This window comes from Aristolochia californica, unplaced genomic scaffold (assembly GCF_029961685.1).
Source record: "Aristolochia californica isolate CCGP_79_NKW_82.1479 unplaced genomic scaffold, dmAriCali1.0.hap1 SCAF_6, whole genome shotgun sequence".
NCBI classification, from domain to species: Eukaryota; Viridiplantae; Streptophyta; class Magnoliopsida; order Piperales; family Aristolochiaceae; genus Aristolochia; species Aristolochia californica.
The window spans coordinates 33,489,789-33,561,877 of record NW_027182257.1 but is presented as its reverse complement, the minus strand read 5'-3'; the positions used below and the strand labels follow the sequence as shown (position 1 = coordinate 33,561,877).

Sequence of the window (72,089 nt, the reverse complement as noted above, 5' to 3'; positions counted from 1 at the left end):
CATGAATAGGATTAAAATATTATAATAATACCGCTAAAATTTAAACTAATTACATCAATGCAGTCTTTATGAGATGACTTTTTATTTACTATCATGCCATCACTTGTGGGCTTGGGAGCCTTCTCCTTGGTCTGTGGGCTTGATCTTATCTTCTACCTCTCTTGGATGTGTGGGTCTTCCTTTGTCTTACGGGCTTGATTTCATCTTCTAACACATTTGGACGTGTGGGCCTTCTTTGGTCATGTGGGTTTAGGCCCATCTTCCAACAATACTATAAGGCATGATCGATCATCCCTCAGAGATTGATAGATCATAGCTATCCAGGGAAGAAGACTTAACATGGAATGATCAATCATCCCTCAAAATTAATTGATCAATTAGAACCTTGCCAGTAAGGGACTTCAAGCATGATTGATCAAGTGAAAATACATTTATCGATAATGCTTTTTATGGACAACCAGAGGGAATCTTGATTGATTGATCACCCACTGGCAATGATCGATCAACTTAACTTTTCTCAACCAACAGTAACATATTGATCTATCAGTCCATTGATCAATAAGTCATTGTCTAACAGAAAAGTCATTGTTATGATCGATTGAGCAATCAGTCAACAGTCTAATTTTTGCTAATGGGCAAATAATTGCTGGTTTGAGTTGGGGAAGCTATAAATAGCCCCACCAACCCATGAATAAAGAAGTAAATGAGCATTAATGTGCACATTCGCAAGCCACAAAGCATTACCGTGCAAATTCCTACCAAAAGTTCTTGAAAGAGAAAGAGAGAGATTCATTCCTTTGAAATCTTCCCTCTCTTTAAATCATCCTTGCATGCATCATAGTATAATCTCATTTATCATTCCACAACATGCTACAAAGGAGGAGGTATCTTGAATCTCTCAAGGAAAAACATATTTACAAGGGTGTAAATGTTTACCTTTCTTTTATGTATGTGTGAAAGGTTCATCTAGAACATGATAATCTAGATAGAAAGGCCTAGATAGGGCTAGAATCTATCAGGAATCTCTTTGGGAGATTGGTTAGTGTAAAAATCATGTATTGCACTACACGTGGCCAAAGAGAGCCAGGATCTCTTTGTATTTTTCCAGCTATTAGAGCATAATAGTGGAAATTTTCCCATGCAATGGTTCTTGGGTGGTGACTACCACTAGGGGAACATCGAGGATAAAAAAATTTTTGTCCCTATGGTGTGTGCATGTTTATGCTTATATTGAATTACACACACAAATCACTTTTAATTTGAATAACTCAATTCATCCTCTCTTGAGAAGCCACATGTGCCAACACTTATGTGGCATACACGTATTGAAAGTTGTGGTAATGTGCACTTATGGTTTTGCAGTAGATTCAAAGTTCAATTTTATCCTATTACTTGATTTTGTATATGTCGTTTATTAAACGTAAGGGATATAGAACAAAAAATTACACTTGTATATGTAATCAAGTAATTTTACATATTGATCATTTATTAAATGAAACAAAATAACTAATACTTATTCCATACCAGATTACTCGATTATTGATTATGTAGGGGTATTATTATAATTTCCTTATCTACCTACATCAGAAGGATCTTGTTAAGAACGTTGCTATATGAATTTTTATGTTTATTAGACATTATAAACGTGAAGTTATTTTTTATTTTTATAATTTAATAAAAAATTTAATCATTTTTACATTTTTTGTTTATTTATTTATTTATCCAATTACCCAGTTGATAACCTAGTAAATAAAAAAACTAAAACATCTTCAAAAAATGGATATAGAATACCGAAATGGCAATCAAACAATATATAAAAAGGTCTATTCCATTTTGTTTGTAGACCGTTTACACCCGTAGATTTGAGGCTATGAGGTATGCCATTAAATTATTATAGCAAACAAGTAGAGAGGCTCATCACCGATAAGTATCGGACATGATAGCAACTCTCAATATTTTATTACACTTTGACAACATATATTTTGATTCAGAAAATTAATGAGTCCTTGTATTTTTGTTCTTAGGATTATTTACTATTACAATGCTAAATTATTGAGTGTCTCTTCATTTATTCAATAATTTTACATTAAATAGGATCATGATGTTTACTAAAACTTAACATGTCAATAATTTAATTTTTTTAAAATTTTTGGTCTGCTACCTTGAATGACGACATGTTCTTACTAATGTTACATCTCGAAAGAGTATTAATCATTTTAAATAAAAATGTCATTAATCTATATAATTCAGGAATGTATAGACCAAAATAAGAATGATAAACAATTGTATAAAATTCTATATCGGTTTGGCTTTCTTGTGTACTATCAAGAAAAATAATTGTCAAGTACTGAAAAAAAAACGGTAGTTATCTCATCCAGACGTACCAATCAAACTATCAAGAAAGTATTTTATACGAGCAGTCCATGGAAGATGCTTCTATGACCTCCCAAGTAATGTTTGTGTAATCATTATTTTAAGCGCTCGCAAATCGTGTTTTGGTGGCCTTCGATCTCTTCACGAAACCGAGAAAGATAATGGCGTGATCTCGATGATTCCGTGGATCACCTCAGTTCTGAATCATTATTCCCAGAGCCATGAAGCATTCACACTTCACACTAGCAGCTGAAATCATCATTTATTGCTCGAGAGAAAGGGTGTCAATTGAGATATTTAATGCATAGGAAGGAAGGGGTTCTACTCTTCCCTCCTTTACACAATATGGATATTTAGCTAAGCAAAAACACAATAGGGGGGGTGGTTGCCCCCTCTACAAAAAAAAATGGAGGATAGGAACCCTTCACAACCTTCACCTTTTTATACAAAGTCATGGTGCTCCCTTCCCTTGCGTTTCGATGGGTTCCATACAAAGATGAGAGGGGGAACGAGCTAGTTGTAGAGAAGGGGAGGAATATAGAGGCTATTGGTGGTGGCAATGAACCTAGCCGATTCATGAACAGTTCAAGTTCGGCTCAGTCCCTGCTCAAATTAGCTTGATCAATGTTGAACTCGAACCGAATTTGAGTTATAGGTTGCGTTCGTTTACACAAGATGAGCTCGACCAAGCATCGATTCGATTCACAAGCTCGTGAGCTGGCTCATTAACTTAAACAATTTCAGGCCTTCGGGGTCTTCACTCTTCTTCTTCAAGAAAATTAGAGTTGTAGAGATGAGAGGAAAAAATCGCCACTCACACCTCTTAGTCTGTCCTCCTCTCCCGTCCACTCTCCACGACTCCACTTATCTCATCTTCTCTAACATATCGACAGAGTCAAAAAACTCTCAGACTCTGCATGGAGGGATGCCCTATTTTTTCAACAGCCTCTTCAATCAACCAGTAGCACTTCCTAGGGATGACGTCCTCCTGTCTCCATAAGGGATGCTCAACCTTCTAGCAAGAAATGATGGCTCTATTGTTCTATTTTTGTCATAGGTTCCTGCATACCCTTTATATGGAGTTTTCAATAAAATTATTTCTCTTTCAACTCTTGTCACAACTGCATGAGCAAGGTTCATTAGTCTTTAGACCCTAATGCAAAGGTATGATTCTCTATTTCTTCTATTTTTAAGTAGTTTTTTTTGCACTGTAAGCATTTGTTCATTCAGTGAGACTGTCACTACAAAAATATTATCTGATATGTTTAAGCATGTGCATGTTTCTTAGGTCATTTTGGACATGGAAAGCTTCAAACTATTCTAGTTTAATTTTTTCATGACAATTCTTTTTCCACCTCGATGGTCCTTTCAGTAGAGTTTTAGACATTGTCTTGCCACTATTTGTTATTTGGGTTGGGAGAGTTAAAAATAGTACCAATAATGAAAGAAAGTGAGTCTCTAGTAGGAAAGACAAATCAAAATGGGAGGTGGATATTTTTGGTATGTAATTTCAGTAAATTATGATATTATATGTTGCATATATAAAAACACATGGAAATTACTTGAACCGCACCACAAAAATTAGCTACTTGGTAAGTTATTCAATAGAGAAGTTATTGGTTCCTGGTTCCAAAAAGTCAAAGCAAATCTAATTAAAGATATGTTTCTCTTTGTGGGAGTGCTAAGGCATTGCTTGGTGGTGTTCAATACTAATCAACTTTACTAATGTTCAATAGACCCAAATGCATGATCATGAAAATAGCCTGAGCTAATAAAAACATCACACATCTTCATTAGGGATTAAGGAAAGGATAAGTTTATTCTCACTTGCATTAGAACAAGGTTGTCTTCCGAATGATTCAAGGTGAATTCCCTTACATGGATCTCATGATGATTTGGATGGAGGACAACCATATACTCATGTAGATGGGGACAACTTGTCCTCATCTTATCGGGTTCCATTTATTGAGTCTCCTTTGTCTAACAATTGCTTGAAGGACACATGGTACTCCTGAGTCAAAACACTTTGTTTGCTAGGGAAAGTTTTATTTCAGGGCTTAAAATTGTTGACAACACTTCTAAGCCATTAAGGATTTATTGCCACAATTCCGCAGTAGTGTTTTTGGCCAAGAACAATAAGAGTTGAAGTCGTAGTAAACATATTGACATAAAGTTTTTAGCTATTTGAGAACATGTCAAAGCAAACAAGGTGGTTGTGGAACACATCAGTACCAGATTAATGATCGTTGATCCATTCACAAAAAATCTACCACCTGCTATTTATAAGGGACATGTTGAACATATGGGACTCAGTTCTATCAAGTCCGGATTAATGATCGTTAATCCGTTCACAAAAGGTCTACCATCTGCTGTTTATAAGGGACATGTTGAACATATGGGACTCAGTTCTATTAAGTGATTTCTGTAATTGAGATTCCTTTTATGTTTGTATCAAAATTTTGTCAATAAAAAACTCCATTAGGTTCATTTGTGTCTTCTCTTATTTGGTTGTATACATAAAGTTTAGAGAATGATAATATAAGATGATCTTGAATGAGCATTATGCAAGTTCATTCATAAATAAATGTGCCACATAAGGTTCTCATTCAAATGAGACAGTTGCATTGTAATACGTGGAAGGTAATACTTGCTCTAAAGGACTTACCGCTAGGATTCATGTATAATCTTCTTTGTTTGAGTATAAAGACATTATATCTATGGAAAACATTCATGAAGATGTATTAATGATACATATTAAGTAGACGTATGGGTCAAGTGGGAGAATGTAAGACGGTTGACGATCCGTCACTTAAGTCATGTAATATAATCTTCTTTGTTTGAGTATAAGGATATTATATCTATGGGAAACATTCATGAAGATGTATCAATGATACATATTAATTAGACGTATGGGTCAAGTGGGAGAATGTAAGACGGTTCACGAACTGTCACCTAGATGGTTCATGATCCGTCACTTAAGTGACCCATCCGTCGGATGGTTTTCCACTAATGGTGGTCGCCGGTTATGACCTTTCGGTTTCTCATTGTTTAGTGGTCTCCTTTGATGGAGAGGAGCCTATAAAAGGGGGTCTGGTCTAGCAGAGGTATGCCTGAACGTTGCCATCGACGAACCTCTATGATAGACGAGATGTTCTGTTCACCGGAGACACTAGCCGAGAAGCTCTGTTTGTCGGAAGTTGACGCCATATCAGGAGGTACGATTTTGGTTTATGAATTTCATATATGGTTTCGAAATTCTATTTAAAGTATTCCTAAAAAATAAAGTTGAAAAAAGCTTGGGCCTAGGAGAATTCTTTTGAATAGAGATTTGTCAATAGGTAGGAGCTTTGTCATGGTTCTACTTCCATTTTCATGTTCAGTTATCCATCATATAAGTTCAAATCGCTATTGTTAAATGTCCTATGATGACTAGTAGAAAGTTAAAAATGCTAGCTAATTAAAGAATCTAGATCAGACATCAATATCTCCATCATATTGACAAGATTTTTGATAGACATTGTTTAAGAACAAATACAAAGATTTGCGCTAGTTCACCTGATTTTTATCAAACTTTGTTTAATTTGTATGTTTTTTCATGTTTCTATTTAATAAAAAATTTATTGTATCAACGCATTTACTTTTCCAAGTATTGATACAAAAGTCTACTTGCCATCCAAACCATGACCAAAAGTATGAACAAGATATAGTTTATCGGAATGCATGAGAAGTGGTGTATAATATCCAAATTTTGTTCACTGTTTTTAATTTTTTAAATGATGTTTCAAATTTGGTGAACTTATTGATGGCTTGATGTAAGTTAATCCACCTCCTCTCTCCCCTTTCTTTCTCTCAGCTTCTGTTTTGTGATTGCATTTTTTTAGTTTTAATGGTGGTTTTAGAGTTCTATTTGTACATTAACTTGGTGTGAATACTGCTAATAGCAGACTTTTAAATTGCATAATATGTCAAATGTAGTTATTTCATGATGTCAAGAAAAATAAAATGGTGAACTACTTTTGAATAATTATTTAATTTTGAATTTATGGGAAAAGAGAATTTTTTTATTGAATTAATGTAATCAGAGTACATAAACCCCTATTTATAATAGAGGAAAGAAGTAGAGTCCAATTACAATTAAACTACCCTTGTCCCAATTACACCCAAACTCTAACACTTAAAGATAAGTCCTAGCTTAATTAAACAACTCAACATAAATAGAATACTAACAAAACTAAAATGTCTTTAAACTGAAACTCTTCTATGAGACATCCTTCCATAATAATTGTGGCTCTATAAGACTTCTCATAGTGAGAGTCATTTAAGACTCTTCCATATTTGTTCTTCAACATTTATATATTTTTGCGTAATTTTTTTAGTTTCGTTTATTAAATTTTTGTTTGATGATTACTGCCTGAGACGAAGAGTGTGGAGATAATGCTACCAATTATTTGATTTTTCATCTTTTTCTCATCTTGGTAATTTTAATATGTTTCACTACACTAAGTAATTATTAGTGGAAGAATTTTTTTTATCAGACAATAATAAGTTTTATTCTTTTTTTTCATAGGTGGAGATTTTGCTCATACAAACGAAGACTTAGTATATTAATTTTTAGCACGAAGGGAAATAGCTAGAGTTTATAAATTTATATTGGATTTATAGTTTTTATTTGGGTGATTGTAAATTGATATTGATATTTCATTTAAATTTTTGTGTTTAATTATTAAATAAAGTTTATACATTTTATTATGCAATGTTTATGAACAATTTTATTCATGCCCAATTTTAAGTAAAATTTATGCATAATTTTATATACAATTTATTTAACATGTATTTTATGCAAAGTTTTAAATATAGGTTGGAGCTCGAACTCGAGCTCCAACTCGAACTCAAACTCGGTTAAAATTATTGGGCTTAAGTTCAATTAAAATTTTAGGCTCGACGTTGGGCTCGGCTCAAACTCGAGTTCGAAATATTTAAACCAAACCCATCTCAAGCATAGCTAGGTTCGAGCTTGGCTCGACTCAATGCCACCCCTAGAGGCTACCGCCAAATTTTCATACAAACCAACAAAGGGGAGGAACAATAGAGAGAGAGAGAGAGAGAGAGAGAGAGAGAGAGAGAGAGAGAGAGAGAGAGAGAGGAAAAGGAGTATAGCACCCCTCACTTTGATGCAAAGAGGGAGTATGTTGTAATTATTTTATTTTAAATATTAATTTTAGTTATTTTAATGACCTTTAATAAAATAATTTAATAATTTTAGCAAGGCAATTTAATAGTTTATATCATAATATTTATTTTTTTATTTATCTAAATACTATAACTATTATATCCCTAATTAATTGTAGCAGATGGCTGAGTTTGAAATATACTATTTAGGAAGTTGTATTTGAATTGTGACACCTAAAGAGGTTGTATTTAAACACTATCCTATAATATATAACATGATCTAAGTATGATGAATAAAGTATGCAATTTGTTTCTTCATAGCATGTTGAAGCTTGTTGTTCTCAAAAATATTAGTATAAATTGGACTAGTTTTAGACTAGCTTGAAATTGAAATGGCGGCCAAAGTCCAACTTGACCACAAATTTGGTAGCTTTACTACCCAATAATATTTTTAATATAAAATTAAAAAATTAAAGAAAATATTGTTTGAGAGGAAGCTTTGTTGCCATGAGTCAAGAGAGGGGGCTTCCTTTGAGTCTGAAAGAGCATTGGATCTATGATCAAAGCAAAGGATCAACTGGAATGCATTAAGTTAAATCATTTTGCAAGTGGCTCAATTATTTCTTGGTCAATTTAGTTCCTTCCAAAGCTAGAGTCAAGCTCTATCAAAGAAATTTAGCTTTTGGTGGTAGATTTTTTATCGAATAAATTTTGCCAATAAAAAACACATATCTCAAGGGGATTTTGTTTCAACGTGAAATGAAAAACGTTCATTTCATCGAATAAAATTTGCCTAAAAAATGTTGACATATTGCTTTTGATGATAATAAAACTAAGTTGATTTAACAACTTGAAAGTCTAAGTATTTTAGATACTTTATATTTAAGAGTAAATGCATCTCAAGGTTTAAAGTTTCAAGCTAAAACTCAAGACCTCAAGCATATTTGAACAACGTCTCTTGAAGAAGCACCCATAAGGAAGAAGACTACGAGAATACTAGAGTTCAAGTGTAATAGACGAATGTTTAAACTCAGTCACTTTTGTAAAAAGGCATTCTAAACTCCCTTTCCTTAAGAACATATGTGAAATCAGAGCTTTAGTTTATAATTTACACTTAGACATGTTTAGAGACATTATAAACATCATTTAGAACATGCTAGAGCACTTAGAGCATTCCTATGCTTTAATGTCTACACTTTTGAACTAGCATTGGAATGATGATCAGCCATTGGTAATGATCGATCATCTAGAACTATGCAAGCCAAAAATATAAAGCATGATCAATCAATAGTTGATTGATCAATCATCCAAGACATGGCCATTTCATGCTATAACGCATGATCGATCATCTCTGCCGAAGAAGCAAATTTATGCAAGTGCCTCATTTCTACTGGCCACATGCTATCATTATGGCATGCTATCTTATTAACAGGTTACCTTCTTCGGTGCTAGGAAATAACACACCATACTCTCTCTTTCCTGGTGATGAGCCATTTTCTCTTCCTTTGAGAATTTTTGGGTGTACCTATTTTGTTCATGTTCATCCCCCATACTACTAAGTTGAATCCTAGGGAAATTAAATGTATTTTTTGGGCTACTCTCATACTCAAAAATTATATGTGTATCACAATCATTCTCTCAAGAAATTGTTTCTTTCTAGTGAAATGGCATTCTTTGAGGAGCAACCCTTTTTTTAAATCTATAAATGAGAGATACTTCACTAACTTATTGTAATCTAAGTACATGAGCCCCTATTTATAATAGGGGAAAGTAGCAGAGTCCAATTATAATTAAATTACCCTTGTCCCAATTACACCCAAAGTCTAACACTTAAAGATAAGTCCTAGCTTAGTTAAACAACTGAACATAAATGGAATACTAACATAACTAAATCACCTTTTAACTGAAACTCTTATGTCAGACCTCCTTCCATAATAATTTTGGCTCTATAAGACTTCTTATTATGAGAGTCATGTAAAACCCTTCCATTTATGCTCTTTAACACTTTTATTCATCCATCGGTGCCCCACTTGGTTTTTCTACAACAAATGAGTTTTCTAAGCCTATTATGCCGATTGATAACTCAGCAGTTCATGGTCGTGATGACGTACCTGCTCCGCCCTCTGAAGCATTGGACGACACTACACATGTGGAGAGTCTAGACCCTTTGATGTAAGTTATCCTTCTCAACATCCTATTTTTGGTCCTTCATTTGATAACTGACCAATTGCTCTTTAGAAAGAGCCTACGACATGCACACGACTATCTACCTCTCACCCCATTGCTAATTTTTTATCCTCCCATCTGTTATCCCCATCTTGTTGTCATTTTCTTGCCTTTATTTCTTCTATTTCTATTCCTCAATCTTATCAGGAGGATCTATAGTATCCAGGATGGAAAACAGACATGGATGAAGAGATGGCAGCCCTTTATGAGAATCAAACATGTCGGCTTATTCCCCTACCATTTGGCAAAAATCCAGTGGGTTGTAAATGGGTGTTCAATATCAAACATAATTCAGATGGCTTTGTGGCCCACCTTAAAGCCCGAATCATGGCTAAAGGCTATACTCAGTATTAGGGGATTGATTATGAGGAAATGTTTTATCTAGTGGCCAAGCTCAACTCGGTACGTCTTTTCTTATCTCTTGCTACCAACTCTCGATGGCTTATTTTTCAACTAGATGTGAAGAATGCCTTCCTCAATGGCAATATTAAGGAGGAAATGTATATGCAGCAACCACCTAGATATGTGGTTGAGGGGGAGTTGGTATGCCACTTAAAAATCTTTATATGGTCTGAAGCAATCTTTGCGAACCTGGTTTGACAAGTTTAGTCAAGCAATGCTTCGATTTGGTGGACCATTTCGTATTTATCAAGTATACTGAGAAAGATGTGGAACTACTTGTTGTGTAAGTGGATGATATTTTTTTAAAGGAAGTGATACTGACAGCATCAATCAAGTCAAACACAAGATATGCAATGAATTCAAGACAAAAGACTTGGGACTTCTTAAGTACTTCCTTGTATTGAGGTTCTTCAGTCCAAGCATGATATTATCTTATCATTGAGACAATATGTTATTGACTTACTTAAAGAAATAGGAATGATGGGATGTCCCCCTACTGATGCCCCTATTGAGACAAATACAAAATTATGTGTTGGCTCGGGAGAAGAAGTTGATGTGGGAAAGTACCAGAGGTTAGTTGGAAAGCTTATTTATCTCATTGTGACAAGATCAAATATTGCTTTTGCAGTCAGTGTGGTTAGTCAGTATATGTATAAACCTTAGAAATCTCATTTTCAGGCTTTAGAGAGGATTCTCAAATACTTGAAAAAAAACACCATGACGAGGGCTTCTCTATAAGTGTCATGATCATTTCAATGTGGAAAGCTTTGCCGATGCAGATTGGACTGCATCACCAGATATTGAAAATCTACTTCAAGATATTGTACTCTAGTTGGAGGTAACCTTTTTACATGGAGGAGTAAAAAACAAGATGTAGTTGCAAGGTCCAGTGAAGAAGTAGATTATAGAGCCATGACACATGCGATAAGTGAGCTTCTATGGATTGAATCTCTTCTAGCAGAGTTGGGATTCCAGAAATAAAGCCAAATGGAACTTCATTGTCACAATCAAAGTTGCAATCCACATTGCCTCCAACCCAGTCTTCCACTTTGTGACAAAAAAGATGCAAACAGTGATTATAAGTCTTAAATATGTCTCAACTTATAAACAACTTGCTGATATATTCACAAAGTCAGTTAACTCCAAGGTTCTCTCCATCGCATGTACCAAATTGGGGATCCATTGTGTCTTTTCACCACCAGCTTGAGAGGGACTATTAGAAGATGTTAGAAGATGGGCTCAAGCCTACACATCCAAGGAGGAGGCCCACACATCCAAGAGAGGTGGTATCATGGTAAATAAGAAGATTGATCATAAAGATGACACAAGGGTGTAATTAATCCAGAAGGAACATGTTTACTTATGTCTTTTCTTATGTAAAACTTGAAGTCGTAAGGGCATTATAGACATTATAACACCCTCTCAAAAATAATAAATAAAGGCTCTTGGGTTGGATTAGAGCATTCAAGATCTCTCCTCTTCTCTTAATTCTTACAAGCTCCATCTAAGCCTAAAGGCTCTCTCTTCTTTTCTCTCTTTTCTTATTTTTTTCTTTTCTTCTCCTCTCCCTCACTTACTTTGCTCAAGGTTCTAATTATGGGATCCTAAATTCAACATGGTATCAGAGTAGGGAAATATCTGAGATGGAAAAGGAGAAGAAGATAGAGAAGAAGGGGAGGAAGAAGAAGAAAAAGAAAAATAAAAGGAAACAAGAGGAGTTTCTTGTTTTTCCTTTACTTTTCTTTCCCAATTCATATTTTTCATTTGATTTTTAACTCTCTTACCATATGTTTCATATATAAAATTTTATATATTTAGAAATATATTTGATTCTAGTTTCCAACTCAAAAATAATCATTGAGATCATAATTTTTTAGAAACAGAAATCGACATCTGAAGCAGCAAAGGTCAAGAAGCTGAAAAGTTTCATGTAGCAGCAGAAAGCTTTAACTTTTGAGTCATTTTACACCATGAAGAACAAGACTTTATTTGGATAATTATATATATAAATAAATATATTTAAGTCTATTTTCTTACTTCTTCAACCAATTATCAATCTGAGTTTTTTAGATGGAGATATGGATCTCAGAAGAGTCAATGGTCATACTGGTTAAAGAAGAAAAAGTACTCAGTTCGGCCAGATTCCAAGTCTGAGATCTATCAGATTATTTATCTCAAAATAAGTATATTTTATGAATTTAAGTTATACTTGTATGAAATTTATTTAAATCTAGTTTCATAAGGAGAAATTGTAATGTCAATTTGATCTATATTTAAGGACATATTCGCATTGGAAGAATCAAAGGTCGTACTGATATCTTGTTACATTTAAAAATTTGAATTGTTTGCTTCATTTTTTGAGTTTCTGTTATTGGTCAACAATATCAGGAAAGTATCTCATGATCTACCGTTTGAAAGTTTTTGTTTGTTAACTAACAATATCTGGAAAGAATCTTTAGATGATCATCTTATTTTCAGAAACTTTCCTTGATTTATTTGTATCAAACAACACTTGGTTTAACTTATTATTGGCAGCCTATTACTCGGCTTGAGTCACTTATTCACTATCAAAGCTACTGCTATCTTCTATCTATTGTGTGCTACCGGCTTAACTCTGGCATGATTATTACCTTGGATTATTCTTAGCTTATTACTTGTTCGATAGCTTCCTTATTCAAGGATGGACTTGCTACATATTATCTTATGTGTCATTATTTCTCTGAAGAACTTTTACTACCTACTTGTTATTTACTACTATATAACTGCCTATTTGGTATATGTTATTTGGACATTGCCTCATTAACATTGTTGTTATTATGTCTCTTTGACTGAGACGTTATTATTGAAGAAGGACTCCTTGGTTGATGACTGTTGTCAACATTCGTTATTCTGATGAAGAAAATAAACAACATGGTGGCCCTAGAATATCATCTTTCGATGATTACCTTTTACAACTCCCCCCCCCCCCCCCCCCCCCCCCCCCCTGCCCTCCTTATTTGACAGTTTTACTTTTACCATTGGAGAGTTGGTGCCCTGTGTGGGGACACCGAGATGGAGGAGCTTATTACTACACTTCTGAGCAATGCCTATAGACCCACTACCTACAGAGGACAAGAGTGTGCCCAACATCTAGCATGAGTCAAGTCTATAATTATTCACTCAAGAGGTGTTTTTTTAACTTCCCTAAGAAAGTGGTCAATAGTAAAGCTATTTTTCCTCCCGTGAAATTGAGTGGAGAATATTTTTTTACTATGACCATTTGACTAGAGTACGGAGATTAGTCTTACAGCTAAGAGTGATTTTACTCTCTTATATTATGCTAGATGGGTCTCTTGGTAAAGAACAAAGAGAGCACCAGCTTGAGGGGGAGTGTTGGAACATATGATGGACTGCCATTTTATACAGGAAGGTTCTATCCATCATTCGCAGCAAGTTGGGCAATTATGATGTTCTCTCACCCCAACATGAGGGGGAGTGTTAGAAGATTGGCTTAAGTCCATACATCCAAGAGAGGCGGCATCATGGTAAATAAGAAGACTTATCATAAATATGACACACGGTTGTAATTAGTTAAGGAGGAACATGTCTACTTATGTCATTTATTATGAAAAGTTTGTAGCCATAAGGGCATTATAGATATTATAGCATCCTCTCTAAAACTATAAGTAAAGGCTCTTGGCTCGAAGTAGAGCATTCAAGTTCTCCCTTCTCTTAATCCGTCCAAGCTCTCTCTTAGCCTAAAGGCTCTCTCTCTATCTCCCTTTATCTCTTCTCTTCTCTTCTTCTTTTCTCCTCCTCTCCCTCTCTTACTTTAGTCAAGGTTCTGATCATGGGATCCTAAATTCAACAAAAGATATAAGCAAGCTTTAGTGTTATTGTTGCAATTAATTTATGTTTTTTTTATCTCTTCTTCATTCCGACTAGGTTGAAGGGTATATTTATAATATTGGTACTTTCAATATCTATAAATAAAGCTTAAGGGGGAGGGTTTGGTCAGGTTGACAACCCAAAATCATCCTCCCTTTTCTCTCCTCAACTTCTCACTCATTTTCTCTATGTCCAGCTCAGTCGTCCTCTTCTCCTCTTCCCCTTCTTTCGTCTTTCCTTCATCATCCGTTGAAGAATTAAACATTATGGAGTCGTGTAAACAACACTAGGGAAGAAAAGGATCAACTCAAAACAAACTCCAAGGCCATAAACCTCTTGTTATGTGCCTTGGGACCAGACGAGTTCAATAGGGTCTCCACATGTAAGACCACTAAAGAAATTTGGGAAAAACTTGAAGTCACACATGAAGGAACTACTAGAGTTAAAGAATCTAGAATCAATTTATTGATAGCCCAATATGATGAATTCAAAATGAAACTAGGTGATTCAATTGATGAAATGAGCTCAAGGTTCACTCATATAATCAATGAGTTGAATATCTTAGGAGAAGAGATTTTCTCATATAGGCAAAACGATAAGTCTCTCATGACACTTCCAAGGTCATGGGATATGAGGAAGACAATCATTCGTGAGAATGCTAACTTTAGAACTATAAGCTTGGAATAGCTACTAGGAATCCTACTCACATATGAGATGGAACCAAAAGATGTAGAGGAAGAGCAACCTAAGAATAAAACCATTGCTCTTAAGGCCAAGATGAGTGCAGATAGCAACTCTAGTGAAGAAAGATTAGATGAAGTGAGTTTCATCACTAGACATCTTCAAAGAATCTATAGGCAGAAGAAGAAGTTCATAAAAGGCCAATGTAAAACTCAAAATGATAATTTTCATAAGAAATTTGATGTTTGTTTTGAGTCTGGAAAACCAGAACATAGAAGGATCAAATGTCCCAAGTTAGAAGAAATAACTCTATCCTCAAGAAAAATCCCAAGACCAAAAGAAGAATGTCTTGATGTTAGCTTGGGATGCAATGGAAGAAGAGTCAAGCCACTAGGAAGAAGAAGAAAGAGACGTTGGACTCATGGCCTTTGAAGACATTGATAATGAATCTACTACTTTGGAAGAGGTAAATGACTAAGACTATCAACATGAACTTGAATTACTTTTAGAAAAATCAATTTTTTGTCTAAATAAGTATAAAGAAAAATGCAATTCTTGAAGAAGGCAATGATAGCCACATAATAAATGCCTCAAGACAAAGTGGATTGACAAACAATCTATGATGTGATAGAATTTCTTTTGAGAAAAAGAGCGTAAACTTAGAACAACAAGTCAAACTTCTCTCTCAAATCCACACCCAAAGGAAAGTTAGGAAGAAAAAAAACAAAGAAAAATAGTTTTCTCCCATTCCTCACATTAGATGCCACTATTGCAATGAATTGGGTCACTATGCTCGCATTTGCAAAGTAAAGAATGAAAATGACATCAAATAAACTTGGGTACCCAAATCAACTGAAAAGGTTGTGGTAACCCAGAAGAACTTGCACAAACAATTTTGGAAGCTCAAATAACCTAGCACCTCAAATGTCATCCCAAAGGGAACCAACCTCAAATGGATCTCTAAGGGTTAAATCTTTCAAGGTGTAGGTATGTCTCCGAGCCAATGCACCAAAAACTTTTGGATTTATGATAGCGGTTGCTCGAGGTGGTGAAAACAAGAAGTTAGTTGAACTCAATCCCAAAGATGGAGGTCATGTAACTTTTGGAGACAATAGCAAAGATACCATAAAAGAAATTGGTAAAATTGGTATATCAACCTCTTTCATATCCCACATATACTATGTATAAGGGTTGACACATGATTTACACAATTATATCAAATAAAGGGTAGTATAATTGTGAAATAATTTTAAAGAACTTCATGATAGTTTTTCTAAAATCAATCAATTGCATCTAAGGCCTCACTATGTATAACCTCCATTATATAGAGCTTAGGTCTATATAAACTTTCATTTTTTTGTCAGATAGACATTCAGCCTTTCAAAATATAAAAAATATAACTAAAATAAATTTATATAATAAAAATATAACTTATATTATGTTTAATTTTAGATAAAATAATAATAATTATAGTAAACATAAAACATTAGTTTTTTATTAACTTTATTCTTCAATGGAATTAGTTTTTTTTTGTGGGAGGATGGAGCTTTGTATTAAATGGAACCATATTAATCATATAGTAGTAATTTATTAACCATTTTCCATTCATTTATTGTTATGTAATCAGTGCTTTGTGTTAAGCATGTTATGATTTTAATAATGTTTATCATGTTATGAATTTATGGTAAGCATTGAGTTCTTTATTCATTGTCATTATCGTTTGAAAATTTAATAAAGACACATAAATTAACCATTAATTATTCTTGATTAATTCATAATTCATAAAATCAAATACATTTATCGATTCCATATAATTAATATACATTATAATTAGTAATAGTGAATCATATAGTTGTTATAATAAAAAAATCAATTACATTAACAACCAATTTAGGATAATAATTTTAGTCATGGATAATCAATGTTATTGAACTATGCAATAGTAATTTAAGTAAAGTAATGAACAATTTTATTTGAATACTAAAAAGAAGCAAAATTAACCTACTATCAAATGTTTATTTTTGAATACTAAAAATTGTATTGAATTATTTAAGTTAAGTTATAAATTATCTTATCAATCATGTTTTAGTTTAATGATATTTATTTACTTAGATAAATTAAAATTTCATGGTGTTTATTTATTTAATTATAAAATATTATTTAATTAGTGTTATGAATGATGTCCATGTGGTGAGGAGTTTTTCCATCGGAGCCACCGGGAGTACGATGGGACTATCATATGTACTCTTTTTACTTCGTGTATTATTGAGCTAATGGTTTTTATTTAATTTTAATATAATTGAAGTGTTATGGAATGGTGCTCACATGGTGAGATGTATTTCCTATTGGAGTCATCAAGGGTACAATGGGACCATCACATGGACTTTTCCTTTTTTTTGTTTATATGTATGTGGTTGATGTTACTTCTTTTTGAATCAAGGTGGGGATACAAAATAAATGGAGCAATAGGACATCATGCTTAACGGAGCTCTAAATTATTAATAATTTATAAAACTTAAACATAATATAAATATAACATGTATAAGGGATGAGGAGGAGGGTCCTGCGGGGAGACTGGGGATTAGTAATGAGGGTGGTGTGGGGGACTTAGGAATAGAGTGGGTAATTAGCGAGGGGAAATAACGGATGGGGTGGCTAATATAATTACAACCCAACCTATATGACTTCCCCCAACATGATAGTAGTTCAATAATATAATTAATTTAAATTTAATCTCAGATTTTAAAATCCAAATAATGAAAACCTAATTATAAATTGATTAATGAAATGTTGAATTCTCAATGGAGGATGGATTTTAAGATATGTGAAGTGCTAAAGCAAGCAAGTATTTGAAACTAAATGTTTTGTTTCTACTTTTAGCAGGTGATCAGGTTAAATGTGGAATACTTGTTAATAAATAGATGTAATATCTAAATAGAAATAAGATCAAAATTAATTCAAATTACTTAAATTTTACTTTCTCATTAGTTTAAGCCTTATCCCATTCTTATTTTCTCTTTTTACCGTTGTCATTATGGTATTGAGTACGAGTAACATTAGGAGATTCTAGTTGACATGTCCAACTCGTCTCTTTGTTGTATCATTCAAGGAGTCAAAGTCAACTACTGGTTAGGTTAGTTTCTGGTTGTTTTTTCTCCTTTCTTCACTGCCACTACCCTTTGTAAGCTGATGACATAGAGAGCTAAGGTTGCTCTCAAGTGGCTTGAAACCCTAAGTCGAGAATAAAAATTGTCATTGCTAGGTTGGAAAAGTAGGGGCCTCAAAGTTAAAGTTTGAGCCTGATCGCAATTGCGGTTTCAACTCTCTTTCATTTATCTTATGGAAAGTGAAACTCGTTTCATTTAGTACGAGATCAGTTCACACCTGGCGGTGCTTACACCTTTCGCCTATCCAAGTTTGTTGACTTTTTTTTATGAAATATTGTTTAGGAATTCAGTTTTTTTCTTTTGGTAGACTCTAATAGTCATCAATCTCTTAGCATTATCGTTATGTTGTTAACTATTGCTTTGTTTTAGTTTGGAAGCAATGGGTTAACGTCTTTCATGGAGAACGTGGTGCCGTTTCGGAAGTTATGAACCTACGTCCCCATGTCCTCCCATCAACAGTTACAGGACCGATAAGCTTGATGGGAGCTTGGTTTATAAATAGAGGTTTGGTCCCCAATCTCGGTCACTCATTCAAACCTTCAGCTTACACCATCACTGAGAGTGATCAAAGAGTGGAAGAGCCAAACAGACGCAAAGAACTCCAATGAATTTTATGGAATTTGATCAAATGGAGGGAGGTAAGTTTTTGGGCTTCCATTTAACTCTTATTCAATGAATTTCATACTGTTGTTTAGAAATTCATGATAGGCTAATAGTTGGTATCTGAGCAGACCTCTGATCCATCATATTGGTTCCATTTGAGCCTTGAGTTTAAAGCTCTCTGTTTCAGTTATGTGCTCTCTCTGTTTAAAAAAAAACAATTTTACTTTCTCTGCATGCGGGAGAGTGGGCTCTCGCATCGGTGATGAACAGCATCGGAAGTAGACGCCAGCGCCAGCGACCATTCTGAACTGTTTATCGGCGTCGACATCGTACAGATTAGCGTCGTTGACTGCTCATTGCGCTATAGTCCGCGGCTCTCTGGTGTCACTTTAAAACGTCGAAGCCAATGACGGTGACCTTTTCGATAGGTTTTTCGGCATCGACGACATTTACGAATGTCGGTGAACAGTTTTACTGCGCGCGGCTGGAGGTTGAAGACAACCTCCCGCAAAGAAAAATAAAAATTAAAGTTATATGGTTTGTTTGTAAATATGTGCTGAGTCAACTCACTGTTCCAACTCGGCAACTGAGTCGCAAGTTGGGGCGACTCAGAGAAAATAAAAAAAAAGGTTCAGGTTGAGTGGGCTCACCGTTCCAACTCATTGAAGCAAATTGCCCGAGCAAGGACCGAGTTGACTCGGTTCTCAAAACTTAATTTCTTTTTGCGCCAACGGGATTCGAACCCGCCGTGTGTTTTATTTGTTGCATACCTATATTTGTATTTTTAGTAATGTTTTTTGGCATTTTGACATATAATTAAATGCATGAAATTAAAGTTATGCATAATTTTATAGTTTTTAATTATGCTTATATATTATGAGAATATTTGTGCATAATGATCACTTGTTAGTGTTAGTTAAAATTATGCAATTCATGATATTCTTATGAAAATTTTGCATTATGCAATTTAATGTCTAGTGATCCATATAATTTTTTATTAATTAGAGAGTAACCACAACATCTTTACTTGCATAAAAAAATTATATATTATGATTAGGATCACATAAAGTATATTAGACATTAATTGTAACTAATTTGACTTAATATAATAAATTTTATCCCACAGGAACTTTTATTAGATTTAAGTTTATTAGTTATGATAAAATATTAAATTATTCATAATTTACCCACATGAATTATGACTTCATACATAATTTGATAGTTTTATCATAAAGTTTAATAAAAAAATATTAGACATTAATTGTAACTAATTTTACTTAATATAATCAATTTTATCACACAAGGAATGTTTATTATATTTGAGTTTATTAGTTAGGATAAAATATCAAATTACTCATAATTACCCACCGGAATTATGACTTCATACATAATTTGATAGTTTTATCATAAAGTTTAATCATAAAGAATAATTGAATCTGCTTGAATTAAAAAATTTAGCCCACATGCATTTTTTTATGTCAATAGATTCTATTTTTAAGCATGATTTACATTGGTAAAGCATGATATTGATTCAAGCCTCAGTTTTAACATAAGCATTTCATTTGTAATTTTATGTAGTTCAACAACCTGTCAATTTCTCTGATATTCGTTGTGATATCCCTGATCTTAAGGAAGATAACTATAAGGTATGGAGGGAGAGAATTCTTCTTCATTTAGGGTTGATAGATATTGACTATGCTATTAGGAAAGACGAACCACCAGCAACAACTAATACCAACACTACAGCTGAAATCGCGCTTTATGAACGATGGGAGCAATCTAGTCGTCTCAGCATGACGTTCATTAAGACGAAAATATTTGCTAGTATTCGTGGTTCCGTTGACCAACATGAGAAGGTCAAAGACTAGCTAAAAGCCATTGATGAGAAATTTGTCACTTCAGACAAGGCTCTAGCAAGCACCCTAATCATGAAGCTCTCATCCCTTCGGCTCACCAATATACGAGGTGCGCGCACGCACATTATGCAAATGAGGGATATTGCAGCACAATTGAAGAAACTAGAGGTTGATATGTCGGAATCTTTCCTAGTGCAGTACATCCTTAATACCCTTCCGCACCAATATGGACCCTTCAAAATCTCCTACAACACACATAAGGATAAATAGTCAATTAATGAAATTTTGACCATGTTTGTTCAAGAGGAAGGGAGACTGGTGATGGAACAAGGAGAAATTTGAATTATGGAAAGGTTGGAAACCGAGTTTGCGACATATGCGCATTTGGGGATGTCCGTCTTAAGTGAGAATTTATAATCAACGAGAGAAGAAGGTGGACCCAAGGACCATTAGTGGGTATTTCATTGGATATGTTGAAAGGTCCAAAGGTTACAGATTTTATTGTCCATCTCACAATACTAGGATTGTGGAATCAAGAAATGCAAAGTTTCTTGAAACTGACTTGGTTAGTGGGAGCAATCCAACTCGAAACATAGTTTCTAAGATGGATCATTCAGATTTTCAGCCTTCTACCTCAAGTGAAAGATTAGTTATAGTTTAGAATACCCCTCCAGTACAAACTGGTGTTGAACAACCACTCATTGAAGTTCCACAAAATGCTAACGACATTCCAGTATATCAAGTAGTTCATGAGTTGCCAAGAACTTTTGAAAAACTACTTCAACCACATACTTCTCAGGAATATGATGGTTCAACAATAAGAAGATCTACAAGACTAAAGAGATCAGCAATTTCTGATGAACATATTGTGTATATGCAAGAATCTGAAATTGGAGCCGCAAATGATCCCAAGTATTTTTCAGAAGCCATGAGTTCCAAAGAATCAGAATTATGGTACAATACGATGAAGGAAGAGATGAATTCTATGAAGAGTGACGGAGTTTGGGATCTTGTTGAGTTGCCTAGTGGATTTAAAGCCATTGGATGTAAATGGGTCTTTAAAACAAAGAAAGACTCATTAGGAAACATTGAGCGATACAAGACAAGACTCATTGCTAAGGGATTCACCCAGAAAGAAGGAATCGATTACACGAAAAAAAATTCTCATGTATCTAAGAAAGATTCCTTGCGCATTACTTTGGCATTAAAAGCCCATTTTGACTTAGAGTTGCAACAAATGGATGTGAAAATGGCATTTCTCAATGGAGATCTAGAGGAGAAAGTTTGCATGAAACAACCTGAAGGATTCCCCTTTAGTGATGGTGAGCAATTGGTTTGTAAGCTAAAAAAATCAATATATGGATTAAAACAAGCATCCCGCCAATGGTATTTGAAATTCCATAATATAATTTTTTCATTCGGTTTTGTAAAACACATTATGGATCAATGTATATATCAGAAGGTCAGTGGGAGTAAAATCTATTTTCTTGTTTTATATGTGGATGACATTTTGCTAACAACCAATGATAAGGGTTTTCTACATTAGGTGAAACAATTTATCTCTAAAAATTTCGATATCAAGGATATGGGTGATGCATCTTATGTCATAGGCATTAAGATTCATAGAGACAGATTTCGAGGTATCTTAGGTCTATCAGAGGAAATTTGTATTAATAAAATATTAGAAAGATTTCAGATGAAGGATTGTTCACCAAGTGTAGCTCCCATTATGAAGGGTGTTAAGTACAAATTGAACCAATGCCTGAAGAACGACCTTGAAAGGGAACAAATGAAGGATATTCCATATGCTTCTGGTGTTGGAAGCCTGATGTATGTTCAAGTCTGCACAAGACCTGATATTGCATTTGTTGTTGGAATATTGGGGCGATATCAGAGTAATCCAAGGTTAGACCACTGGAGAGCTGCAAAGAAAGTAATGAGGTACTTTCAAGGAACCAAAGACTACATGCTGATGTATAGACGGACGGACAATATAGAAGTCATTGGTTACTCAGTTTCTGACTTTCCTAGTTGTATTGATTCCCGCAAATCAACATCAGGATACATTTTCTTGATGGCTAGTGGAGCTATATCATGGAGGAGTGCCAAACAGACTTTTACTGTCATGTCAACTATGGAGGCTACTTAACATGGTGTATGACTTAAGAGTTTATTTTTGGGATTAGAATTATGGATTCAATCTCTAGGCCATTGAGAATGTATTGCAACAATTCAGCTGTTGTTTTTATGGCAAAGAACAACAGTAATGGAGGTCGAAGTAAACACATCGACATAAAGTATTTGGCCATACGAGAACGTATTAAAGAAAATAAAGTGGTCATTGAGCATGTAAGCACTGAATTAATGATAGTTGATCCTTTGACTAAGGGCATACCACCATTTAAATTCAAGGATCATGTCGTGAATATGGGACTTGGTTCCATTATGTAATTTTTCATTGCATGAACAATGTTATTTTAGTGAAATTCTTAATTATTTTGATGTTTATATCATATTTATGTGCACTTTAATTTTGAGAAAATCATTTGTGTTGGACCAAGAATAAACATAGGGTTTATTCATAAAGTATAAGAAATAAATACATAGTAATACATGGAAGGTAATACTCGTTATCAGAGGACCTATCACCATGATTCATGTATTTATGACTTAAATTCAGATTATCGATGGGATTCAGATTACACTAGAAGTGTGGACCAAAGGGGAGAATGTTAACTACTGCTTCGTTTAAGTTCTGAAGCAGTGGTTGGTCCAACTTCCTTTCAGTTTCAAAAGCAATGGGCCAACGTCCTTCAAGGAGAACGTGGTGCCGTTTCGGAAGGTTATGAACCCATGTCCCCACGTCCATGGAAGATTATGACCCATGTCCTCCCATCGGAAGATACAGAAGCCGATAAGCTTGATGGGAGCTTGGCTTATAAATAGAGGTTTGGTCCCCAATCTCAGTCACTCATTCAAACCTTCAACTTACACCGTCACTGAGAGTGATCTGAGAGTAGAAGAGCCAAACAGATGCAAAGAACTCCTGTGAATTTTACGGAATTTGATCGAATGGAGGGAGGTAAGTTTTTGGGGTTCCGTTTAACTTTTATTCAATGAATTTCATACTATTGTTTAGAAATTCATGATTTGCTAACATACGTTTCTCTGAACCCAATCAAAAGTGGTTGTTGAAGTACAATTTGGAGTCTTTTAATGAGTCTTGGAATATGAAATAAGATTTCCACGGATGATTTGAATCAAAGAAAACAGTTGAGAGAGAGTAGCTCTAAGGTGCTTGAGGTTTTCCTCTTTGCTTTTCACTTCCATACACTTATGCCCTATTAGTGCCTTTTCCAAGAAAAGTAAGAAAAGCATTCTTATGTAAAAATGTGTTTCCTAGATTCATTAGTGCCCACTTTTCCAAGAAATGCATATCTACCAATAAAATTGATTGATTTTCTAAGTTTTTCCAACCATCAGATGCCGGAAATTTAGTAGCTGAAAAAACATCGGGTTCTCTGCCTGACTTGGTCTCATCCTCAAATGGCACGGACACTCCTGCAAACAACCACCTACAACTCTTTGGTGGCTCCCTCCACCTCTCAACTCTTCCTTCCATCCTCAATCTACATGTATAATCTCTGCCTCTCTTCCTTCTCTTCTCCCTCTCCCTCTCCTCTCCACCAGTCCCCCCCCCCCCCCCACCTCTTTAGTGATCTTCATCAACCCCTCTCACTTTGTCCCTTTCCTCCCTCTCCCTCTCTACTCCCCTGGTTTCCCTCCTATTCTATAATGTTGTCTTCATAAACACATTCAAATTCTTCATTTCCCATCTTCATTCAATTTCTTTTATTCTCCTCCAAAAATTGCACCTAGTTTTTACTCTATTCCTTCATTCATTCTCTCACTCCTCCAGAAATTGTACCTCATCTATTGATTCCGTCTATTGATTCTTTGTTCATAATAAAAAGTTTTATTTTTTATTTTTAATATATATTTTTTCTAATTGTGGTGATATAGCTTCAAGGCTTACTGTTGTCTAAAGAGTGGATGAGAACACTTAATTTTTTTTCTCGATGTGGTGATAGAATGCTTCTATTTTTAATGTATTTTTTTTCTCAATAACAAACATCAATCCATACAGTAGAAATTGTCCTACTCAGACTCTTTTAATGCTTTGAAAATATCTAAATAACCCCTTTCTGAATATGCAATTCTTTGATTTTAAATAATCCCAACCAATCAAGTCCCCTGAATTGGAGTTTGTTTGCCATAGTATTTTTTTGACTCAACACTGATTCACACATGAGAGATATTATTTAAGTTCTTTGTTTTGGGTTTTGATTGATTTGGACAAAGAGATCTTTATGGCTCATTACACTTTAAACATCTATTTAAAAAGAACAATGAACCAGACAAGAGACGCCCTCTCTTGATCCAAGACTAACTCTCTTTATGTCTTTTAGGCTTTGAATTAAATTTCTTGTGTATATGTGGCCTTAAATCTTAGGGATCAATGAGCTTTTCAGTATTACCCAAGAAAAAATCCAGCCTCCCAGAAAATAAATTACATGTCAACTATTACTTCCCTAAAGCTTTGGTATTTTGTCATTCTCTCTCCAAGTACAATTAAGGAAGTTAATCATATACAAGAAGTTGCATTAACCTAAGACCTCATGATTCTATAACTTACTTAGAAATATTCCTTATAAAGTTAAAACTTCACTACATGTAAAATTATCAATGATATGTGATACCCTATCTACACCTACTTACATGTAAAATTATCAATGATATATGATACCCTATCTACACTTGCTTTTGGTAATGATTTGAAATATCCAATGCACCAAAAGTATGGTGCAAATGGAAAACATAAAAGATACTAAAGGAACCAAACATATTAAACAATTGAACCCCTCCCAAACATGTTAAATATGCAATCAAATGCAGGTAAATAAATACCTTTCTGGAGGGTTTCAATCTCAATAGGTCAATTATTGGAAGATATGGACTGCCATTTTATATAAAAAGATGGTATACAACATTTACAACAAGCTAGGAGTTCATGTTGTTCTCTCACCCCAGCTTGAGGGGGAATGTTGTGACCAGGGAAAGCCCACTTATCTAAGAGTGTTGGAAGATGGCCTCAAACCCACACAACCAAGGAAGGCCCACATACCTAAGAATATTGTAGTAAAGGTGTTTTAGTTATGTTAATCTTCTACTTATTTTGGGTTATTTAATTATACTAAGACTTATCTTTAAGTGTTAGAGTTTGGGTGTAATTAGGACAAGGGTAGTTTAATTGTAATTGGACTCTACTGCTTTCCTCTATGATAAATAGGGGTTTATGTACTCTAATTACAATAATTCAATAAAGTTTTTCTCTTTTCCATAAATTTAATATTAAATAATTATTCAAAAGTAGTTCACCTTTTTTTTTTTTTTGAATCATGAAATAACTACATTTGACATATTATGCAATTTAAAAGTCCGCTATTAGCAGTATTCACACCAAGTTAATGTACAAATAGAATTTTAAAACCACCATTAAAACTAAAAAAATGCAATCACAAAATAGAAGTTGAGAGAGAGAAAGGGGATAGAGGAGGTGGATTAACTTACATCAAGCCATCAATAAGTTCACCAAATTTGCAACATCATTTACAAAATTCAAAAAGTGAACGAAATTTGGATATTATACATCACTTCTCATGCATTCATATAAACTATATCTTGTTCATACTTTTGGTCATGGTTTGGATGGCAAGTAGACTTTTGTATCAATAATTGGAAAAATAAATGTGTTGATACAATAATTTGTTGATCTACAAATAAACATGAAAAACCGTACAAATTAAGCAAAGTTTGATCAAAATCAGGTGAACTAGCGTGAATCTTTGTATTTGTTCTCAAACAATGTCTATCAAAAATCTTGTCAATATGATGGAGATATTGATGCCTGATCTAGATTCTTTAATTAGCTAGCATTTTTAACTTTCTACTAGCCACATAGGGCATTTAACAATAGCAATTTGAACTTATATGATGGATAACTGAACATGAAAATGGAAGTAGAACCATGACAAAGCTCCTACCTATTGACAAATCTCTATTCAAAAGAGTTCTCCTAGGCCCAAGCTTTTTTCAACTTTATTTAACTTTCCCAGCAAACAAAGTGTTTTGACTCAGGAGTACCATGTGTCCTTCATGCAATTGTTAGACAAAGGAGACTCAATAAACGGAACCCGATAAGATGAGGACAAGACTTAATAAAAGGAACCCGATAAGATGAGGATAAGTTGTCCTCATCTACATGAGTATATGGTTTTCCTCCATCCAAATCATCATGAGATCCATGTAAGGGAATTCACCTTGAATCATACGGAAGACAACCTTGTCCTAATGCAAGTGAGAATAAACTTATCCTTTCCTTAATCTCTAAAGAAGATGTGTGATGTTTTTATTAGCTCAGGCTATTTTCATGATCATGCATTTGGGTCTATTGAACATTAGTAAAGTTGATTAGTATTGAACACCACCAAGCAATGCCTTAGCACTCCCACAAAGAGAAACATATCTTTAATTAGGTTTGGTTTTACTTATTGGAACCAGGAACTAATAACTTCTCTATTGAGTAACTTACCAAGTAGCTAATTTTTGTGGTGCGGTTCAAGTAATTCCCATGTGTTTTTATATATGCAACATATAATATCATAATTTACTGAAATTACATACCAAAAATATCCACCTCCCATTTTGATTTGTCTTTCCTACTAGAGACTCACTTTCTTTCATTATTGGTATTGTTTTTAACTCTCCCAACCCAAATAACAAATAGTGGCAAGACAATGTCTGGAACTCTGCTGAAAGGACCATCGAGGTGGAAAAAGAATTGTCATGAAAAACTTAAACAAGAATAGTTTGAAGCTTTCCATGTCCAAAATGACCTAAGAAATATGCACATGCTTAAACATATCAGATAATATTTTTATAGTGACAGTTTCACCGAATGAACAAATGCCCACAGTGCCAAAAAAACTACTTAAAAACGGAAGAAATAGAGAATCATACCTTTGAATTAGGGTCTAAAGACTAATGAACCTTGCTCATGCAGTTGTGATAAGAGTTGAAAGAGAAATAATTTTATTGAAAACTTCATATAAAGGGTATGCAGGAACCTATGACAAAAACAGGACAATAGAGCCATCATTTCTTGCTAGAAGGTTGAGCATCCCTTATGGAGACAGGAGGACGTCATCCCTAGGAAGTGCTACCAGTTGATTGAAGAGGCTATTGAAAAAAATAGGGCATCCCTCCATGCAAAGTTTGAGAGTTTTTTTACTCTGTCGATTTGTTAGAGAAGATGAGATAAGTGGAGTCGTGGAGAGTGGACGGGAGAGGAGGAGAGACTAAGAGGTGTGAGTGGCAATTTTTTCGTCTCGTCTCTACAACTCTAATTTTCTTGAAGAAGAAGAGCGAAAACCCCGAAGGCCTGAAATTGTTTAAGTTACCGAGTCGGCTTACAAGCTTGCGAATCTTAACGATGCTTGGTCGAGCTCATCTTGTGGAAACGAACGCAACCCATATCTCAAATTTGGTTCGAGTTCAACATCGATCGAGCTAAATTGAGCAGGGACCGAGCCAAACTTGAACTGTTCATGAACCGGCTTGGTTCATTGCCACCACCAATAGCCTCTATATTCCTCCCCTTCTATACAACTAGCTCCTTCCCCCTCTCATCTTTGTATGGAACTCATCGAAACGCAAGGGAAGGGAGCACCTTGACTATGTATAAAAAGGTGAAGGTTGTGAAGGGTTCCTATCCTCCATTTTTATTTGTAGAGGGGGCAACTACCCCCTATTGTGTTTTTGCTTAGCTAAATATCCATATTGTGTAAAGGAGGGAAGAGTAGAACCCCTTCCTTCCTGTACATTAAAAAGAGAAAGGAGAGGGGCAACTTCCTGCCTTTTCCCTCCATCTTTCAATAGAGAGGGAGGAGATTTTGCTCCCCTCCCATTCCATGTGGAGGGAATGGGAGGGGGTTAGCCGCTATTGTAAAAATTGGTGGCCTATCACCTTCTATTCATCTTCTCCCCTCGTGCATTAAAAATGGAAAAGGGGAGGGGGATTCTACAATTTTTATTTAAATTAAAATTATTATAAAAATATTTTTTAAAAAAAGAAAACTATTAAAGGGTAATTTAATTTTTTCACTAAGTTGTTGTATTAGTGTTATCTCAATTGACACCCTTTCTCTCGAGCAATAAATGATGATTTCAGCTGCTAGTGTGAAGTGTGAACGCTTCATGGCTCTGGGAATAATGGTTCAGAACTGAGGTGATCCACGGAATCATCGACATCACGCCATTATCTTTCTCGGTTTCGTGAAGAGATCGAAGGCCACCAAAACACGATTTGCGACCGCTTAAAATAATGATTACACAAACATTACTTGGGAGGTCATAGAAGCATCTTCCATGGACTGCTCGTATAAAATACTTTCTTGAAGTTTGGGCGTCCTTTCGCATAGCCTCTATGGGAAATTATAATGCTACCCATGGACTTAAGCTACTCAATTGAACACAATAACCATTTTATAAAAGCGCATTCTCACTTAGTTTCATAGCAACGAACTAGGCATTCAGCATAGAGCAATAAAGGGATTTTCTGCAGTTAACTAGGTTTTACAAGTTTAAACCCACACAAGGATTTCAGTAGCAGGTCATTAGCCACACCAGGTCTAGAACCACAATGGGAGTTTTTTTATCGTCTATCTTCACAATGACTTATGGCTCACGATAGCAGGCTAATGAGACTTTTTTTTCTCAGGAATACAACCAACTAAGCAACAACTTTGATTTTACACTTGATTCTCCATAGCCTTACGGGCCACTCTCAATCAGATGAGATAATTAAGGGCAGTCTTGCTTTGCCTAGGCTTGACCCAATTTACTAAGGCCACTTGCTTACACTTTAGCCTAATACAAAAGCTTATCAAAAAACATATTTAATAAATCAAGCATAATCAAGATAAACACACCTATCCTAAGTACATGGCAATGTAATAGCAACTCTATGATCCTTAGATGACTAGATTTCAAAATATAATGTCAATAAAACGGATTGGTATTTCAAATAGGGGATCAACAAACAAAGTAATTTATCTGAAATATGATTTTACAATACAAACATTCTAGTTAAGAATCTGAATTATAGTTTAAATATTTGTTAGACCAAGCTTAATCAAAAAATCTTAAAAAATAAGTACAATAATGCTTGGATTTTGAAAATTGCCCTCCAATCAATTTGTTCTTTGTTACACCCCTTTAAAATGCTTCGGATGAATTCAAATAAATGCAAAAACCACTTCAAAATCACTTTCTACGACACTAAATATAATTTCAAAGTAATGGTACACAAAATTTAGAAAGAATCATAAACTAAGCAACTAAAATTTTCAAAATAAAAGCTCAAAAATTACCTAGCTCTTTTATATGAAACTTTTCAAATCACGATTCCAACCTCCAAATTTCTTTTCAAAATTACCAAAGTGTATAGGGGTGGTTGTTTTCGCTTCTAGAGCCAAGACAAATAATTTTGGGGCAAAATAGACTTAAATAGTTGAGATCATCCGATCAGATGCACTGAACAAGTTGCAACATAAGATGTTTTGCTTCATGCCATTCAATACATCATCTGATCGAGGTGCCAAACGAGGTAAAACAATGACTTTTCTCCATGAAATTGTTCAATCGACTTGGGATTAGATGGACTAGTTTCTTCAATTCCTCTTTCCCTTCTTTTATTCATGCACCTTGCTTGTCTGGTCGTCTTGTTTAAGCCTTTTGACTCGAGACATTTCTCTCTCTAGTCATTCGGTTGAGTTGCAATCATATGGTTGGCTTCATCTTTGCTCTCGGGCCTTTTTATATGCAACATCCAATTGATTAGAGTCGAATGATGGAACCTCTATCTCTTGCCTTTTTCCTTTATGGCTTGTTTGTCTGAGTTATCCAATTGACTCTGACCCCGTTGGACAACTTCCTTCACCTACCTTCTTTTCTTCTATTCTTTTATTTTTTGGCTCTTCTCCTTCACTGGGGCTTTTCTTACTTTTGTTTGGTGGAACGAATGATGTCCAATTGGATGGCCTTTGCCCATATTTCTTTCATGTGTAGTTTCTTCTCTTTTCTCTCACTTTCCTACTTAATATATCGAGCTCTCTTGTTTGGTCAAACAATATTATTAGACCATTTGGCAATGCACTTTTTGGCATGAGCTGCTTACTTTCCTTTTTAGTATGGGTTATCATACTGGTCATGTACTATTGGATGGATTACCAAAAATTTCCTTTGAGGGTTTTTTGAGTTGCAAGTAATTCTTAATGCATATAATTAATGACTTGGTATTTGTTATCATTCAAAATTATCTCAACAGGGATCTTGTGACCAACACTTTGAGCATATTAAGAGGACCGATGTGGGCATATTAAGAGGACCGATGCAGAAAAAAAGGTCAAGAAATTTTGAGTATATTGTTGCAGTGATGTAAAGGATAGAAGGGTATACAAGGAGTCCTAATCTCACGAGGTTCAGGATTATTAGAGCAATATGGACAAATAGTTCCAGTAGTTGAGGCACTACTAAACCCCTATCAGGTGGTTTCTATGGAGGACTAGGAGTGCTTATGTCAACAAGTCTTCAAGATGAATAAGCAGTTTTAGGTGTTTTATTATAATATTGATAATTTTATGTGAATGTGAGTCTAATATTTTTCCAAAAGTAGAAAATAGCAAAGCAAACCTTTAAAAATGCAAAGAAATAGCATAAATGTAGGTCCAAGTCATTTGTGAAAACATACAAGATAGTATGTATTATACTGCTGACACTTTTATTTCTTCCTTGTAATTGCATGTGATGCAATTTTTATGTTACCATTATAGAGTACATGTGCAAATAAACCTGATTTCTTCAAGAATAGTCACTATAGGAAGGTTCATGGATGGGCGTTTGGTGCCTCTAGAGTTGCTGATATGGGTAAATTTGTTTCTCATATTTATTTGTTTCACACAATATTTCCACCAAGACATCATACGTGGAGAAGATGAATACATATAGGATAGATGAAGGAAGAACTAGCAAATACAAGGTTTGCTATGAGTCAGCGTCAGACTCAATTGACTCAAATGATGTAGTACATGGTTGCTATCGGTGCATTCATTCCTTTGTTTGATATTGGTGGACTATCTTCACACCAAGGTAGGTCCTTCTCACACTACGATCATCTTGAATAAAACATATAAATTTGGTGTTTGATATTGATGCATTGTCTTCACACCAAGATAGCTCCTTCTCACACTACGATCATCTTGCATAGCAATATAAATTTGGTATTTGATATTGGTGCATTGTCTTCACACCAAGGTAGCTCCTTCTCTCACTATGATCATCTTGCATAGCACATACAAATTTGGTATTTGATATTGGTGCATTGTCTTCACACCAAGGTAGCTCCTTCTCACACTATGATCATCTTGCATAGCACTTAGAAATTTGGTGTTTGATATTGGTTCATTGTCTTCACACCAAGATAGCTCCTTATCACACTACGATCATCATGTATAGCAATATAAATTTGGTGTTTGATATTGGTGCATTGTCTTCACACCAAGGTAGCTCCTCACACTACGATCATCTTACATAGCACATATAAATTTGGTGTTTGATATTGGTGCATTGTCTTCACACCAAGGTGGCTCCTTCTCACACTATGACCATCTTGCAAAGCACATATAAATTTGCTGTTTGATATTGGTGCATTGTCTTTACACCAAGATAGCTCCTTCTCACGCTATGATCATCTTGCATAGCACATATAAATTTGGTGTTTGATATTGGTGCATTGTCTTCACACCAAAGTAGCTCCTTCTCACACTATAATCATCTTGCATAACACATAAATTTGGTGCTTGATACTAGTGCATTGTCTTCACACCAAGGTAGCTCCTTCTCACACTATGATCATCTTGCATAGCACATATAACTTTAATGTTTGATATTGGTGCATTGTCTTCACACTATGATCATCTTCCATAACACATATAAATTTGGTGTTTGATATTGGTGCATTGTCTTCACACCAAGGCAGCTTATTCTCACACTATGATCATCTTGCATAGCACATATAAATTTGGTGTTTGATATTGGTGCATTGTCTTCACACCAATAAAACTCCTTCTCACACTAAGATCATCTTGCATAGCGCATATAAATTTGGTATTTTTCAAAGTTTTACTTTTTTTATGTATATTATTTTTATTTGGAAAATATTTAATAAAGTATATACTATATCTCATCCTTAATTAGTATGAAAATAAAAAAGTTCTTGAATTTTTATATTTTTTATCTTCTATATGTTTAAATGTCTAAAGGGTAAAAAAATAAAATATTTTTTATTTTCTATATGTGTAAATATTTAAAGGGTGAAAATTAAATAAAAATATAAAATAAAATAATATTATTGGTATAATTTTTCTACAAAAAAAATAAAGTAAAAAATTGTTGGAGGAATTTTATACCATGAAATAATTTTTGAATAAAAATACCTCTCGTTGAAAATTTTGGTAATAAAATATTTTTAGAAAATCAAAAACATTTTTCCAGAATGTTTTGCCTAAAATATTTTCTGAAAATAAAAATAAGTTTAGGCTAAAATTTTGGTTGGACATTATTTTTTAGAAAACTTAAACATATTTTAAGAAGGAAATTTTTGACAATGAAAATTTCCTGCATGAAATATTTTTTAAACAGAAATTAAAAATACATGTTGATGGAATTTACTGCCTTAAAATACTTTTCGAAAATAAAAATATTTTTGGCAAAAATATCCATAAAAAATAATGTACTGATTGTCATAAGAATTTCATTTTCGCTGAAAAACCTTTGTTCGCCAAATATAATCGGCATAATTTATCCATAGAAAAATCTGATAAAAAAGTTCTATCGCCAATTTATTATTTTTCAATTATTTTTTGTTGAGAATTTTTTTAATGCACTACTTAATGACTTGCAAGCTCACCAAAAAAAATATATCAAAATCTCATGTACAAAGAGCTATAATTTCTCTAGTGTCTTCCTCTTTTTGCTATTCTTTTTCAACATTTTCCTATGTTCTCTTCCATGCATGTAATTCCAACTTCTATTATTTCGTTCAACATAGTGAAGAACAATGCCACCACTCCCAAAAAAGAGATAAGAGGGGAAAGGTTGCACCCGCCCCCTCATCTTTGTTGAACTAGGGAGGTTAATCTCCTTGCTTCGACAAGAGAGAACACAAAAGTTACTAGATTCATTAAAATCGGAGAGGATATGTCAATTAATCTATACATGGATAAGGTTGCACCCGCCCCCTCATCTTTGTTGAACTAGGGAGGTTAATCTCCTTGCTTCGACAAGAGAGAACACAAAAGTTACTAGATTCATTAAAATCGGAGAGGATATGTCAATTAATCTATACATGGATCCCATGAACTCAAACTCAAGTAGAGCTTGAGCTTGGTGGTTATGGCTTGAGCCCACCTAGAGCCTAATCCTAGCAAAGCTCTAGCTCGTCATGGTCAAATCAAGTGAGCTAGTCAAATTTATTGATTTTTTCTAGGGAATTTTTCTAAATTATCCATTTTTTAACAAAAATAACTTACTTCAAAACTTAATATAAAAAATAACCAAATTTGATTGGTCAACTACACATGTGTACCGTCCAAAACGACATGTTAGCTTTGACCACTTATATGGTGCCACATCATCACATCACATCAATAACCAAAAGAATTAACACCATGTCATTTGATACCTCATTACATCACCACATCATCAAATTTGTGTACCACATATCATCATCCCACGTCATCAACTTGCAACGGGAACACTCCATGTTAGCATACCTTTTTGCTCCCATTTTCCTTTCATTATTTATTTCAATTCTATTATAATTTAAAAAATAATAATATCTGGTTTTAAATATGTTACACATTTCATTACCTTTAATTGAATATAAGAAAAATATAAAATCTGCTTATTAATTATTTAAAAAATATTTTACTAATGTAATTAATATCTTACATTATCGATTTAAGATATAATTTAATTTAATATAATATTTTTAAAAATTAATTCTTTTTTAAATCTTATTTTTTGGTAAATATTTTATATAGTTATTTTTTATAATAGAAAATATATAATTTGTATAATAATTAATTAAAAAACATATTCTTACTTATTTAACACCTTTTATTATTGATTTAAGATTTTTTTATTTCAAAAAATATTTTATTTTTTAAAAATATTATTTATTGGTAGGCATTTCAGTACCTTCTATTTATTATAAAAAATCAAAATTTTATATTAATTATTTTTAAAAAAATTATAATGTAATTAACACCATTCTTTATTGATTTAAGATATTTTTTAATTAAAAAAATATTCTAAAAAAATTAGTTTTCAAAAATCTTATTTTTTAGTACATGTTTTATTACCTTCTTTTTACAATAATAAAATATAAATTTAATATTTTTAATTAATTAATATTCTTATTTTATATTTTATTATTATGAATAGAAGGTAATAAAACGTCTACCAACAAATAATATTTTTGAAGACTAAAATAATTTTTTAAATATTTCAAAAAAATTTAAATATCTTAAATCGATAATGAAAGGAAAATGGGAGAAAAAAACATACTGATGTGGTGCGTTAATGACTTGTCATCATGACAAGCTGTACACATGTATGGTGATGTGGCTATGTGATGACATGTTTGGTGCTTTGACGTTTATTCCTCTGGTTGTTGATGTGGTATTGATGTGCTGCCACATAAGCGTTCAAAGCTGAAGTGTCATCTTGGATGGTACACATGTGCACTTAATTGGTCAATGTTGATATGTTTTATATTTAGTTTGAAATTTGGTTATTTTTGTTAATATTAATTAAAAAAATAAGTAATTTTGTAAAAATTCTTTTTTTCTAATTTTGAATACGTAAGGAATGAAGAAATTTGCTACACTCAAAAAATTATTGTTATTGTTGCTGTTAATAATAGTAAGTAGTTTTCGAGCCCCATAGAGTTATAAGTATTTTTCTCTAACTTTTAATTTTTTCCAATGTTACAAAACCTAAACCAAGTGAATCTAGTTCAACTTGGGTCAACCAAGTCTAACCTTCCGGTTGATCCAGTGCTAGTATCATAGGATGCCATCTTTACTAAAAATAACTAAAAACAATTAGGGGAGGAAGTGACCTTCCGCTTTCCTCCACGCCTCAAGTTTGCTCCTTCCCCCATTTTGTGAGGGCTGCACCCTTGCTTGTACAGAATTAATGGGATCATTCCCTTTTCTGTTTGTTGGTGAGAGGGCCTGTCCTCCCATTTATACCGCCCCCTCTCCCGAAATTTTGAAGGAGAGGAGGCAGCCCTAAGAGGCTGCACCCTTTCCCTAGTAGCGGTGGAGAGGTGAGGAGATGTAATGTGACCCTGACCTACACTTGTTAGTCGGGTAACAACCAAAACCCGATCGGTTAACCAGCCAATATTTCTTATCAATCCCAGATATCTACTGTGTCAGAACTAGTGGAGGTTATGGATTTCGTTTAATTCAGTTCATCCATCGGAATGCTTATTTGCACACCTCAACTCGTTATTTTCATATCAAATTGGTCGTAAGATGCATCTCATTGAGGTGAGCAGTGGAAACGACGAAACGTACTGGTCACTCCTCTCTTCACCATACCTTCTAATGGAAAATAGCACGATTCTCATGCACCAATCTCCAAAATGTCAACTACGTTACAGATGAGACGATTCTCATGATATCAACAATGGAAAATTAGGAGCCTCGGCGTCATAGGTGGAGTCTATAAAAGTAAGATAGTTCACTCAAACGTCCAGTCACATACCTTCAGTGGTTAATCTGTTATTCAGCCAACCCAAAGCATGTAAGCCTTAACCGTTTTCCTTCTAAACAAGGAAAGATCAAAATTAATCGTCTTTTCCTAGTGAAAGCGCGGAAGAACATTAAGGTGCAACAAACTAGTGCTAAAAGAAAGCGATTTTTTGTTACCTTATGTATGATAAATAGTTACCCGGAAAATTTTGACAGGTTTACTTAATCCTGTTTCATATACTGGAAGCAATCGCTGCAGACAAGGCGGCCGAACATACCCGGCTATGCCGGCCTCTTGTATTCGTTTCGTTCAGATTCCAAAAGTTCGGCTAATTCTTGTCACTTATTATTTGTTTCAACATTCAGTTCAGAGAGTGTGTTCGGCTTTTCCTATTTATATGTTATCTCCTATAGATCACAAACTCGCACACTGCTGCCTTTTCATTCTCTTCAATTAGTAGCAGTGGAAATGGAGAAACTGAAGGGTGGAGTGCTATCGAAGATGTCCATATGTATCCTTCTCACGTTTCTGATCTTCATCTTGAATCTTTCCCCTGTAATATGCAAGCGATTCTCACCCGCTAACGCCGTGGAAAACAGCAAAAGTCGTCTAAGAAGCTACATCGTTCACGCACAAATTCCCGATGCATCTGTTTTATCTAGCTCCGAGGATTTGGATTCCTGGTACAAATCCTTCCTACCAGTTCCTACCAACATCCCGAACTTCAGGTCCAGCGAGCCTCGCATGGTTTACTCATACAAGAACGTCGTGAGCGGCTTTGCCGCAAGACTGACTGAAGAGGAAGTAAAAGCCATGGAGGCAAAGGAGGGTTTCTTATCGGCTCGCCCTGACCGTCTCATCTCTCTCCATACTACCCACACTCCGACTTTTCTTGGGCTCAATCCCGAAATGGGTGTCTGGAACGACTCCAAGTTTGGCAGCGGAGTCATCGTAGGCGTCCTGGATACCGGAGTCCTCCCCTCTCACCCCTCCTTTGACGGCTCCGGAATACCTCCCCCGCCTGCCAAATGGAAAGGAAAATGCGAGTTTAATGCCTCCGATTGTAATAACAAAATCATCGGCATGAGGGCTTTTCTCAGGGGCTCCATGGCCATGAAAGGTGTCCCTGCAGCAGCTGTCTCACCCTACGACGATGAAGGACACGGTACTCACACCGCAAGCACCGCCGCGGGTGGATTCGTTAAGGGTGTTGGTGTACTCGGCAACGCAGAGGGTACCGCCGTCGGCATGGCTCCGGCGGCACACTTGGCCATCTACAAGGTCTGTACTCCGGAGGATTGCGCAGACAGCGACATTCTCGCTGCCATGGATAAAGCCGTAGAAGATGGAGTGGATGTACTCTCCCTCTCTCTGGGTGGAGATCCTCTCAGATTCTTCCAAGACGGCATTGCAGTTGGAGCATTTGGGGCCATCAAGAAGGGTGTTCTCGTCAGCTGCTCGGCTGGAAATTCAGGCCCGTCCTATTCTACCCTGTCAAACGAGGCTCCGTGGATACTTACGGTAGGCGCGAGTAGCATCGATAGAAAGATAGTTGCAACGGTTAAGCTGGGAAATGGCGCCATGAGCAGCGGGGAGTCTCTTTTCCAACCCAAGGACTTCCGGCGAACCATGCTTCCACTCGTCTACCCAGGCGCCCTCGGTAACCAAACAATCGCAAATTGCGATTCCTTGGACGGCTACGATGTCAAAGGCAAAGTCGTCTTTTGCGATCGAGGTGGGGCCACCGGAAGGATCGCCAAGGGGGACATTGTAAAGAGCGCAGGCGGGGCTGCCATGATACTGGCCAACTCAGTCGAAGAAGGTTTCAGCACGATCGCTGATATACACGTGCTTCCCGCTTCGCACGTAAGCTTCGTTGACGGTGTAAAGATCAAAACGTACTTGAACACCAGCTCGAATCCGACGGCCACGATTCTTTTTGAGGGTACCGTACTCGGGACCAAACCTGCTCCGATGGTAGCTTCGTTTTCATCGAGAGGGCCCAGCACAATAACACCAGGAATCCTGAAACCGGACATAATTGGACCGGGAGTGAGTATACTCGCGGCCTGGCCCTTTCCAGTCGTGCCTACCAACAGTGGGCCCGCTTTCAACATGGAATCTGGGACATCGATGTCATGCCCGCATCTAAGCGGAATCGCGGCGCTCTTGAAGTCCTCGCACCCGGATTGGTCTCCGGCCGCGATCAAATCGGCCATCATGACGACCGCTGATGTTTTGACCGCCGACGGAACGCCAATAGTGGATCAGGCACTGACAGCGGCGGATCACTTTGCTGTCGGCGCGGGCCACGTAAACCCAAATCTGGCCAACGATCCAGGACTCGTGTACGACATCGCGCCCAACGATTACATCCCCTACCTATGTGGACTGGGTTACACTGACGCCCAGATCTCCATCATCGCGGGGTCCCGAATCGTGTGCGCGAGTTACGGTAGCATTGCGGAAGGCGAGTTGAATTATCCGTCGTTTACGGTGAAGTTGGGACCCGTGAAGAAATTTAATCGGACGGTCACCAACGTTGGGGATGCTCTGGCTACGTATTCCGTGCAGGTGACGGTCCCAGATGGGGTTGAAGTGAGCGTGGAACCGCAGACGCTTTACTTCTCTAAGGCCACGGAGAAGAAGTCTTTCCAGGTTACGTTCACACTTGTTGGGTCAGGTGGGTCAGGGGGTACATTCGCTGAGGGGTCTTTGAAGTGGGTTTCTTCTACGCACGTCGTCCAAAGCCCAATATCAGTCATATTTTAAGTTAAATGCCTTGCAGGAGTTGCAAATCTTACAATGTCTTTCTATGAAATTTGGTTTAGAATCTTCAGATATAAATTATTTCTGCCCAACCGCTACTCTCGAACGGATTAGACCACAAAGTCGAATTAAAAACTGATAGGTTTGACTAAACTTTTAGTCTGAATTGCTAAACATGTGAGACAGGCGATCAATATTGTAAAAACGAAATAACTATGCTTGTATGAACAGCGAAGATGATGCTTCTATATGATTCTATAAACCATACTTGTAATATATAATTTATAGGCGAGCCTTTAATATGTTCTCGATTGATATGGGATCGTAATCACATTTAATTCTAATCCTTAATATAAAAATTTACTTTTTATTGATAATAACAGAAGTTCCGGCGGCATAAGCACGTGAAAATGCAGTAACAAATAGTTGATTGCCATATAAATCACGTAAGTTGTTAGCAATTTAACAATGCAAACCTACAAAAGTCCTCAAGGTTACTAAAATGTAATTTAAAAAAGGATATTGTTAGCACTTAGTGTCTTCGAATGTTTAGATCTTATCTGAAATTTAGGGCCCATTATTACCCTTGATAGAAATTTTATATTCCATGAAAAGATAAAAATATTTTTCCTAAGATACATATTTTCAAGAAACCTTCAGATAAAAACCTATCAGTGTCTTACTAGAAAATTACATGAAAATTTTAAAAAAAATTAAAGAAAATTAAATAGACTTATTAGTGCATTTTCCAGGAAAATAAATAAAATTTAATAATCAATCTTACACATTACCATACTTATCCGATAATTTTTTAGTAAAATAAAATATCAAATGCAAAATTTTAAAAAAAATTTATCTAAAAAAATTTGGTTATGTTAAATCAACAATTATACTCTAAATAATTGTCTCACATTTGAGCTGCTATATTATTTTGTTGGAGTGTTGCCTGTGACGTTGCAGTCATAGCCATACGTAGTCCTCTGCCTTGTGTGAGATGTCCATGTGCCATTTATCGTATAACTCCTTCATACAAACTTGGGCCTTTCGGAGGTGATCCGTAATATCATGTAACAACAGGTCACAGTCAAGGAGGGCCTGATCAATGGCATCAACTCTGGTGGAGCCCGGAGTATAAGAGAGAAATCGAGGGGGATCTCTGCCATAAAGAACTAGGAATGGAGTGCATGCAAGGTTGTGTGGAAGGACATGTTATAGCAATACTCTGCCCATGGTAGCCATTGAACCCAATGTTTAGGGCGATTGCCCACAAGGCACAGTAAATACATCTCCACGGTGTGGTTAACCACCTCTATTTGGCCGTCTATTTGAGGATGATAGGAGGAAGAGAAGTTCAGCTTGGTGCCACAAAGATGAAAAAGTTCCCTCAAGAAATGGCTGGTAAAGACCACGTCCCAATCACTGACAATTGATTTCGGAATGCCATGTAAACGGACAATATTCTCAAGGAATACTTGCACCACTCTTGAGGCTATATAGGGGTGTGCCATTGGAATAAAGTGAGCATACTTGGAGAATCGATCCACCACCACAAATAGCACTGATTTGTCGGACGACTTGGGAAGACCATCAACAAAATCTATAGATATATTGGCCCAAACTTGTGTCGGAAGGGCAAGTAGTTGGAGGAGTTCTGCTGGACTCAAGTGTTCGGTCTTGTTGGACTGACATACCTAGCAGGTTGTCACGTATTTAGCAATGGTGGACTTTATGACCTACCAATAAAAATCATCCTGAATGCCATTCAATTTTTTCTGGATGCCGTTGTGGGCGTTGTCTTGGTAGGCAGATAGGATTGCTGCAATCAATTCTGAAGTATGAGGTAAATAGATACGATTTTTGTAGCAGATAAGATTATTCTTAATTGACAACTTAGAGTTCCTTACCCCCTCTGTAATTTGTTGGTGCAGCTCCTATAGGGCGGGAGTATTTTGAATTTCCTCCTTAACCAATTCTAAGAGGAGAAAATGAGGTTGGCTCACTACGTAGACGAGCTGTCGATCCCCTAGTCCCCTTGACAAAGCATTTGCCACCGTGTTTAATTTACTGGCTCAGTACTTCTTAGAAAAGTCAAATCTCATCAACTTCCTGATCCAATGTTATTGAGGAGAAGTAGTGAGGCACTGTTCTAGCAAAAATTTGAGACTGTAATGAGGTCACCAGTATTGCACCGCATTCACCAAACCGACCAATTCCCTTTCATACACTACCAATTTGTGATGCCTTTTTGTCAACTACCTGCTGAAATATGCAATCGGGTGGTTGTGCTGCTGAAGGACGGCCCCAATGCCCCCACTGGACGTGTCACACTCCACCACAAATAACTCATTAAAATTAGGGAGTTGCAGAACTGGTGTGGACGTGAGTGCTAGTTTGAGAGCTTGCAAGGACTGTGATGTCAGTTCACTCCAAGTAAAGGAATTTTTCTTTAGGAGGTTGGTTGTTGAAAGATACGCTGAAGCCCACACGACCAAGGAAGGCTCACATATCTAAGATTATTATAAGATGGATCACACGAGCAAGGAAGGCCCACAAGATGGGCCCAAGCCCATAAGAAGTAGGACTCATAATGATTACCATGAGCTGGCATCCTTATCACATCAGTTGGAAGATCAAGAAGGACTCATAAAAGTGTCTTTATCGTAGGGTCACGACCAAGAAGAGTTTTAGTTTGAGTTATTTAATTATGTTAGGACTTATCTTTAAGTGTTAGAGTTTGAGTATAATTGGGACAAATGTAGTTTTATTATAATTGGACTCTACTACCTTCCTCTATCATAAATAGAGGTTCATGTACTCTGATTACAAGAAGTTATTAATGTCAATGAAGTATTTCACTTTTCCGTAAATTCAACATAGTATCAGAGCAGGTTCTGTGAGTTGACTTGATCAACTCACGGAGGTAATGAGATCCTTTTCTCTAAACCCTAAAACCTAAGTCTAGGTTTGTAGTTATTTTTTTCAGTCCCTACACCCATAGTTTGCTTTGCATTTTTTACCTCTATAAGTAGTTTTTTATATTTTAAATTATATATTAACAGAAATATATTTGAGTCTAATTTCTAAAGAAAATCTATTTGTTCCAATTGAATTTATCTATAGAGAGATATTGATATTTGAATGAGTGAAGGCCAAATTGCAAAAAGGTTCGAGTAGCAGCAGAAATCTTCCGATTTCGAGGTATTTTTTTGCTATCAAGAACTAGACTTTATTTGGATAAATATATATCGAAATAAATATCTGTAAGTCTATTATTTTACCTATTCAACCAATTTTTTATCTGATCTATCTGCAAAGAGAAATCGATATTTGAAGCAGCAAAGGTCAGATTGAAAAAGAGATTTTAGCGGTAGCAGAAAACTTCAAATTCCGAGGTATTTTATGCTATCAAGAAAGAGAATTATATATCAAAAGAAAGATACGTAAGTCTATTTTCTTAACTCTTCAACCAATCCTCAGTATGATTTTTTTATAAGGATATATTGATCTTTGAAGAGTCAATGGTCATTCTGGAAAAATAGGAGAAACAATATTTAGTTCGGCCAGATGACTGAGACAGAAATATATCAGATTATTTATCTTCTAAAAATTATATTTTATGAAGTTAAGTTATATTTTTATGAAAGGTATTTAAGTCAACTTTCTTAAAGGAAAATTTTTTATGTCAATCTGATCTATATTGAAAGATATATTCGAATTGGAAGAATCAAAGGTCATGCTGGTATTCTGTTACATTGAAAATCCGAATTTAAGCCGATTGTTTTGCGTCACTATTTGAGTTGATATATCAGAAAAATATCTCACTTCTCCCTGATTTGAGGACTTATTTATACATCTCTATTATTTGGGCTTATTACTACATCTATGATATTTGGTTCAAACTGGGATCACTGCCATTACCTCCCAGCTTGAGGGAGAGAAGTAGAAAAAGTACAAGAAAGAGGTATTATATTTCATACGTTGTGAATAATTTTACGTGACCAAAATATTCAAGAAAATGTGAGCACAAAAGATGAAGCTTGTGCATTTAAGAAGAGATTTTTATATCGGATTATTTCATGGGTTCTTTTACAAAGTTTATTATTTGGTTCGTGTTATATGTGTTGGAAGATGGTCGTGTTATATTCAGCTATAGCTATTATGTCTCTTTGGGGACATTATTATTGAAGAAGAGGTGGCCTCATGTCATCATTTATTTTACCCCGTCAAAAAGATCAAAATTATTTGTGGTTGGGAATCCATGACGGAGGAACTTCAACCCCGTCAAAAAGGTCAAAATTATTTGTGGTTGGAAGTCCATGACGGAGGAACTTCATCCTTGTCAAAAAGATCAAATTTATTTGTGGTTAGAAGTCCATGATGGAAGAACTTATTATTGCATCTATGTAATCCCCCCCTGTAATGACTTTTATGTCTCCTACCACTTGAGAGTCGTTGTCCTGTGGAGGGACACGGTGGTGGACACGTCAGAGCAATGCCAATAGACACACTACCGATAGAAGATAGAGTGTGCCCTACATCCAACATTAGGACTGGAGTATGAAGCAATGACTTACTAATTAGGAGTGATTTTTACTCTCACTTATATAATGCCGCAAGGCCTCAATGAAGGCATATTGATTGGAAGATGTGCCATTTTATAAAAAAAAATATTTTATACATCATTTGCAGCAAGTTGGGAGTTCATGTTGTTCTCTCACTCCCAACTTGAGGGGGAGTGTTGGAAGATAAACTCAAGCCCACGACCAAGGAAGGCCCACAAGATAGGCCCAAGCCCTTAAGAAGTAGGACCCACAATGATTACTATGAGCTGACATCCTTATCACATCAGCTGGAAGATCAAGAAGGACTCACAAAAGTGTCTTTATCTTAGGGTCACGACCAAGAAGAGCTTTAGTTTGAGTTATGTTTGTCTTTGAGTTATTTAATTATGTTAGGACTTAACTTTAAGTGTTAGAGTTTGGGTGTAATTGGGACAAGGGTAATTTTATTGTAATTGGACTCTACTACCTTCCTCAATTATAAATAGACGTTCATGTAATCTGATTACAAGAAGTTATTGATGTCAATGAAGTATTTTACTTTTCCATAAATTCAACATTGGTCAATGGTGCTGCCAACAACCTGTAATTCTTGATGAATTTTCTGTAGTATCATGCAAAAACCCTCACAAAGCTGAGCTATTTTGAGGTTGTGGCCACTCGAAAATGGCTTGAATCTTTTTTGAGTCAACGGTGACCCCTGCATTTGAAATAATATGGTCGAGATAGACCACTTGGGATTTGGCAAAGGAGCATTTAGATCGTTTCAAATAAAGTTGGTGAGCCCATAGCAATTGAAATACAATATGTAAATCCTCTAAATGCTGATCCCCTGACTTGTTGTAAATTAATATATCATAAAAAAATACAAGCACAAATTTTCGGAGATAGTTTTGGAATACCTCATTCATCAACGCCTGGAAAGTGGATGGGGCATTGAAAAATCAAAACGACATCACTACAAACTCAAAATATTCGTGATGAGTGCGGACTGTTGTTTTCTCGATGTCGGGAGGATGCATTCTAATTTGATGATACCCCGAGCACAAGTCCAATTTTGTGAAAACTCGTGAGCCATGCAATTCATCCAGGAGCTCCTCCACCATAGGTATAGGGAACTTATCCTTTACAGTTTGGGCATTCAATTCTTTGTAGTCCACACAAAATTCTTTAAGAAACATGTGCTAAGTTGTACTCTAGCTCTGATAACTTGCAAAGGTCATATGATATTCTCCAAAGTATATTTAATACTACACAAGGAGAAAATATCCATGAGTACTTGGCTAGGTTCGAAGGCCTTCTTCAATAATGGAAGCTAGCTCAGACTAACTCTTCTAATGTCTTTATCCAAGATAAGATAAAGGAAGCCTTTACAACAACTATTTGTCTCACGAATATTAAGCCATATTTTGAGGTTGTTAAAACTCAATTTCTTAGCTCATATGCTATTCCCACCTTTGATGATGTATATTGCACATTACTCTACATTCCAGATTCTTTTTCCCCTTCTCCTACTAAAGTATCATCAGTAGGGGTGGCATCGAATCGAGCCGGTTCGTGAATAGCTCAAAATTGGCTCAGTCTCAGCTTGGTTCGGCTCGAAAAATCTCGAACTCGAATCGAGTTCGAGATGAGGTTCAGGCTCGTTTAAGTAAATGAGCAAGCTCGAGCGAACCGCGGTTCAATTTAGCGGCTCATTACTTAACGAGCAATTTCAGGTCGAGCCCTAATATTTTTGGCTTTCAGTCGTCCTTTCCTCTCTTCGGCTTTGTTCTATCTTTGGGCTTCAATTTCGAGGAGTAGCAAATCAAGGATTGGAGAGGCATCTTTACTCTTCGTCGTCTTCATTCTTCGGCGTTTTCCCTCTTCAGCAACTTCGTTCTTTGGTGTCATTGTATTCCTTGGTGGAGGGGATGTAGCAGAAGCTGGGTTATGCAATGGACAGTGAATTGGTGGGAGATAGAGAGATTTGTAAAGGGTTGGGTTGGCGATGGTGAAGGATTTGTCGAGATTTTGGAAGCACATTAGTCCGTTTGAGACACCGGCACAGTGAAGATACCGTCCTCGGTCCAGGTCTTCATAGTCGATGACCAGTAGGCGTAATGGGGGAGCTCTGCTCGTGTGTTCTTGGCTCTGCGGGATTAAAATTTGTGGAGAAATTTTTTGTTTTCTGGGTGTTCCAGCATCGATTACAACAGCGGCCAGTATCGAGCTTGTGAGGAAGGCCAGCATAGGGCTGGAGGTTGAAGACAATCTCTAGGGTTCGAACTGAGTTGATTTGGGCTCGCCCGATCAACTCAAAAATCCTAAAAAAAAAACATAAATTGTATTGTTGAGTGTGGAATTTGAACGCACAACCTCAACTTAAAATTTAAGAAAATGACCTTTAATCCATGTCACCTTGAGTGATATCTTTGGATACATTTAATAGATATTTGAATAACTACAAAATCAATATATTTGTTTTTATGCCATTTCTTATTTACTTCATATAATTAAATAATTTTACATGCAAATATGAATTTATAAATGTATATTTATGAAAAAAATTATTTAGTCTTTTATGTATACTTAATTTTCTATACATATTTTTGGTTGACCTAAATATAAGGAATTAATAATTGGCATCAATTTTAGTCAATTATCTTGATGTCATATTTTTGTTTACATTTGAATAATTGAGTAATAGCCACATCATTCTTAATTATGAAATTTTTAGTGACATTAAACTTAGCCACAAAAATTTAATGACATAAAAAATTATGATTAATTATGGAAATATAATTATTGAATACCACATTGTAAATGTTTTTGTGATTAATCAGGATGAGATAGAAATACTAAAAAAAACAGTTCTAATTGCCCATAGGCCAAGAAAATTTATTGACAAACAAATTTTGATCCCATCATAAAGTTATATAAATCGTTTATGTGATCTAAGCCCACATGAAAGATCATAATGACATATTGATTTATTTGTTTGAATTTATTTACATAGATAAATAATCAATATTTGGCTTCATTGTATGTTTTAGTAATCTCTTTGTTTATTTTGTAGTTGTTCAAACTTTATTTTTTCTAAATTTTGATTCCTCCTATATTATTCCTCTGAATGGAGACAATTATACTGATTGGAAAGAGAAAATACTCCTGTCATTGAGGTGCATGGGCAATTTTATGCAAGGTTAATGTATAGAAGTTATGCCCAATTTTAGGTACAAGTCATGCCCAATTTTATGTAAAATGTGTGCACAATTTTATATACAGTTTATTTGACATGTATTTTATACAAATTTTTAAATGTAGGTTTGAGTTCAAGCTCGAACTCAGTTAAAATTATTGGGCTCGAGCTCGAACTCGATTACAATTTTAGGCTCGAGGCTAGGCTCAGCTCAAGGTCGAGTTCAAAATATTTAAATCAAATTAATCTCGAACATAGGCATCTTCAGGCACGACTCGATTCGATGCCACCCCTAATTATCTGTTATTTACTCCAATAATAGGGGGCACATCAAGGTCGTGGAAGAAATTATAGAGGAGGTCGAGGAAGAGGTGGAAGGACTGATTCCTGTAGAACAAAATGCAAGAAATGCACCCACTATGGGAGATATGGCCACACCATCGATCAGTGCTGGAAAATCTATGGCAAACTAGAATGGCCATGGTTAATCAAGCATCAACTAGTGGTACAAAGGAGGACAAGTTTTCCCAACCAACAGACAAGAGGACCCTTACCTATGATGAGTATAACTTATTCCAGAAAATGAAAACTCTAATGGCCTCTCCTCCAAGTTCCTCCTCCACTATTGCTGCCACCACCGCTTCAGGTATGCTCTTTGCCACATCCTCCTCTTCCTCCTGGATAATTGACTCAGGGGCCTCTGAGCATCTCATAGGCATCAAAGGTTTACTCCATTCTTTCTCTCCTTGTTTCTTAGATAAATTTGTTACCATAGCTGATGAGTTCCAAACTAAAGTTCTCGGGAAAAGATCAACCTCTATTACGCCATCACTTCGCTCACAAATATCTTTTTTTTCTACTTTTCCCTTGAACCTTTTATCTGTTAGGCATCTTACTCGGCATTTTAATTGCTTCATCACCTTCTCACCCATTTCTTGTGTGTTTCAGGATCTTACGATGAAGTAGGTGATTTGTGGAGGCCGTGAACAAGGGGGGCTATATTACCTAGACATGCCTCAAATAAATTCTATCTCAACCAAACACACTGAAGAGAATCTATGCCACGATTGGTTGGGACACCCATCCGAACAATCTCTTCATCTTCTTTTTCCTACTTTAAAAAATATGACATATTTAAATTGTCAAGTGTGTCAATTGAGCAAACACCAAAGGACCACATACTCTCCTCGACTTGAACTTAAAAGTGTTGCTCTTTTTTCGCTGATTCACACAGATGTATGGGGACCCTTGAGTGTCTTAAATATTTCCTGAGTTAAGTACTTTATTACCTTCATTGATGATTTTACTCGTACCACATGGATATTTCTTTTTTAAAGAGTGATTTGAAATTTCATGAATCGTTTATGCTATGGTGGTCACTTAATTTGGTTAGAAAATTGAAGTACAACAATTTGATAATGCTAAAGAATATCTCTCTAGTGACCTAGACTCCTTTTGTAAAAAAAAATGACATTATCCATCAAACGTCTTGTGTCTACACCTCTCAATAGAACTGTTATGGGATAACAATCACAGTGCGTCAGACAACTAGATCCTGGGTTAAGTACCTATGTCTTCCGCTCCTAACAGGCCGGTCTTTTGGGTAGTATTGGCTAGGTGCTTAACATTTGGTATCAGAGCGGGCGCCACATTGCGAGTTTGATTCCCGGGGAGCACATAGGTTGGATTAAAATTATTGGTAGGTTGCAGAGGCTAGATTAAAATTACTAGTAGGTTGCGGTTGGGCCAGTGTTGCTGCCCAATCATGGTCGTCGGCTCGTAATGGTGGGAGGACTGTTATGGGACAACAATCACAGTGCGTCAGACAACTGGATCCTGGGTTAAGTACCTATGTCTTCTGCTCCTAACAGGCTGATCTTTTGGGTAGTATTGGCTAGGTGCTTAACATTTACTATTATGGGACAACAATCATAGTGCGTCAAACAGTTGGATCTTGGGTTAAGTACCTATGTCTTTCGCTCCTAACAGGACGGTCTTTTGGGTAGTATTGGCTAGGTGTTTAACATTTTGTATCAAAGTGGGTGCCATGTTGCGAGTTTGATTCCCGGGGCATGCATAGGCTGGATTAAAATTACTGGTAGGCTGCGGATGGGCCAGTGTCACTACGCCACCGTGGTCGTCGGCTCGTAACGGTGGGAGTACTGTTATGGGATAGCAATCAAAGTGCATCAGACAACTGGATCCTAGGTTAAATACCTATGTCTTCCGCTCTTAATAGGCCAGTCTTTTGGGTAGTATTGGCTAGGTGCTTAACAAGAACGTTGTACTAGAATGGAAGAACTATTATCTTCTAGAGGTAGCCCATGACTTATTATATACCATGAAAGTACTATACTTTTGTTGGCCGCATGCCATCCTTACTACGTGTTTTCTTATAAATAGGTTACCCTTTTTTGTTCTCGATCATAAATCCTCATATTCCTTATTGTTTCCACATGGTGATCATTTTTCGTTTTTTTTTTAAAGTCTTCAAGTATACATGTTTTGTTCATATTACCTCATCACAACGTAGTAAACTTGATCCAAAATTTGTTAATTGTATCTTCTTACGATACTCTCGCATGTAGATGGATTATATTTGCTACAATCCTACTCTTCAAAGGTTACTTGTGTCTAGGGATGTGACCTTTTTCTAAGACTCTTCATACTAGTCAGAAAATGGCCATCTAGGTTTCTCCTCTATAGATGCCTCTCTTCAATTGGTTGTGCCCAATGCTGCGAAAATGATTGGAACACCGATTTTCTATCCAAATTTCAGGGGAGATGAGAAGAAAAAAAAAATGAAAGAACAAAAAAAACTTGAAGTTGTGTATGGAACACAAAAAGTGGAGAGAAAAGAAAACGAAGAGAAGAGAAAGAAAAGAGAATGAAGAGGAGAAAGAAAAGAGAAAACAAAACAAAAGAAAAGATGTTTTTTTTTGTTTGGATACCTTTGGAAAATGAGAGAGAAAATTGAAGAAAAATATAGTTTTTCTTATTTGGATAAATATAGAAAATGAAAAAAAAAGTAATATTTTAAAAATTTGATGTTGAATTTTTTTTCTAAAGTTTTTATTTCTTTTATTTTCTCCTTAGATTCCAGAAAAAAATTATTAACTAAACGAGAAAGTGATTTTTTTTTTCTTTTATGTGACCAAAAACTTTGAAGCAGAAAACTCGACTAAATGACGATTTTGTCCTTTTGCGCCCTGCATGTCAGAGTTCGACAGTTGAAAGTCTAGGGGGAGGCTCGACAATGGGATTTCTCAACTTGCTCGCAGCTTCATCGGTGGTCCCTGCTGCTGACGCCGTAACAGCTCTTTCTTCCTCTTCTCTCTCTCCTCCCAAATTGAGCTTCGGTTCTCTCTCTTTATCAACTCTGCCTCCAACCGTCAAACCGGATCGTACATTCGCTACAAACCGGTCTCCAGATGGATTCTCACACGACGGAGAGAAATCAGTCCCTACAGGCTAGTAAATTTCTCATAATTTTGTGTGGTCTTCATATTAGGCTGTTCATTTGATACCTTCAGGTGTTTTGTGTAGGAACAATTTCGCGCAAACTCTTCGCCTTTGATTACTGTGTTCATTGTTTTTTGGGACTAGTTATTCTAAATAAACTGTGATTTGTTTGTATCCATTTAAATTCTCAGGACAATGGCGTTCTACCAGAGCTGCTTGTAAGTTGATCAAACCTGTCAAGCTCCAGAAGCTTTTTGTGGCGTTCTTGTTGGGTTATGTTTGTTTCCTTATTGGCGTCCATAGTTTCTATAGTTCGTGTGTCCTGTGCTATAATTTGAACACATTTTTGTACTTCGCAGACGGAGTTCATGGTAGATATGAAATGTGAGGGTTGTGTTTCGGCTGTTAAGAACAAATTGCAGATGGTCAATGGTAGATGCTTTCCATCTTTCTACGTTTCTATTTTTGAAGGCTTTCTGATAGTGGACGTTACTCTAAGGCCTTTTTTTATACTAATTTATTCTTGTGTAAAATCTAATTGGAAAGGATTATCTTCCTTTCAGGAGTTAAAGGTGTTGATGTGGACTTAAGTAACCAAGTTGTGAGAGTACATGGTTCTTCATCCGTTAAGAGCATGACTGATGCTCTAGAACAAACTGGTCGAAAAACTCGACTGATAGGTCAGGGTGTCTCAGAAGGTCAGTTATTCAGATTAGTTTTCTCTGTCTCTTTATAGATCATGTTGATACTATTTGGATGGACATTGTTTCTGCCTTGTTTTCATATGTTTCTTCTCCATTTTATTGCTTCCCAATTAATATTGATCATTGAGCTTTGAAGCACATGTAATTGTTTCTTTAATATCCATTACTTTTTATGCTGATGATTAAATTTAGTCAGTAATTTTTACTGTCTGGGTTTGTAGAATTTTTGGTTTCGGCAGCAGTTGTGGAATTCAAAGGTCCAATTATTTTTGGTGTCGTCCGTTTGGTACAAGTACATATGGAATTGGCAAGAGTTGAAGCCAACTTTAGTGGATTGTCACCTGGAAAACATGGTTGGAGCATAAATGAGTTTGGAGATTTGACGAGGGGAGCAGCAAGCACCGGAAAAGTGTTCAATCCAACTTGCTGGATCACTTCTGAAGAGGTATTGATCCTCCATCTTTTGTCCATGCGATGTTTGCATATTTCCAACTTAAAGTAACTTGTCTGTGGGTGGATGCCTTCTCTTTAAAATTATGTGTGACTGGTGTGGCTCTACAATTGTTAAACAAACTCTCTGGAATTGGTGTAATCTCTCTCAAACTTCTCAAATTTATGTTGCAATGCTTTTTTATGTTGATACTGGTTCTTAAGGTACAGGAGCATCGCCAAACAACAATATATGATTCTGCATTAGGAATTTCGTTTTCACTGAAATACATTTGAGGAAGGACCAAGTTACTTTAGAAAGAAAAGAGATCATCTCAAACACGAGATAAAAAGATATGAATGTCTTCTCTTTGAATTCTAGCAAAAGATCTTGTTATTAATTTTATAGTCAGAAATAGTCTCTCTTTCTTTGTGGTTTTGTACTGTGGTTGTCAATTAACATGTGACTGTCAGTATATTGATGATATGCTATCAAGTATTTGGCTGCTTATTAGTATTACATAATTCCATGAAAGAAGATAGACATAAAATTTGATCTCAGTATTGATGATCAGCAAATAAGATGCAGCTTGTGAAGGAGTTGGAGGATCTTAAAGATCTTACTTTGGTTTTGGAGTAACTATAGCATTTACCTCTTTGGTAGCCTCAATGGCTTCTTTGCTCATTTCCATACCTTCATGTCTATCTTTATGGAAGTGTGGAGACTTGATGCTGCATTAACTGCATCAGAAATTTTATTACTTGAACCATGGAAGCCCAATGGTTCCAATAGTTGTGTCAGAAGATGATATGAAAGGGCCTGTGAGGGCTACACACGAAATTCTTCAAGGAAGAGTAAGGAAATGACCTTGATTCAACACATTGGAAGACCAACATGAGATACGATGTTGATGGATAGAGTAAGGTGGTATGGTCATGTTCAACACATTTTCATTATTAAATAAATATATCTTTCTGATGATACTATATTTTTTTAATACTAAGATCCTCTGGTTTGGTGAGATCCTATTGGTTGATGTGGAGAAAGTTGAAGATGGTTATACATTGCCTTTCCTATTAGAAGGAAATAATGTTTTATCATGTATAATGAGAGATCTCTGTTATGAAGAGTTCTTTGCATTAGAACTCAGTCTATCAAGCATTTTTTCACCAAGAAACATCTTCTGATATTTGGAGCACATCTTTGATGAGATTGTTTTGCTCTCCTCTTGTCATCTATTGGTAGGACTCTCTTTGTTTTGCTACCTCAAATTTTCTAGCAAAAGAGGGTATTTCCTGCCAGCATATTACAATGGGCAATTCTCACCCACTTTTGTTTTTTGTCATTTTTTATTATGGTACATTTCCATTAAATAATAAAGAATTACACCTTCAGTGACAATGGCTAAATCTGTTTCATCACGAAGCGGACCTTGTATCAACAAGAGAATATTTTTTGCGCTTTGAATAAGTGTTCTAATCTCAGCTTTAGTCCAGTCAGATATGCCGAGGGTCCACGAGAAAGTAGTGATAATTTGACCATTTTGATTCAGATACCACAGCCAGTATCAGCAGAGCCTGAAGGAATTATGTTTGAAATTATTTTTAGAGAGCTTATAGTGGCAGCAAGGCATGAAGTTGGTGGAGGGAAGATTTCGTCTTTGAAGTTAACAAAGAGCTGCAACTTCTATGCACAATTGAAATAAAGAAATGAGGAATTGCATTTGCCTAATGAAGAGTGGAAGGAATAATGAATTAAATAATTCCACCAGCTAACCTAATGGAAATGTTAGAAAATCAGTAGAAGGGCATTTTAGTCATTTTACCTTAGCTTTAATTTCTGGAGATGATATTATATTGCTCAGCATGTTTAAATTTCTTTGTAGTACAAATTTCATGTAATTTTGGTAACTCCATTGGGAGATATAAGGGTTTATGTAAAAAATAACTAAATAGGGGAAGTTTTTGTAACTGTCTGACACTTGAGTGAATAAGAAGAAGTGGGGGTCATGCTTGACCTCCATCCAGAGCAGTTTCTCTCAAGCTCTCTTCTCTCTTTCCTCTCTTTCTCTCATTCTCTCTCCAAAACCCTCAATTTTTACTTATTTTTTTATCATGGTATCAGAGTTTTAGGTTCTGGAATCAAGTTGTTCTATTTTCTTCCTCTTTTGAAGCCAGCAAGTCCAGAAAAGGGTTTTTTGAGGTTTGGTCTTGATTGGTTGCAAAAGGTTCAATTTTTCTCATACTTTTTCTGCCAAAACCTTAGGGTTGTTGGCTTCTACTGCTATTAGGTGCAGTCTAATGCTGGAATAGAGTCTTAGAGGACTTTTTTGGCTTGGGAGAACTACCAATTTTTTAGTGCATAGCCCAATACGAGATTTTTGTGCTTGCATCACCCCCTGAGTAGGTTATATCACTTTGAATCATGTCTGCGAAGCTGAGGGTGGCCAAGTGCTGACTTGGCTGCTTAATAGTATTGATTCCAAAATCAGGAATCGAATTATAAACTGTGACACAGCCAAGGTGATGGGTCTCCTTAGAGTCCATTTATGCTCAAGAAAGTAATCTATCAAGGGTATGTGAGTGATATGCCAAGATGTTTAGCCTCAAACGAGGTCAACGATCTATCACAGGGTATTATAGTGAGTTAATTGGCATACTACAGGAGATTTCTATTTTTCTCCCCATCACTACTGATTAGAGGGAAACTAGAAAGCAGCATGGACAGGTACACATTGCCAAGTTTGTGGATGGATTAGGACCAGAATTTGATGTTCTTCGAGCACAACTTCTAGCTTCCGAGGATGTCCAATCTCTCTAGTGCATATGGTAGAGTTTTACGTGCAAAATCTACCGTTGTATCACAAGGGGGTAACGATGTTACAGGTGTTCCTATGTCTGCACTAAACACTTTGGGATCCATAGAAGTTTTTAAAGGTAAAGGTAGTGGCACTAGGGGTAAAGGAAGAGATAGTCAAGGCAGAGGTCGAGGTCATAGTGATGATAGGTAGGACAAAAAACGTACCCATTGTGGACTTACCAACCATTTTTCTAATAAGTGTTGAACCAAATTTGGCAAACCTACATGGGCAAATTCTCTTATTCATGAGACTGCAGAGCATACTGGGCTCACAGTGTACATTGTACCTGGAGCATCGGATGAGATGCAACAGCTAGTTCAACGCATGACACAGTTGATTGCTGCTTCTACCTTGGCATCTGTGGCTCAGACTTCTACTCCTACAACTACCCTGACTAACTCAGGTACGTCAGCTCTACATGTGCGTCCTTCCTCTACCTGGATTCTTAACTCAGGTGCCACTACTCACATGTCAGGTATGTCTTCATTATTCTCTGAGCTACAAGAGTTTCCTACGATTTAGCATGTCACCTTAGCTAATGAATCCATATTCTCAGTTCAAGGACTGGGTACATTAGTTCCGTCATCTTTTTTGTCTCTCCAGTCTGTACTGTTTATTCCCAAATTTCCTTTAAGCTTACTGCCCATTAGTCAACTCACAAAGTCTATTAATTGTTTCATCACTTTTTATCTTTCTTATTGAGTTTTCCAGGATCTCATGACGAGGAGGACGATTGGTTCCACGTGTTAGAGAGATGGACTGTGCTATTTAGAGAGTGTTGATTTTTAGGACTCCATGGATTAGCTCATGGAGAAACGGAAAGAAGGCATGTTGGGGAGAAAACAAGAGGAAGAAAGAGGTTATGAACTTGTGTCCTAACCTTCTCTCTGAAGCTCTATTTATAGATGAATAAAACTACAATATTATAATTATACCCTTCACTCTAGAAGAGTGAAGAAAAGACAAGAAACTTAAACTAATTACACCAGTGCCATCTTTATGAGATGACTCTTTATTTACCATCATGCTACCACTCTTGGATGTGTGGGCCTTCTCCTTGGTTTGTGGGCTTGAGCCCATCTTCCACCTCTTTTGGACGTGTGGACCTTCCTTGGTCGTGTGGGCTTAGGCCCATCTTCTAACACTTCTAAACACCTAGGTTGTTACAAAAGGTTAATAGGATTTTCCCATATAAGATAGCAGTCCATCATATCTTCCAACACTCCCCCCCAAGCTGGTGATCTCTTTGTTCTTGTCAAGAGACCCAACGTGCACAATATAATGGCGAGAGAAGAAAAATCACTCTTAGCCGTATGACAAAGCTCCATATTCTAGTCAAAATGGTCATAATTTGAAATACTCTCCGCTCAATTTCAAAGGTGGAAAAGTAGCCCAAATGTGGGGCACAGAGTCTACTCACTTTCTAAGGGTAGCTAAAAAAACACCTTTGGGGTGAATAATAAACTTGACTCATGCTGGATGTTAGGTACACTTCTATCCTTTGTAGGTAGTAGGTCTATAGGCATTGCTCAAAAGTGATTTTAACAAATAATAAGAGGGTAATGGGGAGTCACCAAAAGATAATATGGTGGGGCCACCATGTGCTGATAACAGTCAGCAATCGAGGAGTCCTTCAATAATAATTTCTCAGTCAAAGAGACACCAAAAGCAGCAACAATGGATACAGGCCAAGGCCCAAATAATAAGTACCAAATAATGAAAGTCCTTAATAAGGACACATAAAATAATCCGTAGAGAGTCCATCCTTGAATAAATAAGCTGCCAAAAAATCCAAGATAATATTTAAGCCGGAGCCAAGGGACCGAGTCAGACAAAGGCAAGTGACCGACTCGAGCCGAGTCAGGTATTAGACCAATCTAGCTGAGTGGCAGGAGAAATTGGTTAAGAACTCGGGACCCGGGCCAGTATAACAGAGGCAGAGAGCAAGTGGGCTGAGTCAAGTTGAACCAAACCGAGTGGACTCGACAAAGTCTGGTGCGGCTCTATAGCAGTGAGATGAGTAAAAAAAAAAAAAACCAGCAGCGAGCAGTAATATGACTCTGATTAATAGCAGAGTCATCTTCTCCAGAGAGCAACCAAGTTGGCAATGAGCCAGAGAATTTCCCGAAAAAGGAAACAGTAGCAAGAGCAAATGTATTCTCGGCAGAAACATGTTTCTGCGGCAGAGAAAATAATCCAGCAAAGATCTCAGAATGACGGCAAGGGAAACAACATTGAGAATAAACCAACACCTCTCCCTCCGATTTCGGCTGCGGAGAAAACAATAACCGAAGCGGAAAAACAGAGATTGTCCAATCTCCAAAATTACCAACAGAGCAAGAAAAGCCAAACAGAGCAATACATCAGGTTGATAATCATGGAAAACCGAGAATGGAAATCCGAAGATCAATGAATCACATAATTGTGATTGCCAAATCGGGATCAAACAGAGATCCCGTGAAGCTGGATACCAACAGCTTCAGAAGATACGATAAGACACCAGCAGGATTAATCCAACTCGAGCAAATATTTTCTAGAAATAAGAGAGATGCAAGCATGAGACTAGCCACAACCGATTCTGATATCTTTGAAAAAAAAAATGCCAGCCAGGAAATCTTCTAGCAATTCAGCAGCAGCAGTATTCAAAGCTGGATAAACAGCAGCAACCGAATAGGCAACAGAATAAGCCGTAATGCCAGGATGATTAATCTGATCCAGCGAAGAACAACAACTTCCGAAGATAGTTTCCGAAAAATAATAACCGAGATTAGTTCCCACAGAGACAGAGCTGGTAAAATCCGGCGGTGAAGTAGATTTTCCTGTGTCATCCTCTCCAGCAACAACAATGTAATAACAATTGTAATGATGTAATAACGAGACGATGACAGCAAGCAACGACGAGCAAGTTCCAACGACGAAGAACCAGATTGCCAATATGAAGATGATTTGCTGTTTCTCTTATCAAAGCTTGTGACTATGTGTTTTGCTTTGATGAATAATCAATATGAAGGATGAACTTGTCAGAGATTTGGCCGGCACGTAAGATGCCGGAGGTTCGCTCTTCTTCCGGCCACCCTTCATCACGTTTCACCTGGTTTATTCAAGATCGAACTCCCGAATCTTGACAGCAGGTATGCTGACTTCGGGTGAAGAATTGTAGATGCCTTCCTTGCAACTTCTTCTGATTTGGAAGTACCGTGTTTCTTTTTGGATTGAACGTGAGGACCTCCAAACTTGCGCTTGCTTTTGCTGGTGGATTTGGAACCAAGGATCTCTTTGAAAGCTTCAATTATGTCTATACACAATTTAAGATTCTCATAAGGTTCCCGTGTGTTAGCGCTCTGCTCGCACAGGTTCGGATCCTGCTGAACACTCCATTTGATGAGATATTGGGTTTTCCCTTGCAGATTCTTTTTCTCCAAATTTCTTCGATCTCGTAAAAGCCTTCAACTAGCTTCCGCAACTTTACCTCAGTCCCCCAATTTAAAAACTGGGAATTGGAAGAAGTTAAAAATAAAACACGTAATATGGGTAGGCCAACTCGGAATGAGCTGCTAAGAGAAAATGATAGGAATTCTAAAAAACCATAGCCACAAGTCCTAAAAATCAATGTTTTGATACCATGTTGATTTTTAAGATTCCATGGATTGGCTCATGGAGAAAAGGAGAGGAGACATGTTGGGGAGAAAACAGGAGGAAGAAAGAAGTTATGAACTTGTGTCCTAACCTTCCCCCTGAAGCTCTATTTATAGATATATAGAACTACAATATTATAATTATGCCCTGCACCCTAGAAGAGTGAAGAAGAGACAAGAAACTTAAACTAATTATATCAGTGCCATCTTTATAAGATGACTCTTTATTTACCATCATGTCATCACTCTTGAACGTGCGAGCCTTCTCCTTGGTCTTATGGGCTTGAGCCCATTTTCCACCTCTCTTGGATGTGTGGGTCTTCCTTAGTTGTGTGGGCTTGAGCCCATCTTCCAACACTCCCTCTCAAGTTGGGGGTGTGAGAACATCATAAACACCTAGCCTGTTGCAAATGGTGGATAGGATGTTCCTGTAGAAAATGACAGTCCATCATATATTCCAATAGAGAGCCACTCACAACACTCATTACAGGCATTATATTCTGACAACACACCTTTACAGTGGCATCTACAGTTAGGTCATCCCATCCCCTGCGAAGTTGGTTTAGTTTTTTCCAGCATTTCCTTCTAGCATTTCATTTCAGCGTGAGTCATGTCAGTTGGGCAAGCATCATCAGACATATTTTCCTCTCAGTCAATCTAGAAGTAGTCATTTATTTGACATCACACATTCTGATGTTTGGGGTCCTTGTTCTGTATCTAGTATTTTTGGTTTTAAGTATTATTTGTCTTTCATTGATGACTTTAGTCGATGTACTTAGGTGCATCTCCTATGGGAGAAATTTGAAGTATTTGATATGTTTCAACTTTTCTTTAATGAAATAAAGAAACAATTTGATACTTCTCTTCATGTACTTCACACTGACAATGGTTTGGAATTTATGAACCATAAGTTTGATTTATTCTGTTAGAGTAAAGGGATTGTACATCAGTCCTCGTGTGTTTTTACTTCACAACAGAATGGAGTGGCTGAGTGGAAGAACCATCATCTGTTGGAAGTTGCACACACTATGATGTTTCACATGAATTTTCCAAAATCTTATTGGGGAGATGCGGTTCTTACTGCTTGCTTCCTCATAACCTTTCTCTGTTCTGGGAGGAAAAGTCCCTTAATAGGTATTGATGCCATCTGACACCTTGTTTTCGTTGCTTTGCACTTGTTTTTGGTCTTTATAGGGATAAATTGTCTCCTTGTCTCCCCGTGTAGTAAAATGTATTTTCTTGGGATATTCTCGTACTTAGAAGGGGTATAAATGCTTTTATCCCTCTACTAGGAGGACATTTATATCTACTGATGTCACATTCTTTGAGAACACTCCATTCTACTCGTCGGTCTCTATAGATGAACTTGCATGTCTTACAGCTCCAGATACTGTTGTACCTATTGTCGTGGAGGATGTTCCTATTCCTCCTTTTGATGCTACTACAGGAAAACCGTTACAAGTATATCAGAAATGGTGCGTGCCTACACATAAGAACTCAGATCCTCCTCTCACATCGACTCCTAAATCGCAGGTAAGTGACACCATTCATTTTCACAACAGGAACAAAGGTCTCCTGATAATCTATTCTATATTTCAAAGTATATCCCTTTACTTGTAGCCTTTCTTTTGTACCTTTTTATTGATCCACTAGTTTTATATTTCACTATTTTTTTTGAAATGATTTATGTTTCACTATTTTTTTTTAAATGATTTATATTTCACTATGAATACCCACTTATGACCAACTGGGCTTTTTCCTTTGGGAAGATATCCTGAGTTCGATTCTTCTCTAACGCCTTCATCTCCTCAAGAGCAACCTCTTTCCACTTGAAACAACAAGAGCTTCCTATATAGACTTAGGAATTTCTATTTTTGACAAGTTAGAAACGAAGGCTGTAAAGCTTGAAGACAATCTGTAATAGGACACAAAATGAGATATAGGATGATTTGGCAAATAGGGATATTAAGGTCTTGAAAACCATAAGATTTTGGACACAAGGAAGAATCTGAGGTACCTAATTTTCTTGGAATTGAATCTTAACAGTCTATTTGTGGTTGTTGCTCCACACCTTGTAGGTTATGCCTCCTCCTATAGACATGCAGCTCGGTGTTTTTCTCAGGTTGTATTTCTTCCGCTACGTTAGATTTTCGGTTTCTAGCACAATAGACTCGTGTTCAAGAAGAGAATCTATGATAGGAAAAATCTGTGGATGAGGAGACGAAGTGGTTATTTCAAGACAAGAAGTAACATAATAGGCATGTAAGGGGACAACTGTTTAGGGGAAAAAGATTCTCCCCTTGAAGAGAAGTTTAGGGGAAAAAGATTGATCATAAAAAAAAGTGACATCCATACTCACATAGACCTGGTTGGTGGTAGAATTAAAATACTTAAATATCCCTTTTGAGTTGGTGAGTATCCAAGAAAGACACATTTACGAGTTCTCGGATCTAGTTTTCTATGGGTATGACTATGAACGTGAACAATCACAATACAACCAAACTCCTTGGGAGATAGATAATTGAAGGATTGTGCATGAGGGTAGGTCTCCAATAGAATGTGGAGAGGTTTTGAAATTGACATACCTGGGACAACATTTGATTGATGAGGTAAGATGCAGTAAGAATGGTTTCTCCCTAGATGTGTTTTGGAACTGCAGTGGTAAACATAATTGCCTAAGCTATCTCTAAAAGGTGTCTGTTCTTACATTCAATAACACCATTTTGTTGAGGGGTGTCTACACAAGTTGTTTGGTGTATTCCCTTTTCCATGAGAAATTGGCTAAGAATGAAACTGAAGTACTCTTTGCCATTATCTATTCTTAGGATTTGAATTTTAGTATGGAATTAGGTTTCAATCATAGTATAGAAGTTCTTAAACACCTTGGCAACCTGAAATTTTTCTTTCAAAAGATACACCCAACAAACTCGAGTATGATCATCTATGAATGTAATAAACCACCGTGTCCTCGTTAGATTTTTCACTCTCAATGGCTCCCAAATGTCTCTATGTATGAGAGAAAAAGGTTGGGATTGTTTCTAAGGCTGAGAAGGAAAGGTGGTACGGTGGTGTTTGGCAAGTTGACAGATTTCACATTGGAAAAGAGTACTATTTTTAATTTTGAAAGTGAAGGAAACAGCTTACTCAAATGCAAGAAATTTGGATGACTTAGTCTATAGTGCCATAACATTATTTCATCTTTAATAGAAAGAGAAAATGAACTGCCAGAAATTTGAACTTGTCTAACTATGGATGCACTTTTGTCACAGTAGTAGAGTTGATTGACCTCTCTAGTATTGCCAATCATCTAACCTGAACACATATCCTGAAATTCACATCAAGATTGAGTGAACTTAGCAACACAAGTCAAATCTTTAATGAGTTTGCTGATGGACAAAAGATTACAAGACAAGTTAGGGACATGTAAGACAGATTGCAGGATTAGATTCTTAGAAAGAACAATAGAACCTTTCCCTATGATTGGAGATAAAGATCCATCTGAAATATGGACTTTAAGATTACCAAGAAAAAGAGTATAGGACGAGAACAAATGAGAAAGACTGGTCATATGATCACTTAACACCTGAATCAACTATCCATAGTGTGTGATTAGAAGACGAGTTAAAGGCAACAAGAGAACTACCTTTTTGTGCAAGTGAACTAGTAGTAGAGCTATTGGGACTAGATTTGAATTGATTGTATAGTTCATACAGATGCTCTAATTGTTACTTATTGAATAAATGTGTCTCGGAAGTACTGAGATGAATTGCTCCTTGACTTTGTGTAGTTGCCTGCATACCTCTACCATCTTTAATCTTCCAGTTGGGAGGTTTGCCATATAACTTCAGCCCGATTCCTTGGTATGTCTGAGCTTATTACAATAGTCACACCACCTTTTATCTTTCTGACTTTCACGAATGAGAGTAAAAGTTTTAGTAATACGAGGAAAGGGTTCTTTACCAAGAACAAGATCACATACTTGATCGAATTCAGGATTGAGTCCCAACAAGAACTGAAACACTCTCTCTCTCTCCAACATGTTTTTTATTTTTTTCACTTCTGTAGCAGATTCCATTTCGACATGCTGACATATTTCTATCTCTGTAAACAACTCCCACAATTTGTTATAGTATTCTGTAACACTTGAGGACCTGGAAGTCTTAGACACAGTGGTAGAGAAGCTTGACACGAAAGAGAAATCTGTCGCTGTACCTTTCCGCACAGACAAGTCTGGCAATGAGGCCAATAAAGGAATAAAAAAACTTTCTGGTAATGAAGACCAGAAACAATGGTTGACTGACGGCAATGAAGGCCGGGGAAAAAGAAGAATATAGAGCCTAGGCTCGGATACCATGAAAAAAATGAAGAATAATTTTTTTTTCACTTTTAATTTAATCACAACTATAATGGCTACGATATATACAACATAGGAGAATGAACCTGGACATATTTTAATATACAATGAATCTATAGATATATTTCAACATTCAATGAATTTGGACAATAAGAGAATAAATCTGGATATATTTTAACAAACAATGAATCTGGATATATTTCAAAAATGAAGATTGCTAAGATAGCGATTACTTCTATCGAGAATGTTTTTTTGTATCGCAAGTTATACCTCCTAAGAAAGATAGTGAGTTTACTTTCTAACCCAAAAATCAGCTTCTTAATTTGATTTGTTTATGGGGAAAAACCATCATTTGGAATAATGAAAGGTTTAGGATGGAACAGATAGAGATGGCTTCTAAATCTGACAATCATGTCCATGATTTGGAGACTCGATTATTCAATAATTAGATCAGTTTGAAGCAGAGTTTAAAACTACCATGCGAATGAACAGGCAGGGTAATCAAATCCTTTCTCGCTACGAGTAATAAGTTAAGTCCTAGGTACTGAGTAATCTTGAGGTTGAAACTCCACTAGAAGAAATTGTACCCCCATATCAGCAAAAACTACACCTTTACACCAACCAAAACCAATACAAGGTGCATTTATGTTTGTGAGGAAATCTCAATCTCTATTGAAGTTGCCAACTACCACTTTCAAGGGATATCTTCAATTGTGCCTAGCTCATCTAGAAGATTCAGTCAAGTGGGCCTATAAGGATGAATAGTTTTTTGATACCTATCTGACCTTGAAAGATCATAAACAGCAAGCAGAATGGTTTTTGGTTGCTTTGAAGTGAGGGCCCCACCAAACTGCCAATAAGGAAATTTTTTTTGTTGAATTATTTTTTTCTTGAAGTGGAGGCTTCACTAGTGTACTTGTGCATGAGACTTCTTGCTAGATGGAATGACAAAGTTTTTTTTTTTTTTTTTTTTTGAGATCTTCTTTTGTCGACCTCTTGTGGCCTATAAGCTGATGTTTATAAAAGCGTTGAACTTTGGGACAATGGATGACCCCAGCGCCACCAATCATAGTCGAAGCTCTAGGATGAAGTTGTCATAGAGGTAGATGTTAGATGCCACCCTAAGGTTAGTTTTGGTATTCTTATGCTTATTTTGGGGTAGTTTAAGAAGTTGGGTGTTAGGGGACATACGAGGATTTAACTTTTCTCCATAGTTTCATAGTCATTAGTTTTATGGTTAATTATAGGATGTAATCATCTATTTAACAATAAATTCATGGTTGAGTAAGGCACCCAAGAAGAACCCTCATCTCTTTTTGTGTTTGCCATTTTGCTATTTTTCTTTTTTCATTTGAGAAACCATATTTACCACTGTTGAACATAATCTTCTCTTTCCGTTGAAAACTTAGAAAGTGAACATGGTGTGATGTTTTAAATAGTTATATATAGATCCACAATAAGAAAAAACCTGTATTACTTACTTTGGGAGGTCTTGTACTTTGGTTTGTCATTTTGGGACGGGATCAGTGTAAGTACATGGATTTGCGCTTTCACCCAATGTTATCCACATGTAGGTCATAAAAAACGGATCCACATGGGAAGTACTAAAAGTAATCCAGGGAGATCTACGATGAGAAAAATCATGTGTTTATTACTTGGAAGAGGCTTTCTAATTCAGTTAGTAATTTTGAGATGGATTTGAACCAAACTTCAACTTTACCTAGTAATTTAGTGTGTTGTTTTTGTTGTTTTATTGCTTCCATTGACTTCTTGTTTTTAATATTATCTGCTATCTATCATTAATGTGTTTGTGTGTGTGTGTGTTTGGGGGGGGGGGGGGGGAGCGGAAATTTCTGACCGATGTTTTAATATTAGACTGTATTGGTTCTTGCTTTTTTTTGCGCTTACTTTGAAGTTGTTAAGATATTCTGAGTTTGGTGCCTGGCATTGTTTAGCCATTGGGTGACCTGGGAACATTGGATGTTGAAGCGTCTGGCGAGGCCCACTTCTCCGGTGTAAAGGAGAAACTGAGAGTTTCTGATCTCATAGGTCGATCTATAGTGCTGTATGAAACTGAAGACAAATCTGACCAGGGCATTGCAGCTGCCGTGATTGCTAGAAGTGCTGGAGTGGGTGAAAACTACAAAAAGATCTGTACGTGCGATGGCACAGTCATATGGAACTCATCAGCTTCTGACTTTGTTAGGAGCTAGGAAGGCAATTACATGTGTATGAACCATGTTACATACTCTTTTGAACAAAAGCAACTAATAGAAACAGGTAGTGTTGGATTCCTTCCCTTTTTCTTCCTTCATCAGGGTATTTTGGTCATCATGCTGTAGGGGGTATAATGGTAGTTATATATGCTACTTCGATGGTAGCAGTTTCTGTTGTCAAGAATAGTCTTAATGTTCACTTGAACGGTAAGTTGAATGACTGTAAATAGTGAGGGTCAATTTAGTCATTATATGCAATTTTCTTCAATTTAATGAGATATAAAGGGTGGTTGGACTTCATGCAGAAATTCTCTTCTCTCATTTCATTGTTTCTTCTTATTTTTCTCAAGAAATTCAATCTTTATCCATTTTTATATGGTATTAGAGTTGGATTAATGGATAACAGGTAAGATCTATCCAAGTATTCTTGATTTGCTCTCCTTAACCTACAGACACTGGGCTCTGCTTAAAAGATCAAACTTTTTGGTCTGCGCAGTTTTTAAGGCTACATTTTTTTTTATTCTGTTCGTGTTGATAGTTTTAGCTGTTATTTGTTTATTTTTTTACCTTAAATGATGCTGTTGTGGCCACATTGTGTTGAATTGTTTGTTGACCATTGCTGCTGCTAAATTACACCAGCACAGATATCTGGGATTGTTATCGGTGTATTGTTGCTGTTTTATGCTATTAATTTCCTTCTGCTGGAAGTGTTATAATGGTGGCTGTTACTGTTTGGCGTGCCTGAATACTGTTATTGCTGTCTTGGTGCTGTTTGGTGTTTCTTGTTGTTACTTATCTGCACTTTTCACTCTCCGAGTTTGCTGTTATGGCTGACCGGTTGCTGTATGGTTGTTGGTGGTCTGATGTTGGGAGCTTGGGTCTTGTGGTAGTTTTGAGTTCTAATTTGGTGGACTATTGGCTGACTTTGAGTGAGAAGGCTGATTTAGTGCTCTCTTCTTTTATGTTATTGAAGTCTGAAAAGACTCATGTTATCAGTCAAATTACGACAATAAAATTGAAAGAGAAAGAATTGTGTGATGGTCTTAGAGCAATGGAAGTATTATTGTGAGCCAGGGGAATGCTACACTTTATTATGGAGGCACCTCCATCTCCGTTATGTTACCTCTCTCCTTAGATTAGTTTAATCTAAGTTTAACCTTATGTTTAAAATACTTATTTATATGTAATTGAAGCACAGATTCCAACACCTTGTTGTGGAAGGAGGCCCTGTTTAGCAAGGTATTGTAATATCTCTCTTTTCTTTTTAATACAGCTTATACATCTTATTTAAAAAAAAAATATAACTGAAGCACAAAGGGTATTTATGTATTTTTTATGTATTTCAACTAAAGACATAACAAGAGGTCGGGGTAGTTTAACTCCTTTTTGTCTGCAATGTTCTTCTTTTTGTCTCTTCTCTGTTCTTTCTATTCGGCTTCACTAAATCTCTGTATTCCACTTATTGCCTGGTATAAGGGAAAGGCAATGTTCTTCTAAACCCTTTTTAGCATATTTTTTTGTGAGATTCACTCGCAAACGTGAGATTTAAGAAAAAATTGAGCAAATGTGAGATTTACTTACAAATCCGAGCAAACTCACAAAAAAGAGGCCAACCCTGTATAGCTTGGTTTACTCAAGGTTGCACTCAACTTGGACCCAAGAATGGGTGGAGTTCTTTGTTTGAACTTGAGTTGAGCCAACCTGTGGAGTCAACTTGACTTCAAATTTCAGAGTTTTTTTTTCTCTTTATGGATAATCTCTTTGGATTATCCATATAAACTTGGATTTAAAGCATGGTTTTTTGAGATGAAATTTGACCTTTACCTTAAAAATTGAAAAAAAAATTGTGTTCATTTATGCCATTTTAGTTTGTCATCTTTTAGCATATTTTTTCCTTTTTAGAAAAAAAAAAGACTATTCACACTTAACAAAACCCTTAATAATTTCAAGCTAGTTGTTTTATTGTTGTTAAAATTATCCATTAGGCTAATTATCTTTCCTTTTTTATGATTATTGAATGTTTGGAAAAGAGAAATACTTTACTAACTTGTTTGTAGTTTGAATTTGTAGTTTGAATACAATGAGTTTCTATTTATAATAGAAGAAAGTAAAATCCAATTAGAATTAAACTATCATAGTTTCAGTTGCACCCAAAGTTTAATACTTAAAAAATAAACTCTAATATAATTAAATAATTAAACTTAATTAGAAGACTGAAATAACTAAAGTACCTTTTAAATGAAATAACTGAAGCACTTTTTAACTTAAATATTTTTGTGAGACATCCTCCTATGAGACTCTTGTAAGATTTTGCCATATTAATTACTGTTTTGTAAGACTTCTTTCTGTAAGAGTCATGTAAGATTCTCTTATACTTGTTCTTCAACATCCTTCCTTAAGTTGGAGTTTATAACTTCAGGTTTGCATGGAAAAAAGATTCATAGTCTTTAATCTTTGTTGGTTGATTTTTTTTTTATAGATATAAAATTCTTCATTTTTTGGCCTCTTATTTAGATATTATTGGTTACATAGAAATTTACTACAACATGTAGAATATAATAAATATACCTATTTCTTGTACTTTTTTTTCTACTTATCTCTCTCAGGTAGGGGGATAAAAAGGACATAGAGATTTAGCTTGGACAAAGCAATGTAGGAGAAGAAAATCACTCATAGTTGTACAACGAAGCTTTATACACAATCAAAATACATAATATCTATGATCCTTGTCGTATGACTAGCCATACTATGACAAAGTTGATCCTTCTATAGTATGAGCGAAGCGTATGACAAAGCTTCTATAGTATGAGCGAAGCGTATGACAAAGCTTCTATAGTATGAGCGAAGCGTATGACAAAGCTTCTATAGTATGACCCTTGTTGACTCCAATGAGGATATTTCCTTACATATAGATTTGATCAATAAGAAAGTTGATCCTTTTGAAACCTGACTTTAATATCTTTCATTCAAGTATAAAGTTTCTTGAAGAAATGTACTTATTTGAGCATATAGAATATGATAGATTTCAAACTCTTCAATCTGGCCGAACTAAGCAGTTTTCTTTCTTCTCTTTTGATATTGATATATCCCTCTAGAAAACTCAGATTGAGAATCGGTTCGATGGGTTAGAAAATAGGCTTAAAGATATTTCTTTTTAAATAAATTCTCCACATAAGGTTTCGTTCTTGAAGGCATGGAAGCCTTGAAAATTGAAGCTTTTTTGTTGTTGTTTGAACCTTTCTTGCTATTTGAACTTAGCTACTTCAAATATTGAATTTTCATTGCAGAAAGTTTTGATGCCAAAATTATTTGTGTTGGAAAGTAGAGTAAAATTTTTTTTTGTCAATATATCAATCATAATATGAAAAGTTCAATATGGAGGTATGAATGCCAAAGAAACTATGGGTACTTGGGTCATGAAGGAAGAAAAAAAGTAGAATATGAACCTAAATTACTTGAGATAAGAAAAAAAAGGATCACATTATCTATGTGGGTTGATTAAGTCAACTCACAAAACTCACTCTGAGATCATGTTAAATTTTTGAAAAGAGAAATATTTTGCTGATTTATTGTAATTTGAGTACAATGAAACTATTTATAATAGAGGAAACATGTAGAATCTGATCATAATTAAACTACCTTTATCCCATTTACACTTAAAGATAAGTCCTAAAAAAGCCTGAAAGAATGAAAACATATTTTAACTGAAACACTTATGTGAGACATCTTCACATGATTCCTATAAGATTCTGTTATAATAATTATTGTTTTGTGAGAGTCATATAAGGTTCTCTTGTACCTACTCTTCGACAATGATGACAAATCTTAGCTTGATGATAATAAGCATAAAATTTATTTTGTCAAGTAAAGAAGAGAAAAGTGAAAAATTTGCCCATGATATCCGAAATTCATCAACCTTATGATAAATATTTGAACTCCCCCTGTTAATATGTTTCCCCGCGATGAATGCTTCCCTTAAAAGCATTTTTATGATTTTCATTTTCTGTGAATCTCCATCTTTGTTATTATCAAGATCTCGTAAAGTTCAAAACATTAAATGACATAAAGGAAATGTAAAACACAAACCAATATGCTTAAAAAACAAAGAAACTTGCATTAATATTCAAAAGTATCAACTAAGAGAGTATCGAAATATATACAGAAAGAGGCCCTACATAGAGCATAATGCAAAATCAAAATACAGCAAGACTCAAACAGCCAAAGCTCAAGACATATTCGATGATAGATATGGAGGAAACAACGCTGGTTATCCAGTCAGAGATGGCCGTCCTCAACTTCTCCAAACTCCCAACAATGAGGTGGAAGATGGCCATGTTCTTGGTCTTATGAGTGGCAAAACGAGACATAATGTCCTATTTGGGGACGATGGAGGATGGGGGTGCACAGAGGAATGGGGAAAGTCGGTCATTGGAAGGCTCACTCGCGGTACCTAAAAGGAAGCGTAATTCTGGAGTCTTCCTCTCAAATGACGCAACATCTACCACAGACCATCATATAACAAGTTCAATGTTTGAAATTCTCAAATTTGTGCAGTTTGGCCATGGCTGCAAATATGTCTTGAGAAAGGAATAGATTGTTGCACATTTTGTAGGGCATCTTAATTTTCAGGAACTTTAATGTTAGCTTTGGGATTTTGAGAATATGAGTTTTCATTCAAAGTAAGTTACAAATCACGCTTGCACATTTCAAATTATCTAAAAAAAAACATGTTAGCACAAAAAATCATAATTCAACTACTAAACTTGAAGGCATAAATGGATATTAAAGGGGGTTGCTCATGCCTATTTCTCTTTTCAAATAGATGGACCAACTAGTAGTCACAAATTCTAATTCTCTCATTTGAAACAATTCCTCGATAAAATAATTCCTAATTTCAGTGTGTTTGTTTCTGAAGTACTGAATATGCTTTTTTACTTAAGTTGATAACACTCAAATTATCCCGTCAAACCAGAATTTTATTCAATTTTAATCCATAATCCTCAAGTTTTTTCACCTATAGGATTTGAGCACAACTGCTTCTGGTGGATGTGTACTCTTCCTCCATACTGGAAAGAGCAATAAGTGTTGTTTATTGGAGTTCCCAGTAGCACCTGTTCTTTCAACTTTGCATTGGCAAAGTTGGTATTAGCATAGTCAATTAGCTCAAGAATTGCTAGAGTACATGATACCCAGATTGAGATCACCAAATATCTAAAGATTTTCCAATTGTAACTAATCTTTAGGATTGGACTAAAGTCTAAGCATATGGACATACAACAAACATTATACGTGCCCTACTTTGTTGGCCCGGGTGACTTCTCAAGACGGGGTGAATTAAAATATTCAAATTAAAATTGTTTTGTGCAAGAAAGTAAACTATCATGCAATTAATCGATTCAATGTAAGTACAATCATACACACACCATAGGGACAAACATATCGTTCTCGATGTTCCCCTAGTGGTTATCATCACCTAAGAACCTTTGCTAGAGAAAATTTCCACTATTACGCTCTAATAGTTGAAAAAAATACAAGGAGATTTCGGCTCTCTTCAGCCACATGTAGTTCAATACATGATTTTCATACATCCCAATCTCCCCAAGAGATTGTTGCTAGATTCTAGCTCTAACTAGGTCTTTCTATCTAGATTATCATGTTCTAGATGAACCTTTCATAAATAACATAAAATAAAGGAAAAAATATACGCCCTTGGAGAGATGCTTCTCCTTGAGAGATTTGAAGTTTTTTCCTCCTTTGTAGCACGTTTTAGACTGATCAAGAAGCTTGTACTAATATGCATGCAAGGATGATTGAAAGAGAAGACGGTTTTTCAACGGTAACATCACTATTTTTCTCTCTAATGCACTTTTGAAAGGGAATTTGCAAGATAAAATTTGGTGGCTTGAATATATGCTAATAAATGCTCATGCTTCCTTTTACTCATGGTTTGGTGGGGGTATTTATAGCTTCTCCAACTCAAACTAGCTGTTGTTTACCTGTTGGTAAAAATCAGACCATTGATTGATTGATCAATCGATCATAATGACTACATTTTTCTTCACAATAGCTACTTATTGATTGATGTTACCATTGCTCCAAAAAAGTTAAGTTGATCGATCATTGCCAGTGGCTGATCGATCAATCGAGATTCGCCCTTGCTGTGCAATACAAGTATGATCGATCAAGCTTGAAGTCTCTTACTGGCAAGGTTCTATCTAATTGATCAATCTGGTGGGATCATCGATCATTCCATGTTAATTCAGCTTGCATGGAATAACCATGTTTTGGATAATCGATCAATCAATTATGGTTGATCGGTCATGCTTTATATTTTTGGTTTGCATAGTTCTAGATGATCGATCATAATCAGTGACTGATGGATCAATCCAATACCAAACTAAATTATAAAACATGAGAATTTATCTCTAAGTGCTTTAAAATATTTCTAAATAATATATATGTTGATTTTAAACATGTATATGCAATTTAATAACCTAAAACTCTGATCTTCACAAGTACTTAAGAAATAGGAGTTAGAAAACTCTCTTACATAATATGATTGAGTTCAACTATTTGTCTATTGAAGCTTGAACTCGACACTTCATGTTGACTTCTTCCTTGTGGGGTTTTCTTCAATAGATGTTCTTCATTTTGTGTTTGAAGTATTCATTTTAGGCTTTTATGCTTTAAACATTGAGATGCTCTTGAAGGTTAAGTATATGAAATACTAGATTTCTAAGTTATTAACTCAATTAAGTTTTGTTATCATAAAAAAACAATATCAGAGTCCACCTATAGTCAACATACTTCTATAAAGCTTTTGATCTATTCATTTATTTGATTCATCATCATCCAATTTAAAAGAACTGATCATAAGATTGCTATTAGGTTTGGCTTTATCTATTCCATAATATTTTAGCAATCCTTAATAAATAAGATTTGTTAAGGAAAATACCCTTTCAAGGAAGAATAGAACTTCATCCATGTTTATTTCAACTTCTCCTTGCATTACTAAAGAAAATTCTTTGCAAAGAAACTCATTCGCTAAACCGAAAATCATATCACTTAACCATAATTGAGTCCCCTTTGTGGCTTGAAGAAAATAATGTTGTTCACTTTGCAAAGGGTATATTGTTTTCTTGTGAGGAATTCACTTAACCTCTAATACCAAGCACAAGATACTGGTCTCAAACCATTTAAAACTTTATGAAGTTTATACAAATGATTTGGTTCACTTTCATGCTCAAAATTGGGAGGTTATTTAACCTAAACTTTTTTATCTATGTAACCATTTAAGAAGATATTCTTAATATCTATTTGAAATAATTTAAAACCATTATGGTATACATATGCCAAAGAGTATCCTAAAGGTTTCTAGTCTAGCCACCAAAGAAAAAGTTTTATCAAAATCAATTCTTTCTTCTTGATTATAACCTTTAGTTAATACTCTAGCCTCATTCTGCACAACAACTCCAAATCACTTGTTGATTTTGCTCTAGGTACAAAGATCAAACCCCACTTCTTTCAAATTGGTTTAGTTCCTTATGCACAAATAGGATCAAACATCCATCATTTTTAGTCTCAACAAATGATTTAGGTTTGTGAGATAAAGGTCAAGTGACTCATAAAA

General features: G+C 35.8%; 2 protein-coding genes across 3 annotated transcripts; both read left to right on the top strand.

The window, feature by feature from the left end:
- The first annotated feature begins 36,766 nt into the window (after positions 1-36,766).
- On the top strand, positions 36,767-39,061 carry LOC137967072 (subtilisin-like protease 4). Its single transcript, XM_068813497.1, has one exon. The coding sequence runs from the start codon at positions 36,791-36,793 to the stop codon at positions 39,059-39,061; it is 2,271 nt and encodes a 756-aa protein (XP_068669598.1). The 5' UTR covers positions 36,767-36,790.
- Positions 39,062-50,085: 11,024 nt separating this feature from the next.
- On the top strand, positions 50,086-64,749 carry LOC137934734 (copper chaperone for superoxide dismutase, chloroplastic/cytosolic-like). 2 transcript variants are annotated; one of them, XM_068779242.1, is made up of 6 exons: positions 50,086-50,268; positions 50,452-50,478; positions 50,620-50,692; positions 50,824-50,958; positions 51,186-51,409; positions 64,337-64,749. In XM_068779242.1, exons 1-6 carry the CDS (start codon positions 50,230-50,232, stop codon positions 64,454-64,456), a joined length of 618 nt encoding a protein of 205 aa, XP_068635343.1. In that variant the 5' UTR covers positions 50,086-50,229; the 3' UTR covers positions 64,457-64,749. The 2 variants fall into 2 exon arrangements, with proteins under 2 accessions (XP_068635343.1, XP_068635342.1); XM_068779241.1 differs by having other exon boundaries at positions 64,199-64,749.
- Positions 64,750-72,089: the final 7,340 nt, after the last annotated feature.

Bases quoted from the DNA above. Each gene is read 5' to 3' on its own strand.
- LOC137967072 (XM_068813497.1), top strand. From the start codon at position 36,791: ATGTCCATATGTATCCTTCTCACGTTTCTGATCTTCATCTTGAATCTT.
- LOC137934734 (XM_068779241.1), top strand. From the start codon at position 50,230: ATGGATTCTCACACGACGGAGAGAAATCAGTCCCTACAG. The intron at 50,269-50,451 runs GCTAGTAAATTT...TTAAATTCTCAG, and splicing joins AGAGAAATCAGTCCCTACAG to GACAATGGCGTTCTACCAGA. The intron at 50,479-50,619 runs GTAAGTTGATCA...TGTACTTCGCAG, and splicing joins GCGTTCTACCAGAGCTGCTT to ACGGAGTTCATGGTAGATAT.